The sequence below is a fragment of the Gadus morhua genome, chromosome 7 (assembly GCF_902167405.1).
Source record: "Gadus morhua chromosome 7, gadMor3.0, whole genome shotgun sequence".
NCBI classification, from domain to species: domain Eukaryota; kingdom Metazoa; phylum Chordata; class Actinopteri; order Gadiformes; family Gadidae; genus Gadus; species Gadus morhua.
The window spans coordinates 22940872-23011067 of NC_044054.1; the positions used below are offsets into that span (position 1 = coordinate 22940872).

The following is a 70196-nucleotide window of genomic DNA, read 5'->3' on the forward strand; positions in this document are numbered from 1 at the left end:
GGGCTGGTTTCCTAAAGAGGCTAATGTAGCTAACAATAAACAACGACTAGCCAATTTCATGACACAATCACAAAGATGAACAGTCAGGAACGCTATGAATGCTCCGAGACCGAGATTCAGGAACACACCATAAGGCTAATCACACCTGTGGTATAATATGTCCCCTTTAAACGTGTCGGCAAATATTATATTGCATTGTATTTCAGATATCCCCCATCCATTGAATAAGGTGGAGGCCAGATGTGACGGGATCATGGCGTCCTCGCCTGGACAGCTTCTCTCCCTCATGGAGCTGTGTGGAGATGAGGCGGTGACACACATAATGGACCTTCATAGAGGCTATGAAGGGCTCTGCGCCCTCTTGAGGACATCCCCAGTTAATGGTGGCTATATACTGGCTTGTCTATTCGTTGTTTCTTATTGAAACATGCCTAATTTGAGAAACAACTAAACAAACGTTAATATTTATTGGATTATTTTGGTCAACTATGATTCGATCATGTGTATTATTGGGCAACATCAGGTCTTAAGAGTTGAGAGATCATACTAGGTCTAATTAGGCGCGTTTAAAAAATTGCAATTTGGCCAATTCTCTGCATATCAGGAATTGGGTTTCCGATTTATTTTTATATCTGCAGCAGATTAAATTCACAAGTTTTATCAGACAATGATTCACCATTTCGACTGGAGGCATTATGTATATCTATTAATATCATTGTTCAGAAAATTCAGAAAACATTGATAAACACCGAAGTCCCATCTTTCTTTCTATCTAGGTCTAAGTGGGGATCCAGATTTATTTTATTTTTATTTTATTGGTTTAGTTCAGGGACCTCTCCTGGAACCGTCACCTTATCATGGTGGAGAGGTTTGCGTGTCCCTGTGAACCTGAGGGCTGTGTTGTCTGGAGCCTTGTGCTCCTGGTAGGGTCTCTCATGGCAGAGTGGTCTCAGGTGAGGGGCCAGACTAAGAATGGTTCAAAACTCCTCAATGAATATCGGAAAAAGAGGAGATATGACCCGGCCCGGAGGAAGCCCGGGGCCCTCGTCTGGAGCCAGGCCCAGACTGGGGGCTCGTTGGCAAGCGCCTGGTGGCCGGGTTTGCCACGGAGCCCTGTCGGGCATAGCCCGAACAAACTACGTGGCACCCCCCCTCTCTTCATCTCATGGGCCCACCACCTGTGGGAAGACCCGTTGGGGTCGGGTGCGCAGCCACATGGGTGGCAGCGAAGGTCAGGGGTCTCGACGGACCAGACCCGGGCGGCATAAGCTGGCTCTGGGGACGTGGAACGTCACCTCGCTGTGGGGAAAGGAACCGGAGCTTGTGAGAGAGGTGGAGCGCTATCAGTTAGATCTGGTGGGGCTTACCTCCACGCACAGTCTCAGCTCTGGTACCGTACTCCTGGATAAGGGTTGGACTCTATTCTTCTCCGGAGTTGCCAAGGGCGTGAGGCGCCGGGCGGGTGTGGGGATACTCATAAATCCCCGGCTGAGCGCCGCGGTGTTGGAGTTTACCCCGGTAGACGAGAGGGTCGCCTCCATGCGCCTAAGGGTTGTAGGGGGGAAAACTCTGACTGTTGTTTGTGCGTTTGCACCAAACAGCAGCTCAGAGTACTCGGCCTTCTTGGAGACCCTGAATGGAGTCCTGTATGGGGCTCCAGTAGGGGACTCCGTAGTTCTGCTGGGTGACTTCAACGCCCACGTGGGCAACGATGGAGACACCTGGAGAGGCGTGGTGGGGAGGAACGGCCTCCCTGATCTAAACCCCAGCGGATGTTTGTTATTGGACTTCTGTGCTAGTCATGGATTATCCATAACAAACACCATGTTCGAACGTAAGGGTGCTCATAAGTGTACCTGGTACCAGAGTACCCTAGGCCGAAGATCAATGATCGATTTTGTGATCGTGTCATCTGATCTGAGGCCGCATGTTTTGGACACTCGGGTAAAGAGAGGGGCGGAACTGTCAACCGACCACCATCTGGTTGTGAGTTGGATCAGGGAATGGGGGAAATCTCCGGATAGACCTGGTAACCCCAACGAGTAGTGCCGGTGAACTGGGAACGTCTGGAGGAGGCCCCCGTCCTAGGTATCTTCAACTCACACCTCCGGCTGAGTTTTTCTGGCATTCCTGTGGAGGTTGGGTGCATTGAGCCAGAGTGGGCGGTGTTCAAAGCCTCCATTGCTGAAGCTGCGGTGGCTAGCAGTGGCCTCAGGGTCTTAGGCTCCTCAAGGGGTGGTAACCCTCGGACACCGTGGTGGACACCGGTGGTCAGGGAAGCCGTCCGATTGAAGAAGGAGGCCTTCCGGGATATGATATCCTGGAGGACTCCTGACTCGGTTGCAGGGTATCGACAGGCCCGAAGGGCTGCAGCTGCTGCCGTGTCGGAGGCTAAGCAGCGGGTGTGGGAGAAGTTCGGAGAGGCCATGGAGAAGGACTTTCGGTCGGCACCAAAGTGTTTCTGGAGGACTATCCGGCACCTCAGGAGGGGGAAACGGGGAACCATCCAAGCTGTGTACAGTAAGGATGGGACTCTGTTGACCTCAACTGAGGAGGTCGTCGGACGTTGGAAGGAACACTTTGAGGAACTCCTGAATCCGAATAACACGCCCTCTATGTTGGAGGCAGAGCTCGAGGTTGATGGTGTTTCGTCGTCAATTTCCCTGGTGGAGGTCACTGAGGTAGTCAAACATCTCTGCAGTTGCAAAGCCCCAGGGATTGATGAGATCCAACCAGAAATGCTAAAGGCTCTGGGTGTTGAGGGGCTGTCATGGTTGACACGCCTATTCAACATCGCGTGGGAGTCGGGTACAGTGCCAAAGGAGTGGCAAACCGGGGTGGTGGTTCCCCTGTTCAAAAAGGGGGACCAGAGAGTGTGTGCCAATTATCGGGGTATCACACTTCTCAGCCTCCCTGGTAAAGTCTACTCCAAGGTGCTGGAAAGGAGGGTTCGGCCGATCGTCGAACCTCAGATTGAAGAGGAACAATGCGGTTTTCGCCCCGGACGTGGAACTACGGACCAGCTCTTCACTCTCGCAAGGATCCTGGAGGGGGCCTGGGAGTATGCCCATCCGGTCTACATGTGTTTTGTGGATCTGGAGAAGGCGTAGACCGGGTCCCCCGGGAGAAACTGTGGGAGGTGCTGCGGGAGTATGGGGTAAGGGGGTCTATCCTCAGGGCCATCCAATCCCTGTACTCCCAAAGCGAGAGCTGTGTTCGCGTCCTCGGCAGCCAGTCAGTTTCGTTCTCAGTGGGTGCTGGTCTCCGCCCGGGCTGCGCCTTGTCACCAATCCTGTTTGTGATATACATGGACAGGATATCGAGGCGTAGTCGTGGTGGGGAGGGTTTGCAGTTCGGTGGTCTGAGGATCTCGTCACTGCTTTTTGCAGATGATGTGGTCCTCATGGGATCATCGGCCTGTGACCTTCAGCACTCACTGGATCGGCTGGCGGCCGAGTGTGAAGCGGCTGGGATGAGGATCAGCACCGCTAATCTGAGGCCATGACTCTTAGCAGGAAACCGATGGATTGCTTACTCCGGGTAGGAAATGAGTCCTTAGCCCAAGTGAAGGAGTTCAAGTACCTCGGAGTCTTGTTCGCGAGTGAGGGTACTATGGAGCGTGAGATTGGCCGGAGAATCGGAGCAGCGGGGGCGGTATTGCGTTCGCTTTACCGCACCGTTGTAACGAAAAGAGAGCTGAGCCGCAAGGCAAAGCTTTCGATCTACCGGTCGATCTTCGTTCCTATCCTCACCTATGGTCATGAGGGCTGGGTGATGACCGAAAGGACGAGATCGCGGGTACAAGCGGCCGAGATGAGTTTTCTCAGAAGGGTGGCTGGCGTCTCCCTTAGGGATAGGGTGAGAAGCTCAGCCATCCGTGAGGAACTCGGATTAGAGCCGCTGCTCCTTTACTTAGAAAGGAGTCAGCTGAGGTGGTTCGGGCATCTGGTAAGGATGCCCACTGGGCGCCTTCCTTGGGAGGTGTTTCAGGCACATCCAGTGGGCAGGAGACCTCGGGGAAGACCCAGGACTAGGTGGAGAGATTATATCTCAACACTGGCCTGGGAACGCCTCGGGAACCCCCCATCAGAGTTGGTCAATGTGGCCCGGGAAAGGGAAGTCTGGGGCCCCCTGCTTGAGCTGCTCCCCCCGCGACCCGTCCCCGGATCAGCGGACGAAAATGAGATGAGATGAGATGAGTTCAGGGACATTGCACACTAATCAACATTCAAAATGTAAGTGACCAGAGTTAGCCTAAGAGGCTAGTTTTCATCTGTTGTCCCCTGCCAGATATTCAAAAGGCAACCTAAAATTACAGAAATAAAATGCATATAAACAAAGATTAAAAAACAACATAGTCGTAAGAATGAATTGACAGACAATGGCAAACAAACAATAAAATATAATAGATGATGACAAAGATCTGGTTTTGCTCTCAGGCAAGCCTTATTGATTACCCAGTTATCTTTACCAAAAAACGGCTATTCAGTAACTTGCTATCATCTAAACATTTCCTTGATCTCTAAGGCAATTAATTTGCATTGGTAAGAATCTAATCATCAATTGTTATTCAAGGACACAGATAACCATCAAATTGTGAGCGCAGCGCAGGCTTTGAAACACATTGTCTTCTTGCGCAAAGGGTTTTATATTCAAATGTTCAATTAGGCTGATATAAGGATGTGGCTGCATTTGCTTCCCCTCTCTTTATCAGGTCCCAGATGCTATCAGACAGTGTCAGGGGGCCAGCATTACAGTACGAATGGTCACCGGTGACAACATCAATACAGCCCAAGCTATGGCCTGCATGTGTGGCTTCCTGCTGCCCGGAGAAGACTACCTCTGCATGGAGGGTAAAGAGTTCAACCGCTTGATTCACAACGAAAATGGAGATGTGAGGAACTGACAGTGAGTTAATGCTGATGAGCGTCTGTGCTGTTAAAAGTGACTGTCAGGTCCAGGGGCAGTGGAAGTTATTCACATGGTATCCCTCTCTTAGTTTCCCTTAAAAAATAGAAGTGATGCATCAATAAGGAAAAACTATACCTTGAAATTAAAGGTTTGCAAAGCCGGTCACTTGGGGCTCTAATTTGGAGTCTATATGAGTAATAAAATGGGTTTATGAATCATCACATACATTTATTAAAAGATTACTTGATAGTTTTGATGATGATAGTTTTGGTAGTTATTTGGACAAACATATGACACCTCATCCTTCTCTCTCTCTCTGTGACCCTGCAGGACCGCATGCTGTGGGTGAACCTGATCATGGACACCTTCGCCTCACTGGCCCTGGCCACTAACCCCCCTGACAGAGGCTCTGCTGCTGGGGAAGCCCTACGCACGCAACATGCCCCTCATCTCCCACTCCATGATGAGGAACATCGTGGGCCAGGCTTTCTACCAACTTGTCCTCATCTTTACAAAGACCTTTGATGTCTAGAACAATCAGTGGTTCTGAGGACCCGTTTCGACAATTGCAAATTAACAATTGTAGACCAGTAGTTTGTGTACTCACTCTTAATTAGAAAATGACATCAGTGCAAGACGATTATTAACAAGCAAATCTAACATACATAGTTATTAATTATTATTCATCCACAGTAAGTGATACATTACATTCCCCCTGCTGTGTATGTGTTCTACAGGGGAAAAGATGTTTGAAGTGAACAGCGGTAGGCACGCCCCGCTCGACGCTCCTCCACCATGCTCTTCAACGCCTTCGCCAACGTGCAGTTCTTCAATGAGATCAACACCTGCAAGATCCACAGCGAAAAAACAACGTCTTTGATGGCATCCTCAGGAATCCCATCTACTGCTCTATTCTCCTGGGCACGTTCATCACCCAGGTGGAAGAGTGTTTCATGGTTATCGGAGCCAATGCTGTTAAAAACTCCAGTGCGTCATATGTTTCACCGGAACCTGATTTCATTAGTTACTCATAGTGCAGTGTGGAGGGCAGCCGTTCAGCCGCGTTGCCCTGACCCTCACCCAGTGGCTTTGGTGTGTTTTCCTGGACACGGGCAGCCTTCTGTGGGGACAGTTGAGATACAGACCATGCAGCCTGCTTCTTCTCCAACATTTCTTACCGATATCAATCAATACATTCTGCATTACACTCTTGACTAACCTTTGCCTAAGGGAGTGCCTTGTTTCTGCTACTCCACAACCCAACAGTCCAGCTAGGAGTGCACTGAGGCCCCCATGGTTAGACACATGTGTTTTTTTAAAAGCCCATTGTTCCCAATTGTTGATAAATAAATAAACAGTTTGCATTCAATAAATGCAATCCGACTAGTAGTTCTTTCCCTGTCCATCAAACAAGCATAGCCTGATGTTTCTACACCTTCACAATGCCATGAGGGGTAGGGGTACATTAATTATTAAAATAATGTGTTGCTAGTATCTCTGATCAGCCAAACAAAAATGTCGACATTCTTAGCGTGCAAACTTCAGAGCTGCTCTTTTTTTTATTTATGTATGTTATTTTATGATGTAGGGACCTCAAGGTTTGGAAGCAGACTTCGGTTGCCAACAATTGAACATTATTATGTTATGGTGATGATAAGACAGGATCTACAAAGACAATCTATGCAAACTGTGCAAATGTTTCTATATAGGCCTGATTTTGGCGCCTTAAGGTGCCCCCATTATATTTTCAAAGAAATTAAGTATTATCTTTATTTTCTTCAGTCAAATAAGGTTTTCTAAGAGTTACCACCACATAAGTACACTTGATGAGCGTAGTAGGGGCCACGGAGAACCTCCATTCTAGACCCTTGACCCTTGCCACACTGGGAGAACCCAACACAACATCTGACCAGCAAGGCTTATCACTGCTAGGCTGCATGGACCACTGCAGCATTGGCTTGGCATTGAATTAATTGGGTAAAATAAAATTACAATTTGACGTACATGTATATACCTTTTGTCCGTGATGAGTTTATTTCCTTATTGTTCGAGATAACTGAACGAATCTTCTTCTATTTTTGTTTCGTTGGTCTAGGGGTGGGGGCAGTGTTTCTTCTCTCCTTCTGCAGCTCGCTGTCAACTGCTGTGCCAGCCAAACACGGAGCAAACTGGAAAACACACTCGACTGAGCTCTAGGACGTTGTGTCAAGGATGTTTCTGAGGTCTGAAGCTGACATTTCCAGGATCATGATTAAGTTTGCTTTTGGATGTAAGGAAAACATTGACGCAATTGCATCCTACACAGGATAACGGACTGGCGACCGGGGAAATTTCGCTACCATCACTATATTTCGGAAGACAACTAATTGTTAGGAGTGACCAAGTGGAGCGAATTTACAGCAAACCAATCCACCTTAAAAGGATAATACAAGCAAGTTGCTGGACTTCAACTCGTGATCGAGCTAACGTAACAGCTCGTCGTTGCACACTTTATCTTTTGGACAGAACATAAGTTAGACACGCAAAAGTTGTTGGTGTGTGTGTGTATTTCGCCACTGTTATTTTGAAAGACAACGGCTGGTGAAATAGCAGAAATTCGAAATTTTCTTCCAACATCTTTGCATCTGGATGCCTGGTCATTACAGAAGTGTGTCGGCCGTTTCTTGTGAACTTTCTGTTTACATCATCCTCTACCTCGCCTCAACATCTACGGTGGGGTTTCGAAACGGAAATCAAACGCCACATGTCATTTTGGATACAAGTTAACACATTCTTCCGAGTATATTTATTGAACTGCATTAAAAGAGAGTCTTGAAAAATTAAAGGATAGTTAGATGTTGTGGCTGAATGATATTCGGGTGAAGTCCAAGGAAACGCAAGTGACATCCCAATGAGTGGTGCACATTCAACTCTCGCTGACAGGTAATGCTGCTTCTAATGCTCCCCTTTTAATGTTATACTTTGCCAAATCATACTTTGATTGTCACCCCAATAATAGGCTGGGAATATGTTTGCATTTGAGCATGGTTATTATCTCATTATCATTATCTCAGAGTGATTCGGAACACTTAAGTCAAACTTTAGGGACAGCCCCATCTCTGGTAGAACAATGCTTATTACATTTGCAATAACTGATTAGGTATAATTGGGCCAGATTAAGTCCCTGGCTACACAGGCCTCAGGGAAATCTACAACAGGGTCTGGGTGCAGCCATAAAGAACTCCCCATCTGAGGACAAACTCATCAATGAGTAACCTGCAGTTACTCAAGTAAAAAAGTAAAAAAAAAAAAAAAAGGTGTCAGGTATTATGAAGACCTCTACAAATTGTTGGTAACAAACATGTTTTTTATGGGATCCTCACATGCTTATTGGGAGCTCCATGAAATATCTTGGCACACTGATTGTCCCTCAAGGCACAAGATAAACTATTCTGTGTTTCACTCATTTCCATGCAAACGGGCCAAACAACTGAAATGTGTGGCCTTCCTTTGGGCAAAATATGCCCCCAATAACCATTTGCTTCTGCCTTGCTTTGATTTTTGATTTCAAGGCCTTCAATAAAGTTTTATATAGTAATCGTGGCATTATTTATGGGCCTACATCAAATACTTTGTTCAAAAACGAAACATGTTGTGCTTGTAAATATTAATCAGTTGGAAGTAACATTAATGCCACCAAAATGTTGTAGTGTCGGCTCTATGAGTATCGACTCTTTGAGGTTGACTTTGTGCCCCATGATTGCTTGCTTCATATGAGCGTGACTGCCTTCTGATTCCAGAAGTTTCCCTCAACTCAAGACTGTTAAGAATTGATTATTTGTTCGTTGATGTTGTTTGTCGAATTGGATTGCTAGGTATCACTTAAACACATGACTGTTGCTGTCTGATTGCAGTTTGCTATTACTTAACTATTTCTCCAAACAGTCTATGGGATGCAAAACCAATTCCCCTTGGTGTGGAGTCAGCAACACAGGTCGTGGGTGTGCTTCGGCCTGTACCAAACTGACCTGAATACCAGGTTGCTTGTCTAAATACATTAATTTCAATCAATATGACCGAAGGAAAAAAGGGTTTCATTTTCCAGACACTTCGCATTAAAGAAACATTTGCCTTTCGTTGACATGAGATGAAAGACATTGTAACCATTGCCATCCATGCAAACTCGCCACGGCTCAAACTGCTTCAAGGTCAGCTGTTTATCAGCCAGCCACTACGATAACCACTTTGACATCAAATGGTGAAGGCTGTTTAGAAATTGGTTACAGTGTTATGATGACATGGCCCACAACATTCGCCTACTCCACCACATTTCAACCAAGCCTATTATTAAACACGGTTTAGAGGTTCCTCTTATGTTGCTGGCATAGCCATTGTGTGGTGTAGTACCGTCTCGGACTGAGCGTGAGCATTTACACTTTCCTTGTCGAAGAATACATCCAATGGCTGATTCCTTAACGACTTAACAAACACATGTTGAGGACCGAAAAAGCCCTCTTATAGATCAGAGAGTCATCAGGTTAATTGTAGATCATTCAATTTTTTTAGAACTTCTTTGCATAGGACTTTGCAGCGTATACGTGCGTGCATTTCTACCCGTGTTTTGCACATTGAGAAAGCACTAGTTAGCCTTGTTGCCTCACAGCAAGAGGTGCTTCTGAAGCCCCGGCTGGCCCGATCGGCGTGTTTTCCACATGTTGATGTGAGTTTCCTCCAGGTGTGCTGGTTTCCTCCCACTCCAAATACATGCACTTTATTCATGCAGCAAATAGAATACAATGGCTAGTGAAACTACAAACAAATATGTAGTTAGACATTACACTGCAACAATCACCTAAATATAACCCTTTTATTTATCATCCATACCATAGAATAATCCTCCAGATAAATACCTAATCAGCCACTCAATTTTAGCCAGTTCTTAAAACAGAAACAGAACTTAAACTTAAAGTGCTGCATGTTGCCCGTACTGTGTATTTTATGTTATGTTATACATATATTTAGTTAAAAGGCCAATAAACCAGCCAACATTAAAGGCTGTCTATCGGAGCCAGCCTGGAGTATAATGGAAGTTAGAAGCAACAAAACTCGGGCTGGCTCTATCCCTCTTCTTTGTCACTCTGTTCTGCTGATCTGGGTGTACCCTCCCCCCCCCCCCCCACACACACACACACACACATATAGGCACACACATACACATACTCACCCACTCCACACAAGGCTCTCACGGGAAGTGGTGACATCACTTGTAAACAATGTCTGTCCGGGCTCCACAGGGCCGCTAACCTTTGCAGAGTGCGCTTGTTTCGACACTGCTGGTTATGATACAAGGGCCAATTTTACCATGGTGCCGTTTTAGGTTTGTATTCAGCAAGGATTTGCTAGGACTGTGTTCAAGTTAATTCAAAGCATTCGTAGTGAACTTGGCATTTATGAATCATGGCTGAGCCTTGATCGGAGTCTGGCATTGCTAAGAATGAGCGCTTTTATGCCCCTTTATTTTTATGGACGCAGTTCCCTGAGTGGGTTCTTTGTTCACTACCATTGAACGATTGCAGTCCAAGTGACATGTCTAAATGATTAAATGAATAAATTAGACGAGAATAATTTATTTCCAAGTAAGGGTCAAAAGGTGTTTTGAGTGCATGAACCAGCTCAGAAAGTCAAGTCAACCTCACTCAAATCGCCATGAAGATCTGGATCCTATCAAAACTCAATAAAGCCTGCAGCTTTTAATGCCCCCACTTCCAAAAATGAAGCAGCGAGCAGGATAAAGTGTAAGCTCCAGGCTTTAAGGCGGGCTATCAGTTTTCTATCTCCAACCCTTTGGAGTCGAATGCTTTCCTGTCATAGTCTCCAAGGGGTTCTCTGGTATTTTTAGCTTCCAAGACATAAGTGGATTGTTGCTTATAGTTTTCTTTTCCCTCTGGCCGGTTGCACAATTACCAGAAAGAGAGAAAAAGGGAGGAAACTCCTGGGTATCTTAGCTAGAAAATAACAACTAATAGTGTACCCAATTAAATTTGAATATGTTTCCACTTTCTTTCCTACTTTCTTATCGTAGCCAAACGGTGGCCATTTCAAGTCAGATTTAGTTTGTATAGCTAGTCAGACACCACCTACCCATCTATGCGTCTCTCTACCCACGGGTCTGTATAGCCTCTTCATTATCTGCCGTTAATCTCCTCAGACCCCATAGGAAAAGCATATTAAGCGATTCTTTCATGACGTAACCAAATTGGACAAGCATTTAATCGTTATCCTAGACGGCTCTCCTTCTCCATTGTAGCACTACTGGTGTTTTGGCTGGTAGACCAGAGTTACTTTGATATGTTATGTCTAGTTCCGTAGCCACCGCAAAACCAAACATAGGGGGCTTCTATTATTGCGTAAAACATTGTTTTCATGCGGTCAAATGTTTCTGAAGCATTTCGTTAACATCTTACACAGGATGGTTCCTCGTAGGCTGGTGGACACCGGGTTACATTAAACCCTCCCAAAGAACCTCTTGTCTTCTGCCCTCTGTCACACATTTCAGTGCCTCCTTCTTCTCCACTCCCAACCCTCCTATCCCCCCCCCCCCCCCCTCTTACTCATCCATGCAGACTTCTCTCCCACATTCGGGAAATGGGAGCAAAGCCAGAAGCCCCCATTATTTCCGGGAATATGTCCCACAGAGCCGCAGCGCAGCTCAGCCGTACGCGTTTGGCGGTGACGCGAGCGGCCCATTGTTGAGAGTGCAACCTGGTCCCCATTGTCACCGAGGAAGGAACAGGCAGATAAACAGCCCTCTGCCCCACTCCGCCCGAAGCCCCCCCCCACCACCACCACCATACCCCCACCCCCTCCCTCTGATGGAAGTGGGAAGGAGGAGGTCTGTAGCCGACAGGAAGCAGAGGATGGAGGAGATGAGTGTAATCTATGCAGATTTTGAATGCAGGATCCACTAGGGTGACTAGGAGGGGGAGGATGGCCGGGGGGGGGGGAGGGGGGGTTGGGGGTTGGGGGAGGCAGACGTGAGGTGGTGCTGGAACACATGGATCCCTTTTTTTCTTATCACACTGTGCCTTTGGAGCTGGAAGAATTGCACTCTCGTAGGGTCTGGTTGCTAGGCTATCAGAGGGGAAGACGGTTTACTTACGGAGTATTGGTGTAGACTCTAGCAGCAGGGGAAGTACTTTTTTTTTTTTAAGTGCAGTCGCAGATTTATGCTTCTGGAACTGTGGCTGAAATATGAGGGTTTTTCCAATGTTTTGGCACTGAATATGATTTTTCCTCCACCTCAAATGATTTTTCCTCCACCTCAAATACGTATTCTATTTATGTTGCTACGATTGTTGCGCTCCCTAACATCTGTGTGTTGAGTCTTGATTTAACCTATGATTAACACTGACAAATCGACCTGACATTTGTTCACATGACTCACCCACTCATGGGATTAAAGAATGACCATGGATTCATTATTATTTCTGGTACTGAGAGACAAATTCTGTTAGGTCTGATTAATTGGCAATGTGTAAAAAATATTAATATAGTTTCCTATCATAATGAAAAGTTTCCATTTTTCCTTTTCATTAGCTCAATCATTTATACAAAATCATTGTCCGTGACTTCCATGCCATATCACTTTTTACCAAAATATGAAATTATTCACATTCCTATTGCAATGTTGTGATATGTGTGTATATGAGTTTTAGCTGAGTGTGACTCCTTTCTTGTTGACAGGACCCCTAATATTCTCAATAAGGACCAGATTGCTGATAAGAAACCCAAGAATGACAAGTCCCCCATCTCCCTCAAGCATGAGTTTGACCCAACAGGTGAGGTTTAATATATAGTATTATCATTTATGAAATGTTTGTGTGTGTGTTTGGGGGGGGGGGGGGGGTTCTAAAATAAACTGCAAATACACGTCAATGCAATGGAAATTTGCAACACCTGATACTAATTGTGTTTGATTATGTGTTAAGTAGTTGTCCCCATATAAAAAACATACACCCTGAGATGTGAATTGAGAGTTTGGCTACTCTGAGCATACCCTTAGTCATGCATTTACTATTTATTTTCACACCAAACGATGCTTGTCTTGTTGTAAACGACATTATCATACTATTAAACATGTTCTCTGTTTAGTCCCCGTTTAGTCCAACATAACAGTTGGGGTCAGGGCTGGACTGGGACCAAAGAATGGCCCTGTCTTTTTTTGGCCATGGCAGCCCACTATGATACTAAAAAAGAAAAGAACGTACGCAGTTACGTCCCGGGCTGCGATTGTTGACGGGGGGGGGGGGGGGGGGGGGGGGGGGGGGGTTTGTATCGTGGACCTCTGCTGTGTGTGTGATAGGGCCAGGGCCAGCCTAGAACCAATCATAATGAGTTATGGCCTGGGCCAAAGTTTTATTGAACTTTCAGGTTAAGTTGACAGCCCGCACGACCGAGAGGGAAGGAACGGACCTCGGCCCTCGGCTGTGTGACGGGGCTGGGCCGGGCCGGGTCCATTAAAAAAAAAAAAAAAAAAAAAGTAAACCTCGTCGGCCCAAAAAGGCCTGCCAGCCCACCGGGCATTGCCCGGTACGCCCGATGGCCAGTCCAGCCCTGGTTGGGGTCTAAAACACCAACTGGGACACCAAACACAAGGACGACCGGAGACAAACTATAGAAATGAAAATCAATGCAGAGCAGTAGCAGCCTAGTCTCGGGTGATTTTAACCTACCAGGGTCGACAGCTCTTTGGCTGGTGTTGCCTCATGCTTAGGTGATGGATGTCCCCAGTTGCTATGGAAATGAGGAGAGGGGGGAGGTGGGGAGTCGATTCTGTCACCCAGTAAACTCTTAGTTTGGAATCGAGCCAGAGTGTTGCATGTTATGGGGTCGAGGTAGGGGTAGGGGGGTCCTACTTATTCCTACCCGGGGTTTAACCCAGGCGTCCCCCCGGCCTAGCCACTAGTCTACTGTCGACATCAAACACACTCTTTTTTGATGTAGGATTGCTGAAGGTGATCACGATAGCCTTTTTTGGAGGCCGTCCCAAAGCTTTCATTAATAATATTGTTCGTTTTTTTTACCTCATATAATAGTTTTCTACTTGACCTATCGAGTGATGCTTGAAACAGTGAAACGTCAGAGCTCATGTTCATGTTTTCAGTGGGAACCAAAAAGCTTGTTATGAATAAGCTCCACATCTGGCTGCAATAATTTGTTTTTTCCACACAAGTGAAATCGTCTTGTGCACACTGCCCTTTATCTTTATCATTTTAAGGCGGTGTGTGTGTATGCATATTTATATGTGTATATCTGTTGTGTGTGTGTGTGTGTGCGTGTCTTGACATGTGTCGCGCGTGTGTGTGTGTGTGTGTGTGTGTGGATGCGTGTGCGTGCGTGTGTGTGTGTGTGTGTGTGTGTGTGTGTGTGTGTGTGTGTGTGTGTGTGTGTGTGTGTGTGTGTGTGTGTGTGTGTGTGTGTGGGTGCACGTGCAGGTATGGTGCAGCGCTGCGTGATCATCCAGAGGGATGAGAATGGCTTTGGCCTGACAGTGAGTGGAGACAACCCGGTGTTTGTACAGATGGTCAAAGAAGGTGAGCCTCCGCAGATGGATCTCAAGTTGGCTCTCACAGGAAAAACACACATGGCAACATGTTTATTTTATTATGAGAAGCTGGAATAGGAGGTTCATGAGTGGTTCTTCACACAGTCTCTTTTTGACCCCTATGGGGATCTTAATGTGGGCGAGGGGCGAGGAAATCTTTTGGCATGAACCAAATACAATATTAAAATAAAAGACAAACAAGATGTGCAAGCCGAAATGTATATTGATGAGTGATATCAGTAGTGCGATTTGACATCAAAATGATTATATGTTCGGTTTAAGTAAAACCTCAATCTGTAGTACATTTAAATTGTGACTTTCACAGAGTTAATAATAACTAGTACCCAAGGTCGCTTAGAACCACAAAAATCATACCCACTAAATGCAGGGCCGGCGCTGACCGTTTCGGTGCCCTAGGGCCTAGGCGACTCGACATTAAATGACACCCTAGACAGGGCTGTTAGGGTTAGACAAGGCTTCCCTTAATTAATTAATAATTAATTAATAATCAATTAAGGGCACCACCAGAGGGCGCCCCCAACACATTTGCCGCCCTAGGCGATCGCCTAGTCGCCTATGCCGAGTGCCGGCCCTGACTGTATGAGTCACACTGCCTAAAAAAAACAGGAACAGAGTCCACTTCATTTGGTGAGGGTGACGTCTCATACACGTCTCATTGGTTTTTGTTGCTATCCGAAATATAACTTCCCTTTCTTTCGTCTGCAACTAAGGAGAAATAAATCAACACACTTAAAGCTGAAAGTAATTTTCACTATGAGTCAGGAGAGCAGGAGAACAAAATTCAGCCTCAAAGCTCATTCAAATTGACTGCACCTATTTTTTTTTTATGCGCTTTTCAGGCCAGCTGAGTCACTCAGCCAGGCACTGAATAACATGATTTCAGTCAGAAAAAAGGACATTAGAATGGTCAACTGTTTTGGGTTATGTGTCATTTAGATGGTGCTGCAATGAGAGCAGGTGTCCAAACAGGTGACAGAATCATTAAGGTGAGTATTGATTAACATTTCAACGCATACATTGGCAACTTGTTCTATATATTTATTGTAGTTCAATACTTGCTATAGAAATTTAACATTTTGAACTTCTTAACTTCGTAGTTGCACAGGAATGTGAATTGTATTTTGCACAGAAACTAATACTTTTAAAGACGATATGGAATCAACATTTCTTTTCAACTCAAAGCTTGGGTCAGAGCTGACGAGGATAACCTTTTATTCTTTAACAACTGACTATTGATAATGACGTTGTTGCACTCGCTAATCGATATGCATACGTCTGTGGTATCATAGGATGATAGGCCAAAATGTGTGGCTATTTTTATTTTTATTTTAACATATATTTCTATTCTGAATATCATCCACTTGTATTTATTTTTATTTTCTGCAGGTAAACGGGACCTTAGTGACGCAATCCAACCACATAGAAGTGGTCAAGCTCATAAAATGTAAGTGTGCCTGTTTCCTATCCGCATAGCTTATCAGTGATTACTACACTTGATTACTACACACTATGCTTTTATTGCTTTTAAAAACCCTTCAAACGGAAACAGAAAGAACAACGCCTCAACTCTCAGTACAAACCAAGTGGTCTCATCTTCTTCTTTGTTCCTGGCTGGTGACGAGTCTACGTGATTTTAGACAAATATCTCTTTCCCTGTCTCTCTTAGTAGCATCCCCCATTTACAGCAAAATAAAAAGTATGTGGAGCGGAGCCCACTAGAGAGGGGAGTCAAATCTTGTGTCGGTGCCGCCCCGATATAAACTTTCCTCTCCGGTCTAAAATCACCTTTAGCCTTCGAGCTACTGCCTTGCTTTGTAACAAAACACAGTCTCTAATGAAGCCAGACACTTGGGCTGTCAATCATGACACCCCCACTCTTTCACTTACTCACTGTGCCCTCCTTCTGTGACCTCCCATTCCTCCCCCCTCTCCCCCCCGCTCCCCCCTACCCCCTGTGAAGCGGGTTCCTACGTAGCGCTGACACTTTTGGGCCAGCCCCCAGGGCTCAGTGAGGCCCTGCAAGAGGAAGAGGAGCAGGCGGAGGAGGAGGGGGTGGTTGAGAAGGAGGAGGAGGGGGAGCTACAGAAGTCAGAGGGACGGGAAGGAGACGGGCCCCTCTCGACGCCCCTCGTTCAGCCCCCAATGCTGGAGCAGGGGGGCCCTTTGACCGATGACATCATGAACAGTAGCCCCCGGCAGCAGCAGCACATTGATGGCCCACCCACTCCTCTCCGGGTAAGGACACACCGTGGTAGAACTAGTTTATTATGGATGGGTTCTATGTACTGCTTTGAGCTATGTGTCTATAGGTTGATGTGCTTCAGAGCAGTGTTTTCCAACCTCTTTCGTCTCATGTCACAGCAGTGCAGCTCGTACACAGGTTTCATTTAGCATCACCATGTATATTGATGAGTGATATTAGTAGTGCGATTTGACATCAAAATGATTATACGTTCGGTTTAAGTAAAACCTCAATCTTGACAAGTACCCCCTGGAACCTGCTCCCATACCCCCTCACTTCCAAAGCCCACGGCCGTGCTACGACGGTCGCAGAATAGCAGTTTACAATGTTCACCTCCAAAATGCAATTCAGTTTTGTAGTGAGCAAATGAATATAGCCCTGCGACGTGTATACTCTGTGCTCTGCTCTGTAAAAACAATATGAGCAAATATATTTTGGGGTGCACTTTGTACGGAAGTCTGGGCTCTGTAGTGTGCACCCACCCTCCATTGGGATTCACTGCTTAAGAGTGGACATCAGAATCATGTAGTAGTGGGAGGTTATAAAATAATATATATGGCACCTTTAAAAAAAAATAATAATAATAGAAGAAAACCTGCATTAACCAACAATGACGCTGGCTAGTCATTACATACATTACGTTTCAGAGCAACATCCTGGTTGGTCAGAATGAAGATGGGGACGCCGTGCTGTCGGAGTGGCAGATGAAACGCTCGTCCCCATTGAACGACAAGCTCTGGTCGTCAGCGGGCGGTCAATTCGTAAGCAGAAGCCCGCTCTCTATTTCAACACTTTGGCATCATGTCTAGTGTTTGACTGAATTCTTTTTGGATTTATGTTTTTAATGGAATATTATTATTCGCACAATTGTGAGTATTGATAATCAGAGAATTTGAGAAAAAGAATTCTCACTTATAAAGCAAAGATTTGTTGATTTGATGTTATTATGTGGTTGTAAGGCGGGCCTTGGGTTATATTGTGACCTGCGTCATTACATCATTCCCGTTAATTTATGATACGGCCGGGTAAGGGTTAGGGTTTACCTTTGGACCTTTTGGACCTTTATTCTTCATAGCAGTCTAACCATGTTTGACCGGCCTGGTATGAACTCTGTCCACTGTCTCCGTCTGCTGTGGTGGCGTTTTCATAAGAAGTACAATGCAGAAGCGCTCGCCGGCTTAAAGAACAACAGGAAACTAGTGGTAAAATGCTGCGCACATACACTTTTCCCTAATGACGAGAGGGGCCCATTTTATCATCACCCTAAAAATAGCTGTGATAAGGTCTTTTTTGGCTGGGGATTTTCCAGCATTTTGCTCCAGACTAAACATTTAATTTTGTCTTAATGTTTGTCTTTGTGTGTGTGTGTGTGTGTGTGTGTGTGTGTGTGTGTGTGTGTGTGTGTGTGTGTGTGTGTCTGTGTGTGTGTGTGTGTGTGTGTGTGTGTGTGTATGTGTCTGTGTGTCTGTGTGTGTGTGTGTGTGTGTGTGTGTGTGTGTGTTAGGTGACGGGAAGCCCCCTCCCAGTTTACCCTAGCCAAAGTGACACGCCCTGCCACAACCCAAAGACGAACCTTGACGATAGCCCCCACTTCAGTCCCTCTCCAGACCGAGATGACCCCTACCCTCTGGTGAGACACACACACATCCTACACACACACAAGCCTTCACCTACACAGTAACACTCGGTTACCGATGGCCACGTTCAGTATTATATTTCAGTGTTGTGTCTTATTCTCATGCCCTTGAAGAACCCTGGACCCCAGTGCATCATGGGAACACCCCCATCTCCAGCCCACCCTCCCATCATCGGGGCGGAGGACGACTACTTTGACACGCAACAGGAACAGGTACGCAGTGACACTGCGGAAAGAAAAACAGTGAAGGGAATTTTGAGTCTTCTCACTGTATCAGAGCCTGTTGGTGTGAAGTGAGTCAACTTCCTGAGTGGTGCTTTGTGGTTTCTAGATAAATGGCCAGTGCAGCTGTTTCCAAAGCATGGAGTCGTTGAAATCCAGACCAGCACACCTTGCCGCCTTCCTCCACCACGTGGTCTCACAGTTTGACCCTGCACCTCTGGTACACACACAAACACACATAAACGCAGACTTAAAACTACGCTTCATTCCAATGCAAGTTGCGTATCCCAGCCCACTATCTATAATTCTCAGCCTCAAATATCAAATTGATATTGATGTAATGAATCCATTGCCATCAATCCCTTGTGGATCTGTTCCTTGTGTTCCCCTGTAGTTGTGCTACCTGTACGCTGACCTTCACCATCAGACCCGCTCCAAGGAGAGCAGACGTATCTTCATGGACCTCCACTCCCTCTTCCTCGACCCCACCGCAGTAAGTCATCCTCTCTCTCTCTCTCTCTCTCTCTCTCTCTCTCTCTCTCTCTCTCTCTCTCTCTCTCTCTCTCTCTCTCTCTCTCACAATCTCTTACTCTCTCTCTCTCTCTCTCTCTCGCTCTCTCTCTCTCTCTCTCTCTCTCTCTCTCTCTCTCTCTCTCTCTCTCTCTCTCTCTCTCACAATCTCTTACTCTCTCTCTCTCTCTCTCTCTCTCTCTCTCTCTCTCTCTCTCTCTCTCTCTCTCACCCTCTCTCTCTCTCTCTCTCTCTCTCTCTCTCTCTCTCTCTCTCTCTCTCTCTCTCTCTCTCTCTCTCTCTCTCTCTCTCTCTCTCACTCTCTCTCTCTCTCTCTCTCTCTCTCACAATCTCTTACTCTCTCTCTCACAATCTCTTACTCTCTCACCCTCTCTCTCTCTCTCTCTCTCTCTCTCTCTCTCTCTCTCTCTCTCTCTCTCTCTCTCTCTCTCTCTCTCTCTCACCCTCTCTCTCTCTCTCTCTCTCTCTCTCTCTCTCTCTCTCTCTCTCTCTCTCTCTCTCTCTCTCTCTCTCTCTCTCTCTCACAATCTCTTACTCTCTTATTCTCTTACTCCCCCTGACTCTAAGTGTTATCTGCACATAAAGCCCTGCAGAGCATACAGCATGTACGCAGTAACAAACAGCAATAACTTACTGAACAAATCTGTACGCTTCATGCTCACATGTCATGATGACGTGTCTACTGCTCTTTTCGTCTTTTGTATACTGTTTGTGAAGGAAATATATGAACCGCTTAGATAAATAAGCGTATGAATCATAATGTAATAATGTTTTTTTTCCTTATAACAGAATCTTAAAGTACATGTCCCAGAATCTGTGTCCGTAGAACTGGGTAAGAATTTAGTCCCTATCTTCACCATGTCACAGATTGATCATTTACCTTGAAAACTAATTTAATGTAATTATTATCTTATCATTGATCATCTACCATGTATTATTGTTGTTTATTGTGTTTGGTGCAGTGTATTAATGTCCTAGCACACTGTCCTGCAATAAACCACTGGGTCACCTATCCCCTGTGTGTTTAATCATTGACAGTATTAAACACTTACTGTGATCCCTTTACCTTCGTTGTGCTTGTTGGTCTGATTGGACGGATACAGCTCTATTCAACACATGACTGGCTTAGTGAAAAACAAGATTCAATACGAAACAGTCAACAGTCAAGATCACAGTATTCTTGTTTGAATAGTTTAGTTATTAAGTCAATTAAACTCATTGTTATTATTATTTCTGTGCTCTTTCTGCTTGTCCCAGGTTCTTATGTATCTCTTTCTTAGCTATCAGCATAATGACAAATGTTTTTTATCTTGAATAACATGTCTATGCGTGGATGTGTGTTTGTTTGTTTGTGTGTGTGTGTGTGTGTGTGTGTGTGTGTGTGTGTGTGTGTGTGTGTGTGTGTGTGTGTGTGTGTGTGTGTGTGTGTGTGTGTGTGTGTGTGTGTGTGTGACTGTGTGTGTGTGTGTGTGTGTGTGTGTGTGTGTGTGTGTGTGTGTGTGTGTGTGATGCAGACCGACGGCGGTTAGAGTTGATCCCTGACGAGCTCTGTAAACAGTACACCCAGCTCTTACAGGAAGCACTCCTACCCGACATCCACAAAAACTTGGAGGACTTTCGGTAATGTAAACACACACACACACACACAAACACACACACACATACACACTCAAAAACACACCGTTATCAGATTCATTTCAAATGCTATCTTGCCTGATATTATTCATGCAGTAGGCTTGAGAACATCCATCATTCCTCCAAAATTCTCCCTGACCAGGGGTTCTTGATAAAAAACGATCCAAGATCTAATCATATCATTATCCCTGAACCATATCTAAATTGCAAAAAAATGATTGTACTATGATTATATCTTTCAATTATTATTATTATTTTTTTTGTCAGTTGCAATAATGAAAGATAGCGAGATAGAGAAGATAATAATTGCATTCATCCCTTAGGTCGGGGTCAATTAAATATAGAACTTCTATATCTAACATATCCTCTCATATAATTTCTATACATATTTTATTAATATAACTATGTCTTTATTTATTTTCATTCAGATCTTATTTTAATAAATGAATAACCCATTGTTATTAATGATGTTCTCCTGTCTTGTGGATGATGGATGGTCCTGGCAGGCAGAAGCGAAGCATGGGCCTGACGTTGGCGGACGCGGAGCTGAGCCGGCTGGAGTTGGAGCGGGAGCGGGGCCACCCGGCCCCCGACAGAGAGTGCACGTGTGCTGAGCACATCGTCTCCAAGATAGAGGACATCTTGTAAGGAGACCCCCTGCACACTAACCCTAGCCCTATCATCACAATCACATGTATCTATTCTGGCTCTCGCTCTTTGTTTATGTATATATATATATATATATATATATATATATATATATGTATATATATATATATAAATGGTTTGTATGTTTGTGTTGAAGTCCTCCATGTTGTTTTGTCTCTTGTAGGGTGGCACCACATCCCGCAGAAGAAGAGAAGTGGTGAGATACGAGAAATAATGATTTCATATATAGGCTCTACATGCACTTAAATAGGCACTTTATAATTATTTTTATAAAAATGTCATTACAAAACAAAGAAAAGCAATACTTAATTAAATCCAGGTGATAAACAGAATCAAAGTCCATTAAAATCCAAACACCATCCATAGACTTACGTGAGGTGCTCAAGAAACGAAAAGGGATGGGACTCTTTCTTTCCTTTTTGATATATTTTTTCTCTACATTAAACAGCCATATCACATCTTTGACAAGAGTTCATTTTGTGTGTTTTTGTTCTCGTTGCGTCTCGCAGTGCAACAATGCAGTATGTCATGCTGGCTTACCTGAAGCACCTCGGAGTGAAGATCAAGGAGCCGCGCAGCCTGGAACCAAAACGCATCCGCATCAACTTCCTTCCCAAGATCAAGGTGGGGTCTCACACACACACACACACACACACACACACACACACACTTGCACACAAACACAAACACACACACACACCACACACACAAACACAAAATATATAAATAAGCATATATAACCATAAAAGGATCATTTTCTAAAATACATGTATACCACCAAAGATGCACAATTCGGCTTCCAGTTTTGCCATAACCAAACAAATTGTAGTTACAGAGCAAGAGTAGCAAGTCAGAGAAGGAGGGGGAGGAGAAGGTGAAAAGGCCTCGGTTTCCCAACATCCTCGGCCAGCCACGCAGGCCCAGCCGAGTGGACTCCACCTACGGTGAGTTCAAAAATAGTAGTCACCAAGAGGTATTAACGCATTTATTGCAAGCCATATTCTGCTAAATTACGAATAAATAGTCATCCACATGCTGCACACACGTTATGAGAAAACGTATTGTTGGAATGTCGTCTTCCCTTTTGAGTCGTTATGTGTAGTGTCTTCTACTGAAGTGACCCTCTTCCTGATACACACTTCCTGTAGGACAATGTTATTTCCTGCCTGTGTACTATCCAGTAAGCCAACAATAGGAATCAGCCAATCCAACCCACGTTTGATGGCTATGTTGTTTGAGCTAGGACTCACTAAAGTTCATATTTTATCACATACCAAAATTAATTTATGATGCAATATTTCAAATTCAGAAAAGAGGCAAGAGGTCAGAAGGTTATATTTTCCTTTCTTTTTCTTTGGGTCTCTTTAAAATCGTCCAAAAAAATAGACCCTTGACAAATGTTTTTGACATATCTAGAATATTATGTTTATAGATATCTGCAGCATGCCTTGTTGGGAAACATTTAGAAATGAAAACATTTCAACCTCTCTCAAAGCTTTGTTTACCAGGATAAAATGTGTTAAACCCATTAGTATTAGGGATGTCCGATATTGGCTTTTTTGCCGATATCCGATATGCGATATTGTCCAACTCTAAATTTTCGATTCCGATATCAGCCGATACCGATGTCGATATTTGTGTTATTTTTCCTCAAACCTAATTTAGGTAACATTACATATCTCCTGTTGTGGAATTAACACAACATGCTTAATGTTATTGTGATGCCCCACTGGATGCACTCTTGAATGCAACAAGGCTTTCCAAATGTTAACATTGTCTGTGCAAAATAAGAAAAATACTTCAACTTAATTTAAGGGAAAAGTGCCATGTTTATTTTTATTTTTTTAATGGTCTCAGACAACAGTTTGGATTACACTCTCCCTGAGATAATCTTGACAATGCCAACAACAAATAGGGCAAACTTGACTTCACAAATGATAAAACATTGTACCTGAACAACTATGTGCAACATAGCAGTATGTTTCTTTAGCTAAAACTCAATGCACAAATATGAGTCAATTACAATGTGCACTGTACTGCACAATTTTGAAAACATTTATTTGAGCTATAAAAAAAAAAATTAAAAAAAAAAATCGGTTTTAAGGCAAAAAAAATCGGATACCGATATTGACAGATATTACATTTTTATGCTAATATCGGGCCGATAATATCGGTAGGCCGATAATATCGGACATCTCTAATTAGTATGAAATGTTAAAAAGCCAAACTGTGTGGCAATTCCTTTGTGATTTAGTTTGTAATAATCTGGAATATTTGCAATGCCAGAATACCTATTAGATTAACAGGAACACCCCATTAATATAAAACCCTCTACTCTAACTGTCTGTGTGTGTGTGTGTGTGTGTGTGTGTGTGTGTGTGTGTGTGTGTGTGTGTGTGTGTGTGTGTGTGTGTGTGTGTGTGTGTGTGTGTGTGTGTGTGTGTGTGTGTAAATACATGTGCGTCATGTTATGTGTGTATTAATGTGTTGACCCACTGCTAGTCTCCAAAGCGATGGAGCTTAACAAACAGCGATCCCCGAAGCCACTACCCCAGCCGCCCCTCAGCAGCATTATCCCAGAGCATCCAGACCCCCCCATCCCATCCAGCTCCCGTATCCGTGGCAACCAACATGGTGATGGACCGGATGCGGGTCCCCAGCTCTTTCCCGGTGCCGTCCCCCCTCCTCTGCTCCACAGCGTCTCATCCAATCAGTCGTCAGAAAGCTGTGGACAGGAGTCAGACTCCGGTAGCTACACAACTATTGTATCTTTCACTGGTAATTGTAATTGAGCATTCTTTTAGTGCTCTTACTGTGGAATATTATGGGCTAGGCATGCATTGCATCTTATTGTAATGTTGGGTACACTTTCTGTGTTAAGATAACTAGTTTTCCCTTAAAACACGAATGTAACTGCAGTAGACAAACACGCATCTAGGAAGCCATTTTGTTTGGCCGCTTTCACACTGATACCCCGACCCCTTTCTCTCCTCTTCCATGGTCCTCCGCAGGTCTCTCTCCTCTGTCCTGGGCCTCGCTGCAGAGCGACAGTGCCTGTCACTCGGGGGACCTCCAGGAGTGTCTTCCCTCGCCAGCCTCAGCCATGCACTTTGATTTCAGCCCTGCTACCCTTGAGCAACTACCACTGGAGGAGAACGAAGCCAGTTGCTTGTACTTACGACACACATGCACACACACACACACACACACACACACACAGACACACACACACACACACAGACACACACACACACACACACACACGCACACACACACACACACACACAGTCACAATCACACTCACGCCACCTTAATGAAATTGCTGAATTCGTATTTGCGAGATTCAAGGTGATGAACCTCTTCCACATATCCCCTCTTCCCCCTCCCATTCCTCATCTTACCTCTCCCCCCTCCCCTTTCCCCATCCGCTGTCCCTTGTCCCCTCTGGATGTATGATGGTTGCCTCCCCAAGTCCCATGAGTCCATGCGAGGTGCACAGCGAAGACGACCAGGCCGGTGCAGTGACCCCCATAGAGGGCCTTGAGGACCCTCTGAACTGGCAGAGGCTGGTCAGCCGCGAGGTGCTGGCCGGCCTCCCCCCTCTGGAGGTCAAGAGGCAGGAAGTCATCAACGGTGAGGTTTATTCCACCTTACACTACACTACACACTGTGCAACAGTACACCACCAACAATAAAAACACAGAACAAACCCAGCATGCACAACAACACGCACAAAAACATAAAACAGCACACAACCCATCCCACTACGTACCACAACAAAAAAAACCTGATGTTGTGTTCAAAAGCGACTGGACTGATGTTTTGAAATGTATTTAATGCCAACTTTTCTGATGTGTGCCCGAGTGTGTGTGTGTGTGTGTGTGTGTGTGTGTGTGTGTGTGTGTGTGTGTGTGTGTGTGTGTGTGTGTGTGTGTGTGTGTGTGTGTGTGTGTGTGTGTGTGTGTGCGTGCAGAGCTGCTTTACACGGAGCAGGCTCACCTCCAGATGCTGAGGGTGCTGGACACGGTGTTCTACCAGCGGCTAAGCCGGGATGCCTTCCTATCCCCCGAGGACATCCACCACATCTTCTCCAACCTGCTGGAGGTCATGCAGCTCCACGGTACCACACACACACACACACACACACGCACACACGCACACACACACACACACACACACACACACACACACACACACACACACACACACACAGCAGCCTGTTATAGTGGATCTTTTCGACTTATCACACTTTTCTTATCTCAGTGACCCTTCAACAGGGCTAGACAATAAATCGTTAACGTACACATCTTGACGATATAAACTCTGGATGATGAAAAGAGTAGGATGATAGTTGGATTTGATAGATAACATTTGAATAAAAGTTAGCTGACCTAAAATGGATGAAGCGGTACTTATAATAAATGACACTAAACGTGACGTCAATGCTATCAGATTCCACCTCCGCTAGGAAAGGTGAATACAAAGTCATGCATCTGTGTTTGTACCAGTGTCCATCACGGAACAGATGGCGACCATACAGAGAAGGAGTGAGACATCAGTGATCGGCCATATTGGAGACGATCTCTTGGCCTGGGTACGACCAATAGATCACCAATCGATTTTGCCCATGACGTCTTATTGTGCAAGTATGATGATAAAAATGCTGGAGCATTCAATAACATAAAATAAAAAAGGAACTTTGAATGACACATCATGTGAAGTGAAACTCTTTATAAATCCCCTTTTCTTGCCGCCTCCCTTTCCTATGATAGTTTCATAACACTTTTGCCCATCTAAGGAAATGTCTTGAATGGGCAAGTGCTCTTTATTCCATAACCCAATCTTTCAGCTCTTTTTCATATCCAGGTTGTGTGTGTGTGTGCCTGTGTGTGTGTTCAGTTTGGAGGGGAGCAGGAGGAGAAAGTGAGGCAGGCTGTGGGCACCTTCTGCAGCAACCAGCCGTTGGCTCTGGAGATCATCAAGACCAGGCAGAAGAAAGAACAGCGGTTCAATGCCTTTATCCAGGTCACCGTCTACACTTCCTCCACAATAAGTTTCACATATCTACAGCACATGAGATGAGGAAGACATACAATTTAATATTGAATATATGTGTCATGTTATAAAGCTGTAATAAAAAAATTCGGACCACCAGAGGGCAGTAGTGGACCCCTGTACTATTTTTAATCCAAAGGTCATCTGAGAACAATTCACCATTTTCCTGTTTCCCCATTTTCTTGTTTGTCTTACATCTTTGGTTCACATAGACAACTCACTTGTTTAAAGGCAACAAAACCAAGTTAACCTAGTTATTATTATAAAAGAAGTCCACAGGGGACAACTGTATTTTATTTCTACCAGACCCTGTGCTACTTGCATAACCTTCTACATCTTATTTATATCCCTGTTATGGTGTTTGTCCCCTATAGGAGGCCCAGAGCAATCGCCTGTGCCGGCGCTTACAGCTGAAGGATATCATCCCCATAGAGATGCAGCGGCTGACCAAATATCCCCTGCTTCTGGAGAGATTAGCCAAATACACCGGTAGGTTGGCTTTCACGCGCTCTCCTCCCCACCACGCTCGGCTGCTTGGTGGCCACTCACCCGACACATGCGGGCAGCCTTTGGAGGGTGGTGATCAATCATGTAATTTTTTTTGCAGAGGACTGTGAAGAGAGAGAGAAGGTGAGGAAGGCTGGGAAATGCTGCCGGGACATCCTCAGCCACGTTAACCAGGCCGTGAAGGAGGCTGAGGACAAACAGGTAAACACCCTGGTGGCCAACGACGAACGGGAATAAGTGTGACACCTTCAGAACCTCTCTTTTACTTTAAAGGACTTTGCCGTGATCATGACTAATTGACATTGGCAAGATCCCTTCAGTTTAATGATGTTAAATATGCATAGTTTGGTTTAGGAACCCCTGGTCTACAGGTTAGGCAGTTTGCCTCCCAGCAAAAAGGTTCTGGGTTCGAGCCCTGATGGCCGCAGTCTACCTGTAGGAATCCTTGAGCAAGAAGTCTCCTGGCTCCTTAGTGTCCTGCATTAAAAATATTCTACTGCAAGAGACTGAACAACGTTATCGTTTGTTATGCTTTCTCTCAGTTTTTATCTGCATTCCTTTGGCCAACACGTTGAAACACTGTATTTGCTTCTCCACAGAGACTGGAGGATTACCAGAGGAGGTTAGACCTGTCCTCACTGAAGCAGAGTGAGAACCCCATGGTGCTGGAGTTCAAGGTCAGATAGCCACCTTGCTTTCCATCCCATTCAACCTCCTATTCCCTGTATAGAAGATTAGTCTTTATATGTATCTGTGCAGAAAATACACTCAGAATATTCAATTCACTACAACTTTTTATCAAAATTTCAACAATTATTACTCAGATGTACTTTATTAATCCCAGATGGGACATTTATGGTTTCACAGCAAGAAGTTCAGGATGGAAATACAAATTAAAATGAGATATTAAGTGATGCTCCTTGTATACATATGATTTACCGTGTTGCTGGAACCAGAACCTGGACCTGACCAAAGGGAAGATGGTCTACGAGGGCCCTCTGTCCTGGAAGGTCAACAAGGACAAGTCAATAGGTAAGCCCTGAAACCCCGACCCCCAAGCTAAATCATACTGGAAACACTAATATTGACCGTCTTGTGTTCTATTGTGACCTTATTCTCATCCCTCCTTCCTTCCATCCATCCCTCCCTCCCTGTATCTCCTGTGTGTGTGTGTGTGTGTGTGTGTGTGTGTGTGTGTGTGTGTGTGTGTGTGTGTGTGTGTGTGTGTGTGCGTGTGTGCGTGTGTGTGTGTGTGTGTGTGTGTGTGTGTGTGTGTGCGTGTGGTTGTGTGTGTGTGTGTGTGTGTGTGTGTGTGTGTGTGTTGGCGTGTGCGTCGTGTGCGTGTGTGTGTGTGTGTGCAGAGCTGTTCTCCATCCTGCTGGAGGAGGTGCTGGTGCTGCTGCAGAAGCAGGACGAGCGGCTGGTGCTGAAGGGTCAAAGCATGAACCTGGCGGGCACCTTCAGCCCCATCATCAAGCTCGACAACGTGCTAGTGCGCCCCGTGGCCACCGGTAGGGACCAGACATAGACATATACTGTGTAGATAAACACACCGTGGAGATGTATAGATACAATTGGAATAGAAGTCAGGTGACGATGAAGCACTTTTTAACTTCAAGTACAGACATTTTGATGTGGAGGACAGGAAAGTTACTGTCATGGCTGACATTTAATCACAAATATTGAATAACCTATTTTTAGGCATCCGTATGGCGCCACAGACCAGTCAATTGGCGGTGGTACCGTTATAGGATTCCAGCATTCTCCCCAAAAATTATTTGATTTTATTTTTTTGTAAATTTGCACTTCGTGCCTAAAATACAGTTATTTCGAAATGATACTGACGCCAATGTCATTCATTATTTTCACAACAAAAAGAGAAAATAAACGCATTATATTGGCTCTGATCAGCTGGTTGGAGGATGCGGAGACATTTATTTATTGATTTATCTCTTTTTCGTTTGTCCGCCTGCAGACGCCAAGTCCTTCTTTGTGATCTCCACGTCGGGTAACCGAGCCATCTATGAGCTGGCTGCGCACACCGTGTCGGAGCAGAAGACGTAAGTCCACCTGTCATAATATTAGCTCTACACATTCTAGCACCTCTCTTTTGGTCTGCTGCTGCTCTCTCACGCTGTCATGTTCGCTCCTCTCATTCAGATGGCAGCGTCTCATCACACAGTGTGCAGAGACCATGAAGGCCAGGCTGTGAGTCCACCCCCTCCCCCCCTCTCCCTGTTAGCAGTGGTGCTTGTTCACTCATCTGTGTGTGCGTGTGCGTGTGCGTGTGCGTGTGTGTGTGTGTGTGTGTGTGTGCAAGACAACCACTTGTATCTGAACTGAACATCCATCTATTTGTACTGAGGACACGTGTGTGTGCATGTGTGTTCTTTCAGCGCTGGGCAGTCGGCTCTTGACCTGACCCACACTGGGAGGGCCCCGGCCAGTAGGGATCCTCTCCCCTCCCTGACTGGAAGCGCACTGTCCACAGGTAGGAGACGTCCAGCTCCCCCTACCTCTTCTACACTCCTTCTAAACAAACAGATTGATGACCACTCTGTTATCGCTGCATCGACGAGGTCCTAGTTCGCGCTCAAGCTAGGGGTTGCTACTGTGCTACCGGTGCCCTTCAAAACAACACGGCTCTACCATGTCTTCCCCGTCACCCTGCAGATAAAGACGACACGTCCCCGGCTCCACGGGCCAACGCCTCGACCACCAGCACCAACCCCTTTGACAGCATCGACTCAGACGAGGAGGAGGACGGGGAGTCGGCCCGGGTGGAAAGGGCCGATGAGGAAGAACAACAAGAAGGCCCTCTCCGACAGCGAAAACTAGGAGACGAGGCTGAAGAGGAGGAGGAAGATGTGGTAGACGTGGACGAGCTGGAGGCCTTCCTGGACGGAGAGATGGTCGACCGGCTGCCGCTGCTGCGAGAGAGGTCCCGCCACGCCATCGCCATCGACAGCCACGAGGACACGCACCTCGCCCTAGACCAACCCCCGTGCTCCTCCAGAGCCGAAGACGCCCTGAACACACGTGGGTACTTTAGGATGCATGTTCGCTACCCTTTGTTTACACTGAGGTCTTAGTTTGTGTTTTTTTTTTGGAGTTCTGCTCCGGTAAACCCATTGGTTGCCCTGCCAGCTGAAAGATTAACTAAACACAGCAGCCCGGACAGAGGTACAGCATATAAACATTGGTTTTGCAGTGGCGGTTACTGATTAGCTTGAATTGTTGCACAGTGATCTCATTTGCTGTGTTTACTAAATAATGAAGCAAGCAAAATGCTCCCTCCAGCATCAGAATTGGAACAGACTTCCTGTCATTTGTTAGCTTTCGAATAATGTTTTGTAGTATTGCCAGCTCATCCAAATCTCCAATTATTCATGAAGTAGAAGCAGTGAGCATGTAGTTGTTTGTATTCCTTTTGGTCACCTCCCTTTGTTGGCTGTCCAATCTAACTGATGAGCCTTGTACAACTACATATAGATCAGGAACGGTGTGTGTGTCTGTTGTGATGATATCCCAGTGGCAACGCTGAAGCAGCTCCTCCTGGAGCACATGGTCATCGGAGAGGAGGGGCCGAAGCAGAAGGAGAAGGAGGAGGAGGAGAAGCTTGAGGATCAGCCTGCGGAGGAGTTCCCATACAACGCCAGGAACTCCAACTGGGAAAGGAGGGCGCCCTCTGCTGGCTGGGCTGAGGAGCCAGCGCTGCCACGTCGAGACCCTGGGCTGGTGGAGAGGCCGGCAGTCAATGGTGAGGAGTGAGCAACAGATTCAGAGCATCTGGGATAGTGTGGGCCACATGACTTCTCCATCTCTCTATTTCTCCATCTCTCTAAACGATGGGGATTTTAACCAAGTTCCTTTTACCAGGCCAGAGTATATCATTATTTATGTTGCATGACATTTTCAACATAGCATTGTATGTTTGTGTATATATTTAAAATGATGATGGTATTAAGTTATTTATAAATTATAACATTATACAATTATAACTATAAACGTTATATTGTATAGAAAATCAGACAACTCATAACCAATACACAAGAATCAATCACACTACAAACCACACCTAGTAACATTCACACTACTTCCACCTGAGCTCATGTCCTCCACCCTCCATCTCCAATCCCTCTCCACCCATATACCCTCTCCACCCTCACACCCTCTCCACCCTCACACCCTCTCCACCCATACACCCTCTCCCCCCTCATACCCTCTCTCCACCCATACGCGCGCAGGTGGCTACGTTGTCCTGGAGTCCTGCTTCCTGGGCTCAGATGAGAGCTACACCGACGACGATGACGACAGAGATGGAGCTCCAGGAGACCCCGGGATCGACCTGAGCAAGCTGCTGTCCTCCTTCTCCCAGACGGGCGAGGCGGACGGGGACGGCGGCGTCCCGGGCCCCAACCTCAGCCGCCGGCTCATGACCCACCTGAGGCTGCTGCAGGCAAGCCTCCAGCACCTCAAGGTAACCCTTATACTGAGATGGTCTCTGGGGACACTTTAAAATCAGGGTATAGGGATGGAAGAGTAATTAACATTAGTTCATGCAGTAGTGAGCATTATTATAGAGCATAGCATCTAACTAACCCTATCTTCTAAGAATAAATTAATATCTTAGTTCACATGAACCGCATTACCTTAGTCATGAACACCATGAATGAATGATTACTAGACCCTTCGTTAACGGTTAGATAATTGTAAGTGACGACTTATAACTGCATTGATTCATCTTAATGAATGATTAATTAATGTACCCTTAGCGTAAAGTGATATATGTATTCTCTTAAACTACATCAGATAAGAAGGTGCTTTATTCAGCCCAGATGGGGCATTTGGGTTTCACGACATACAAGAAAGGACAGTTATAGTTATTAGTTATACGATTACAATATAAAGACAAAATATACAGAAGATATGTAATAAGAGTAATGCATAACTGTATGAGTTAGAAACATTTGAGTTAGACATGCATTGTTTCAGCCGATCATAATTAATTGTATTTTGTCACCCGCAGATGACAGATTTTAGATAGCTGCTAACTGCCAAACCGTTCACTTTGCTGACTCAAAACACTCTGCCTTACAGGACGTGGAGGATAGATATAACCAGCTATGTCATACTGTGACCGAAAGGCCTGCTGACTCAGAGGAGTACAATGGTAATTTAAACTCTCTACCCTCAATACTATATGCACCGTATACTCCCTCTACTCTGCACACTGGATATGCTATGCACTTTATACTCTATACACTCCATAAAATGTATACACTATATATTACAAACAAACCCAAAGCACTATGTCATTTTGTTCCTTTTTGTGATCCTTTTTATTCTGTATAGCTATCTTCTGCTCTCTTTTGAACGTATGATTATTTAGTTGTGTCTCTTATTCTTTCTTTATAGGTCAGGCAAACTGCTCGTCAGAGGAGCGGTGACACACACACACACACACACACACACATGTATATATGCATTTTTCTCTATCATAAAAATGCAGGGCATGAATGATAAAATATTAATAACAGGGAGCAATAAACCAAAGATAGGAGTATAATAGTCATGAACAATAATAAACCAACCGGATGCAAAATATCTCAAGTCATCTGTAACATATACTATACTATACTATACAAAGTGAAGAATTAATTTGCACAGAATAAGGGACGATTTGGCAGGACTGACATTATCTAGGAATAATGCTATCTAGGAAAGTATTTCCGTAGTTCATCCAAGCATTACCGTGAAACTAGATCAGATTCGGGTGAGAACCGATTCCAAGCAAAGGCCTGTTGGGAAATTTCTCACATTCCTGCTTTGCCCCAGATCCTCCTCAACCCTCCTTAAAGGTCATGTTTTTCTACTGCCTCCTTCGGCATCTCTTTTAGTGTGCTTATAAGAAACGGAAAAAGAGATAAACTAGCATAGTCATTTGAGGAATTCTTCAGAAACTATTGAGCGTTTACCTGAGGGTTTCACATTTGTGAATACACTTGAGAAACAACTTTTTGTCCCTGAACCATTTCCGCAAATGATAATGAATCACTATTGCTTATACATATGGATCTCTACTACTAATGCTAATGTTTGTGTATTAATGCATTCAGGCATTTTTCTATTGACCTTATCCCCACAAACACACACACACACACACACACACACACACACACACACACACACACACACACACACACACACACACACTAACTATACAACATATGATACAACCTAAACCATAATATTCATGAGATTATTTCATTTGTCATTAAATCTGGTCAACTGTGAGACAAAAGTGAAGGAGTGTTAATAACTGCCTTTAACCCATGTCATTGAGAAGTAACTACCGAAGCTGGAGTTTGTATGTTATGTTAAATATTTTGTTGATTAAAAACATAAAAATCGACACACTGTTCTTGTTTGAAATGAACTATATACTGAAATCACTTTTATCCGAACCCTAGCCAAATGGAAGACTGCACATGTCGAGTAAAAGCTTGGGTTGTATTGGGTTGTTTTTTATTTTATTTTGTCACGTTTTTTGCTTACTATATAGAATATATAAATGTGTTTGGAATACTTTACTTAACAAGGATTTTTATCTTTTGGATTTGTCTTATTTGTAAAAGGAAGGAAAAAAGTGAATTTTATAACCCTGTTTTAAACAAATAACGTATTTAAATATATATTAAAGTTTGTCCTTTTTTTGTTTGTTTTAAAATGATATAATCATGCAATGTATTGAGAGAAGCTGTTGAAACAATGTCACTGAAATTGAATATACTCAATATAAAAATACTAAATAGATGGTTTCAATAGTGCACTTTCTTCAGAACATGTTCAATGTATGTATATCGTAAACACTGTTTTCTCCATATTAATGAATAGAATTCCATTCAAATCAATACCATTATGTATGCGCACGACAAATTAATTAATGAATATATATTGAGAGTCTGATTCAATTTAGCATCTCTCCAACAGGGGCAGAGCTGCGAGACCGGTGTGATACTGCCCGCGAGCTCACCGGAAGTACCAATATGGACGAAGAAGACGACTGCTGGTAGCATCCGGTAGCTTCGGGTAGCAAAGACATAAACAAACCCAACTAATGACAAGGATATAGAGATTAAGATAGTGTTTATACAACGGAACAGTGCTTTCATAAAAGCGATTAATATGATACATGTCATGTTGAATGTCAGCCATGTTCGTTTGGACGGAGAGATCATCAGCCAGAATCTGAGGCAGCTCCACTAAGTGATGGTAAGGCCTGGGATTGTATAAACAAAGCTACGAATAGAAGCCCGTTAGCTGTACAGCTAACCAAAGACATCTGGAGACAGTTAATGTATCCAAACGGGATATCACTGCGATGCGTTAATACGTCTTAAGCGATGGCCAAGCATGACATGATATTACCATTTAGAAAATGATGGCAGCTGACATGTTCGCACTATGTTGCAGGAGGACAATACATCGATGCATCAAATGACCCAAAACAACAAACACAAATAACATGTAGGCCTATTTATAAGGCCTACATTATTAAATATAACTGCGAGAACCGAGCTTAATGTATATATAATCGACGTGTCGCTGGTTTGCTTCGTATACTACCCCTGTAGTGTCTGTTCAGTAGCAGATGCGCTCACCTTTGCTGCAAGACTCTCATTACCCAGCTCTATAATGCTCTGACATGCAAGGCCGAAATGGCTGCGGTACATCTTACGCCTGCCTAAATTAAAGTTGTAAAGCAAAGCCAGCGTGCAAGTCTGCATCCATTCTTGTTCTTTTAGACTCCCAATCTGAGTACGCAACTCTGCAATGATCAACTTCAATCACAATGACACACCCATCTGGTTACAATTTATGGATTGCAACGGCGCTTATGTAACTGCACTGAGGGGAATAACGGAAAATAATAAATGAAACTGGAATAACATTTTTATACTAATAACTGTTAATTAAGATCCGGTTTGCATTCCTTAATTTTCTATGTAATGAATTGTGATGGGTGTGCAGCATGCAGGGAGGTTATTCTAAAAAAGCATAGTAAGAAATTGGTTCAGTCCTTGAAGTTACCCTGACTGCCCATAATGGTGGTGGTGGATCAAGAGAGAATGAGGTCTAAGCTGTGCTGACTATTATCAAGAGTCTCTCCAATCCTCTATACATGATACCATGGTAGGGTATTCTTCTGAGATCTGCAGGTCTTTACTGCCTGCCGCTCCTGTTAATCGATCCTGCCCGTCAATTCTCAGCACGGATTCAGTCTGGATGAAGCTAAAACCAGAAAAATACAGCTACCTCCGGTCTACTTTGCACAATGATATTTATGCTTATTAATATATTATTCACAGGCAAGCACTGCAGAGTCAAGCAAGTTTAATAATAGTTTTTTAATGTTTACTATATATTGTGCCTTATTTACCTAGTCCCAGTTGATCATTTCAGTTTACTACTGGCCTGTGTTTGCAGTTGATACTACTCAATGTATTTAGTCTAGCCTCATGAGATAATTTTGTATGCAGCCCATGATTCAGCTGGAGAAACCGCTGGCGACCGGCACCATGCCTGTGGTGTGGCCCACCATACTGGACCTCGGCAGGGATGAGTGCAAGAGGATACTGCGCAAGCTGGGTAAGGCTGCCCAGCCCTGCACTGTGTGTGTGTGTGTGTGTGTGTGTGTGTGTGTGTGTGTGTGTGTGTGTGTGTGTGTGTGTGTGTGTGTGTGTGTGTGTGTGTGTGTGTGTGTGTGTGTGTGTGTGTGAGAACCGGATGGAAATAGCAGGTGGACCCTGAGAGTGGATTATGTCGATAAAGCTGTCTGCTCCCTCGTTAAAGGTTTTCTCATTGCCAAATGCTTATCACGTGACCACCGTCCCGTTGTGTTGTTTCCTCAGAGTTGGAGGCCTACGCCGGAGTGATCAGCGCTCTGCGAGCCCAAGGCGACCTCACCAAGGACAAGAAGGACCTGCTGGGGGAGCTCACCAAGATCCTGGGGTAAATGCTGGTTCCCTGGTCCAACCCAGTTCTGTGGTGTGGTGTTGTGTAGAGTTGTGCAGAGGGGGATCATGGTCCATTTTTGGTGTCACTTTTAAGGGACGCGTGTGAATGTTAAAATTCTCAAGCCATCAATGACATATTTAATGCATATCCATTGTGTTACAAATGGCAAGCTTATTAACACTAGGTAATTAATTATCAGACGTTAAGCAAACATACGTTTATTAGAAAACGGTCATCAAGGCACCGAGCTGACGGAAAGTCGGTTGTTAATATTATTATTTATTGATGATAACTATGCTGTTATACGATAACACGAGTAAAATATGAATGATAGTTGTACTGTATATGAAAGATTTTCTTTTTAGTAATCTATACGTGATATGAGTTGGGGCTTTGAATAACCACTGGACAATGCTCCTCATAAGCTAAAGCAATTTACCGTACAACAATCCATAAGAACACTATATCTGTCTGCCAGCATTTCCACAGAGCGCCACCGCGCCGAGGTCCGCAGGGCGGTCAACGATGAGCGCCTCACCACCATCGCCTACCAGTGAGTGTACCAACACCCAGTCATTCTAGACCACTCCCCACCGTCCACCCACACACACGTCACCATCTGACCACCGGGGGCACCCTATTAGCTCCAGAACGACCGGACTACACTTTAAAACCAACTACATCCCGCCGCTGTTTAATCCGTGTAGAGAGCTATGACAGCCCTCCAAGCGAGCCGTGCTCTACACGGCAACGTGGGTTACGTCACCAGAGCCTTGTTTTCTCTCGCCACAGCATGTCTGGACCCAACAGCGCCTCCGAGTGGTCCATCGAGGGCCGGCGCCTCGTTCCGCTCATGCCCAGACTGGTGCCGCAGACGGCCTTCACCGTGACGGCCAACGCCGTGGCCAACGCCACGGCCAATCAGAACGCATCCCTCCTGTTGCCGGCTGAAACGGGCAACAAAGAAGGTAAGGGGCACTATTGAACTTCCTATTTATACAACATTTACATATATATAAATTAGTGCTGGCAGTTAAACGCGTTAACGGCGTTAACGCAAACCAATTTTAACGGCGTTAATTTTTTTATCACGTGATTAACACAAATCTTTTTTTTTTTTTTTGGCTCAAAACAAAGAAGCAGTAGCCTGACTGCTATGTTCAAGGCAGTATGTTTGTATGTTCATCGTTTAATTGCACTATAGGCTTTTTTTTGTATCGTCCTGTTTTGATCAGTATATGCCATTGTTGTTATCAATAAATAACCATTTGCACAAGGCAAGCCGATGCACTTCTCCATGTTGATAAGAGCATTAAAATGAGAAAAATTAATTTGACAAAGAAATCAAGGGATATTTAGCATAGAAAAAAAATTGCTTGCGGTTAATCGTGAGTTAACTATGACATTAAATATTTTAATCGCTTGACAGCACTAATATAAATATAAAACATACTTAAATATAAGTCAATCTTAGTGCTTTTCTCTCTCCCAATTGACCACAAGTATTGAGTAGTCGTGGAACGCAGTCTTGCATCTCAATGCATCCCTATTGAATGTCTTTTGTTAAAATGCATTACCAACATGTTGATGACCTGTCGCTCCATGCAGTCGTCGTGTGCTACTCCTACACGAGCACCACCTGCACCCCCACCAGCGCCACGGCGACGGGGGGCGGGTCCCTGGCGGTGAAGTCGTCGCCGCGGCCGCCCAGCCCGGCATCAAACGTGGTGCTGCTGCCCAGCGGGAGCACGGTCTACGTGAAGAGTGAGTGAGCGACTACAGCGGTGGGACCCCCCCGACCACATGTCCCCCACAGGGCTAGCCTTAAGGACCAAGGGGGAACCTGGATGACCACCAGGGGAATAGGGCCCATTAGCGTCCCGTCAGTACATCTCAGACTAGTGGGGAACTACAGATTAGCTCAGCATTCCACTCCGTCTTGCTCAGCATTGGCCACAAAAGTCGTAAAGCCTTCAACCTCACCCTACTCAGACACGGTCTTGATGTATTTCAACAGACCGATTTGATGTTGTCGTGCTACTTGAATATTACAACAACACCAGTAGATTGTGGTTTTGGTTGCTAAAGAGTTACATTGCCTTCTCAATACAATTATTAGGCAATTAGGGCATTTAGCAGACGCTTTTATCCAAAGCGACTTACATCGGTTAATACACACATTGACACAACGACGCCAGAGTCAACCATGCAAGGCGACTCTGTTTGTCTTTACCTTTTCTCTCATCTCTCTATTTCCTAACCCCCCTTTGCTCTTTCCCATCTCTCTGCCTCTGTGTCTCTCTCTCTCTCTCTCTCTCTCTCTCTCTCTCTCTCTCTCTCTCTCTCTCTCTCTCTCTCTCTCTCTCTCTCTCTCTCTCTCTCTCTCTCTCTCTCTCTCTCTCTCTCTCTCTCTCTCTCTCTCTCTCTTCCCCCCCCTCCCTCCCTCCCTCTCGGCCAGGTGTGAGCTGCTCCGACGAGGACGAGAAGCCCCGCAAGCGCCGGCGCACCAACTCGTCGGGCTCGTCCCCCGTGGTGCTGAAGGAGGTCGCCAAGGCGACGGCGCCGTCCGTCTCCAAGGGCGTGGGCCTGCCCATGGCCTCGCCCATGGTGGGGCTGTCGGCCAGCAGCCCTAAGATGAGCAACATCATGCAGAGCATCGCCAACTCCCTGCCGCCGCACCTGTCGCCCGTCAAGATCACCTTCGCCAAGCCCACCATCCAGAGCACCAGCAGCACCACGCAGAAGGTACGGCGCCCCCTAGTGACGGGACACATATAGCAAGATAATTCAGGCCTGTTTGCAGTAATGATATTTATGAGGATATGAAAGGATTGACTGATTAGTATTTAATTGGGGGATGGCAGCAGTTTTCCTTTTGAATATTCTGTCAAAATAACTAAATTGTAAAATCTTTTGTTGGGCACCTCAACACAACGCTCTATTTTTTAACTCTCCCCCCCTACTTGGGATCAGGTGATCATCGTGACGACCTCGCCCAGCTCCAACTTCGTGCCCAACATCCTGTCCAAGTCCCACTCCCATGGCAACAGTGCCAGCGCGGCGGCCCTCTCCAAGCTGGTGTCCACCTCCATGCTGACGGCGGCCAGCCACAAGCAGACGGTGGTGTTCCCCAGCGCCGCCGCCGCCGCCGTCGCCGTGACGGCCGTGGTGTCGGCCAGCCCGGCGGCCGTCATGTCCACCGTCGCTCAGTGTATGTGTTCACGTCTTCACCGTCTCCGTCGGTCGATAGTGAGGCAGAGTACAGTGTTTGGCTTCCCTCACATAATGGATGGAGCAGGATCACTAACCGCAAGATGGACATGCTTTATTTCATGCCCGTTTGTTAAATAGCCTAATTTAGGCAAAGCTTTTAGTTTCTAAGGGTCACTGCACAATACCAATACAATTAAAATGAAATCAACTTTATACTTAACTTTAAACTAAGTTTGAACTGATTTAAACCTTTTAGAGGTTGGAACTCTGTGAAACGGAAGCGTGTACACATGGCTTCCATTAAAGCCCCAGACTGCCAATATATGACTTTCCCCTTGGCCCTGCAGGCTCTGCGTCTGCTGGCGTGAAGGTGGCGTCGGCTCGTCTGCCCTCCCCAAAGACCATGGCGGGCTCGCCCACCCAGATCATGGCCCAGTTCCCCAAGCAGCTGCAGCAGCAGCAGGGCGCCACCATCAGCGTCAGCCAGGCCCAGGCCTCCTCCTCCACCAGCTCCAGCATGGCCGGCTCCAAGCCCACCATTCAGATCAAGCAAGAGTCAGGTACCCCCCCCCCCCTCCATACATGGTTTATTCATTGGAAGCCAACAAAACTACTAGCAATTTTTTTCTTTTTCTTTTACCCAGCTAAGGCTCAAATCTTTCCACCATTGGCTGGTGGCAGGGGTTCATTTCGAGCCCTGTTATACACATTTCTATTTTTGCTTTGGTCAAGGTTGTTTGTGCTTCCTAGGACTTATTAGCCTAGCCTAACTATCTCTACAGAGATCCTGAAACGCTGTTTCGTCATGAAGTTCTCATATTGTTCACAGTGCATGTCACGGTTTGAGACTGCTGTTTGATCATCCCGTGTGTTTGTGCGTGTGTGTGTGTGTGTGTGCAGGTGTGAAGATCATCACCCAGCAGGTGCAGCCCAGTAAGATCCTGCCCAAGCCCTCCTCGGTGGGCCTGTCCAGCAGCAGCTCCTCCCCCATCATGGTGGTCAGCAGCAACGGAGCCATCATGAGCACCAAGCTGGTGTCCCAGCCAACAGGTAGCCCAGCCCACCTGCCTTAGTAGTTACAGTCGACCCTCTTAAATCACAGTCCTTCCCCTCATTAGTCCAAGTTCACCCCCCTGTGGATCCCAGTTCACCCCCTTGTCGATCCCAGTCCTCCCCCCTATTTGTCCCAGTCCAGCCCCTCGTTAGTCCCAGTCCACGCCCCCCCCCCCCCTATTAGTCCCAGGGTAGCCTTAGTAGTTAGTAGTAAGGTTGGTTAATGTGTTAGTGTTAGTGATGGGTTAGTAACCGGGTTCTTGTGTTTTTTTTATCTGTTGGTATACAAGAGGCCTGTGTTTCCTTTGTGAGCCTAGGGCTAACCAGAGACCACCCTCTTTGTGTTCTATAATCGATGGTTCCTCAGCCACCCAGACCACCTACACCAGGCCCACGGTCAGCCCCAACATGAGCGCCCGCATCTCGGCGGCGGCGGCGGCGGCCGGCGCCACCTACGTGAAGACCACGAGCGGCAGCATCATCACCGTGGTGCCCAAGTCTCTGGCCACGCTCGGGGGGAAGATCATCAGCAGCAACATCGTCTCTGGTGAGACCCCGGAGTCACTGGCGGCACTTTCACTTTGATTCGAGAACAGCTCCTTGAATGTGTATGGATGTTAATGATTATTACGTCTTGTCCTGACGAGGAAAGATGAGATACAACTCTGTTGCCTGTTTTGACAATTTAGCTTTGTGAGCTACTGCAGAGCTAATCACACATCAATAATTCTCTTCCATTTGTCTTGGGAAAGGTAGTAATGGTCAAAGGAGTTGAGGGGATGTAGTGATTTGACTGTAACAATCAAATAAAGTATTTTAAAAAGATAAAAAATATGACAGTGATTTAATTGTATACAGGTTTTTATTTGTATTGTTCTGTTATCTTTTTCTGGCCTAGGCACCACGACTAAGATCACCACCATCCCGATGACGTCCAAGCCCAACGTCATCGTGGTCCAGAAGACCACGGGGAAAGGAGCCACCATCCAGGGGCTGCCGGGCAAGAACGTGGTCACCACGCTGCTCAACGCCGGGGTCAGTATCCACCTCCCTCATCACAGCACGCACTGCAACCTGCTGTGGGAAAATCATGGTCGTGTACCTAGACCTTGGGCCGACACACCACTGAAAGCTGCAATGTACATTTAGCAATTTCATTTTGGTCGATATTTGTATTTATTTGATCAGTAATGGTACAAAGTTGCATAAATATCAGGACCCAAAAACAAACATGGCAGCTATGAGCAGGTGTTCCCTGTCTGTAGCTCTACTGTATGGAGTGTGTGTGTGGGGGGGGAGAGTCTGGCGGTTTGCGTTGCTGACGCCGTACGCTCTTGCGGCAGGGTGAAAAGAGCTTGCAGGCAGTCCAGGGCAGCAAGCCGGCCATCATCACCGCCTCCAGGCCCATCACCAAGATGATCGTCACACAGCCCAAGGGCATGAGCTCAGGGGCCCAGGCCACGGCCACCAAGATCATCCCCACCAAGATAGTGTACGGCCAGCAGGGCAAGACGCAGGTGAGTCGGGCCGCCGTGCGTCCTGGTCTCTGGGGACGCTGGTCCAGGCTTCAGCTGGAACCCGGGTCGTCCTCTGAACACAATCCTGATACATTTGCACTCCATTTGCACTCCATGTTCCATTACTTTTCCAGTGTAAGCATCATGGGGTAATCACGCCGTCACTACGGCTGATGAGTCAGTAGAGTCGGCCCGTTTGTTTGCCAATTGGTTAATTGATTTATTTCAAGTCATTAACAAATTGATTACCGGTAATTAATTTATTTCAAGTCAACTGATTGGTTAATCCAATGGATGGACACCTAAAACAATGCATGTGCAGCCAATCAATTAACCTCTTTCTTCAATGCAATGTTGTTGGCTCGGGCAAGCTGGTGGGCCCTGTATGTTGAATCAATTGGGGGGGGGGGGGGGAACAAATGATCATTGATAAGGGAGATCCATGGACTTTTTTATTGATTTATAAAAAAAAAAGTATATGCATAGCTATTTGTGTGCCTTCCAGGTGCTGATCAAGCCCAAGCCGGTGTTCCAGGCGGCGGTGGTGAGCGAGCAGACCCGGCAGCTGGTGAGCGAGACCCTGCAGCAGGCGTCCCGCTCCTCGGCGGAGGCGGGCCAGAGCCAGCCCCCCGGGGCGGAGGGGGCGGCGCCCAGGGACGAGACCCCCGCCGGCTTCCTGGACGAGACCCCGCACACCAGCGCCACCCAGGGTACGCAGGAGGCATGGCGCCCCCATATAGGAAATGTCTGTTAAACTGACTTATTTAGTATTTTTATATACTTTATTTTTTTTATGCTGTTAAATATATGTACTCGTATTCCTTTCTTCCTGTGCGTTTGACCACACGTTTTTGTGTTTTTTGTTTGTAATATTTATTTGACTGTAATTACTGTCCTTTTTTTTTTTATTAATCAGAAGTAATTCATTTTGTCCGTACTTTAAAAATACATCAACAAATCTTTACACACATCACTGCCCCTCTCATGTCTGTATGTCTACTTTTTGGTTTCCCTTCCAGACTCTCAGCCTGTAGTTCACCTGGTGACCACTAGGGAGCAGGATTGGATGGAGCAGGAGGTGGTGGAGTCCAGTCCCACCACCACCATCATCTACCAGGACATGTCTGTCGGGGAGTCCCAGTCCGCCACCTCCACCATCAAGGCTCTGCTGGAGCTGCAGCAGCAGACCACTGGTGAGCGAGAGACACACACACACCTCAGCAAACCCTACTGTTGCCTATGCATCGTGATCAGGCATACAAATATTTTTTTACGTGTTCTGGATTATGAAGTCAATAAGAACAATTACAAAAAAAAAAGTCTTCATGCCAGGTCTCTTCCCTGGCTCCTCCGATAGAGACCAAGGAGATGCTGAATAAGCCATTTAATTGACTGCACTGATGAGTGAATGCCAGGTCATGGTGCTTTAAATTATTTTACGGCATTTCTGCTACATGTAAACTGCAAATGAAGCACAAGTGTGATAGCTCTTTCTAGGTTTCTAGAGAACTTGAGATACAATGACTTTATTTGTAACCTACAAAAACAGGATTTCCAGTAAATGAAAATGGCAATGCTTCCTGCAAAAACAACAGCAACAATACTTTCCGTAAACAGAAGCAACGCTATTTGCAATTGGGGTGGATGAATAAGGGATCAAGGTGTGTGTTTGTGTGTGTGTGTGTGTGTGTGTGTGTGTGTGTGTGTGTGTGTGTGTGTGTGTGTGTGTGTGTGTGTGTGTGTGTGTGTGTGTGTGTGTGTGTGTGTGTGTGTGTGCATAAGAGTGGCAGTGTGTGTAACCCGCTGGGGGCCCAGGTGAGATCAGTGTTCACAGTCCCGATGGCCTTTGTGAAAGAAACCGTCTTAGTCTCTCTGCTTCTGCTGCATCACTGCGGATACGCCTGCCTGAGCACCGCAGCAGAAACAGTTTGCTGGTGGGGTTGAGGATCCATCATGATGCTACAGGCTCCGGTTCCCCAGCGCCTCCTGGTGTAGAGGTCCTGTCGGGGGGGGGGAATACAGTACCATTAGGGTGTGTACTGTGCAGCCCAACACACTGCCTCTCCTACCCTGAGCGCTTTGCCTCCTTCTCTGGGTTCCAGTGAAGGAGAGGGCTGAGGCCAAGCCCCGGCAGCACACCATAGACCTCAGCCAGATGGCTGTGCCCCTCCAGCAGGCCCAGGACAAGAGGCAGGCCCCTGCCCCGGCCCGGCCCTGCACCACCACCACCATCATCGCCACTACCACGCCCTCCTCCTCCTCCGAGGCCGACGCAGCCCCGGAGCAGCACACTGCAGGTGGGCTTCACCTGAACCAAAAACCACAAGTCACAGCTCCACTTGAATCACAGGAGGGGTTAGTGGAGGGGCCAGGGGCCAAAGGGTCCCAGGTGGTCCTAATTTGCTTTGGATAATAATAGTAAATGCCTGTGAGACCAGAGGTAACACAGGAATCCATTATTAAGAACGGCTACCAGCCAATGGCTGATGGGTTGAACTATTAGGCCGCTAAAAAACAAGGTTGGATATTTAAAGAATTGTCTGGCTGGTCGATTCTTTTCCAATCTGGCAGGTAAAAAGACTCCTGTTTTGGTTTTGGTTTCTATTCTCCCGGCATTGATTTGCATCCACAAACCAAAAGAGAAACCTGGATTTCCATATTGTAATCCCATCCAAGCATCCAAACAAATACAGCCTAGTGTGGGAAACCACCGGCCCACAGCTGTGTATCTCACGCCGTGTTTGTTAACCTCTGTGGTCCCAGGTAAAGGCGGTCGCGGGGGAGCGTCCTCCGAGGTCGAGGACGTGGTCATGTCGTCCACCCAGCCGCCCGGCAGGATGCTGAAGACCCCCGGGCAGCTCACCGTGGTCACCAAGGTGGTCTCCACCACGTCGGCAGAGTCCCTCCTCAGCCTCAAGGTAAAGCTGCAGTCGGGCTTTAGCGTTAATGTCCCGGTCCCATCCTCCCCACGAAACATATCGCCATTCCTGACCGCTGATTAGTCTGAATCATCCTTTTCCCTTCAAGAGAAAACTAATGATTTACTGAAATAGTCGTATGATAATCGTAAAAGGGCCGAGATAACAGAGAAGATTAGTGATGAAAACTATAATAAAATAACAGCTGGTTCCCTAGTGGATTAGACACAACGCAAGTTAAAGTGGACTAATGAGTGGATTATACATACTGCTATTATAGGGGGTTGAGGCCACATGAACGGGATGTTAATTTTCCTGATTAAACCCGCGCAATGCAGTCAACCCCCCCATCTGCCTCCCTGCAGCCCGCCGTCAGCCACCCCAAGCCCCACAGCACGCTGGAGGCGGGGGAGCTGGAGGGCGACACGTTGGACCCCCAGACCGGCCTGTTCTACCGCTCTAGCCAGCCCGCCGCCCACCCGCAGCCCTCCTCCTCGCAAGCCCCGCCCACCCCAAGCTCCGCCCCCGCTCCGGCCCCCGCCCCTGTCCTAAGCCCCGCCCCCCCGCCTCCACCCCAGCTGCAGAGCCGGCCCCAGATCAGCCAGCCCTCCCCTCCGTCGGCCACGCCCTCCCCGTCGTCCTCGCCCGTGGTCTCCATCGGCGCCGCCACCCACTGCCTGGTGAAGAAGCTGGTCCGACAGCCCCCGCCCAAGCCTGCCGCCACCCCGGCCCCGGCCCCGCCCACCCTCACACAGAGTCCCAAGGAGAAGCCGCTGAGCGCGGCGGGGCCGCCGGGGCCCAAGGCGGGCCCTGTAGCTACCGCCGCCCCCACCACCACCACCGCCGCCGCCGCCGCCGCCGCCACCAAGCCCCCACTGACGCCTCAGCTCCCCCGGCTCCAGCAGGCCCCCACCACGGCCCACCACAGGCCCATCCACGCACCGCTGTCCCAGCCGCCCCCCCTCCAGGCCCACCACCCGGTGGGCACGGAGAAGAGCTCCTCCTCCGGCCAGGTCAGTACCGCCCCCGCGTAGCGTTGACCCCAACAGGGTTGATAGTAACAGCTCTCACACAGCGGGGGTGTCTGAGGGGCGTAGCGGCCGGGGTGGAAGGCGAGCGGGGGTGAAAGTCTAATCTCCCTCACTCTGTCTCACCCTCAGCAGCAGCAGCCAATCATCACGCAGAGCGCCACCGTCACCAAGATCACGTTCGGCGGGAGCCACCACTCGCCCTCGCCGCACTTTGCCGCCGTGCGAGCGGATGCTGTGGCAGCAGCCGCAGCGGCGGCGGCGGCAGCGGCGGCCAAGCTCGCGGGGGCGTCCGCAGCAGCGTCCGCGGCAACGGCGGCGGCGGCGGCGGCCGAGCCCGGCTCCTCCAAGCCCTCAGGGTCGTCGGACATCCTGAAGATCTCCATGATGGAGGCGGAGATCGACCCCAGCGTGGAGCCCATGGTGGTGGACTCGTCCAGCGACCGCAAGGCCCCGGGCCTCCTCCACCACCACCACCACCACCACCACCACCACCTCCATCACCACGACGACGGAGGCGGTGCGGCGGTGCCGGCCACCTCGGACATGATGGACGCGGGCCAGCTGATCAGCAGCACGGGGCCCGCGGCCCACCGCCCGGCCCACCTGAAGGCGGAGCGCGGCGGGCCCTTCGGACGCCTCGGGGCCCTGGCGACCCAGAGGAAACAGGAGGACATGGACGTGATCGAGGTGAGTTCACAGGCCGTCCACCAGGGGGGGGTATCTGACGCTGTCCGTCCCCAGGTGTCGTAAAGTAATACGACAAGCCTGTGTGAGAAACAAGAGCACTAGAGTGGACAAAGGAACGGCTCGCAACCAGGGGCAGATCCCTTCCTTCAGATTGTGCACAGAGACATTCACGACAACCGTAGTCGCAATTGCTATGTCCACAACCAGGGGGCCAGATTATTGAAAAGTGGCTTCAATGTGAGGAAAAAAGTGCATGATTAGAGGGTCCTTATTCACCAAGCATCCATCCCGGTTCCAAACCACCTTCTGTTTCCGGGAATGTTGAACCAAGACAGCTGCTAGGTGAATAAAACCCATCACCCAATGCCCAGTTAAACAAAAGCCAATTTAAATCCATGCAATCATGGATGACTCACCGGTGCGCCACTAACAGCTTCCCCGATGTGCGGCGGCTTCCCTCAGGTGATCCCGCAGTTCTCCATCCTGCCGGACTCCAGCCAGTCCAACGTGGTGGTGGAGCCCAGCGGCTTCCTGGAGATCACCAACTACACCAGCCAGCAGCTGGACCGAGACAGCCCCATGATGGAGCCGGAGGTGGACAGCAGCAGTAACGACGACGACAGCAGTATGGCTGGACCGCCCTAGACACACAAACACAAACATGTACAAACACGTGGACACACACACACGCGCGCGCCGTTAAAACTGTCCCGACACCACTGCCATATATTCCCCTTGATCGGTGGATCCCAAACATCACGTTTTTATTTTTTCAGTTCCTTTTTATTTTATTATATTTTATTTTATTTTTTTATAAACACCAATATACGGTAACCCAGTTCGTAGCGCTTTTTTGTGTATAAAAGTGTACAGTACTTTCTATGAGTGAAGTCGAAATGAACATTTCCCTGGCTGTCGCGTGGTGAGCGTAGGAGACGTGGGACTCAGAGCTCACACAGCTCAGAGGAATATGTTCGGGACAGGATTCAGGACCAGCAGCACATTGATGAAGAGCAGGCAAAGCCTTCCAAGGGGACAGGATAGCGCTCCCTCCAAGGGGAGATTATACAGTGTTTTGATGGTGAGAGACGTCCGTATATATACCTGGGGCTGTTGGCCCTGCGTTTGGGTCCATCTGTTGAAGAAGAATATCAACAATGTTCAGGACTACGGCTGTTTCAGATGACACGCTTTGACTTTGTATTCCACGTTACGGTTAACACGCATTGTCCCACCATGGTTTTCTGAGAAACATTTTTTCAAGTGATCTTTATTTTACTAAAATAACCTTGGGAAGAAGTTGGAGATGAGAAATGTATTATCAACAGTCAAGAAGAATACGATCTGAGAAAAATGTGTAATATTTGTGATATTGTCCTTTTTAACTGACTAAACAAAGGTGTTGAAGAATATTCCATTTTTGTAAATTACTTTCTGGTAAACGGCGCTGAAGGGAGAAAACAAAAGTATGCATTTGTTTTGCATAGTCATAGCTTTACCTATTGTTGTTTTTGTCTTTTTCTTGCCTTTATATTATTCAAACTAGAAGACTAGTTGGAAAAAAAAATGTTTAAGCTGTTCAATAAACCAGCTATGAGCATTTGTGAATGTGTCATTTTAAATTTGGATCACTTGTTAAGGCTAGGGCGGGGGCAGGAACAGTAAAGCAGAACATAATAACTCCATACAGAATCGCTTCGTCACAGTTTAACTCTACTATGCACTAAGCAAATGCCCCAGTCTCTCATCTTCTGACTTCTTTGTCGTTTTATTACACTACTTTGCTGAGTCAACATTTATTATTCGTCCTGCTTTCAGTTCACTGAAAGCACCTCATACAACGTCTTCTTTGACCTCTGTAATTGAAGTAGGGTTTTTTCCCTGGTTGCATTTGCTTAAACAACTTGCATCCCTGTCATTTAATACGCAGGGATTTTCCACCGATATCCTATTGAGGGAGCAAAGATTAGGCTAGCGAAACTAAAAAATGTGATGATAGGGATCAAAGTAATGCAATTGGGAAAACAAAAGGTGGCCATGCAGAATTCCCCTCTTTTCCCCATTGATGCTTTCTATTTGGTAACAATTAATTTACGTTAGGTCTCATTCAACTATATCCTAAATATTGGATTTACAGAACTGCTGGGTAAATCAAATTCATAGCTATAATTACTGAATGCTTGCCTTGATAATGTCGGGCATTTGTAACACATTTGTGTTAAGACCTAACCCTAAACCTAAATCCAATGTTTGGGATATAGCATAGTGCAGTGAGACCTTACCTAAATGAATTGCTACCAGAAACAAAGCATCAATTGGGAAGATACAAAAAGCCCAATGGTGATCTACATCATATTTTGAGCTACAAATATTCTGCAGTTTTGTCTTTTATTTTATTATGTCCTTAACCCTAACCCTATTAAGTAACAGTGTATACTAATTGTATTACAGAACTGAGAACTATTGGGCAAATTGGAGAGAAAGAATGCAACCATTTTTGAGTTACATGATTTACTTAAGATCTGAGCTTTCGAAGGTGGATTTGTGCTCAACTGGGACAAAATGATGTGCAAAATATGGCGTACAGGAGAAGGAATTAGGGCGTGAATCTAATTGGGCTGACCACACAAAGCACTCATTGCAGCATCCATGAGCCAGATTGAAAGTTACTCAAGTCTCTTTCTAAGGTAAGACGTATTCATCTACATAAAATACAAAATATTGCATTTATATTTAAAACGTGTACAGAACAGTTAAAACTGACACAAGAATAAAATAGTAATGTTAGCCAAACTGCTGTTAGCAGTTGAGGTTTCCTTTGTGAAGATAAATGAGTCTATGAAATGTGTTTCCTCCCGACTACAAGGCTTGTGCTGACTTCCTGTTTCCTGTTGACCTGGCCTTGCCTCTACAGACTTAATGAGGTCTGAATCAGCACCAACCTAACTACAGAGCTCTGTAACTCATGATGCCTCTCATACTTTCATCTCACTGGGAGCTTTTGTTTTAATATGTACCCTTTTAGGGGGAAAACAAAGTGTCCCTTCAGTTGAAATATATCCTTATTTGTTATTGGCCCACAGGTATCTGCTTCAGGATTTTGTTCAAGTTGAATTTATTCGTCATACAGTGACATGAGGGAATAAAATGGAAAGACCCTAACAGAAGTGTTATATGGGTGCGACTGTGTATGCCTCGTGCGGTTGGATTATTACTCAGTTAAGATAAATGAATCAATTGTGTGTGGTGTGGCGGGCTTCCTAGAGAGAGGAGCAGCTTGGATTGGTTGGACCCGACCCAAGGACATGTGGCTCTGTTAAGGATCACCATGACTGTCCGTCAGCTGATTAACTCTCCACGGCACACCGGACCCAGGGGTCCGTTGGAGGGGGGGGGGGCCTGACCCGGTGCCCGGGCACACTGCTGGGTTGGTATCCGGTGTGTGGAAGACTTCTAGAGTCGGGACAGAGGTTTTGGTTCTTCGTTTTTGTTTGTTTCTGTATTTGACTGTACACATAGATGCAATGTGTGTGTGTATGTGTTTGTTCGCATGTCTATCAGTTTGTTTTTCGTTTTTGGTCGACATAGACCTGATGTACGAATTGTGTATGTACGTAGTCTTTTGCCTGACACATCCAGCCAACTGGAAGTTATTTCCCCATCCCGTCAACGTCATCTGCTGTGCAGAACTTAAAGAACAGAACTTAAAATCCTGTGACAGCCAAGTCACACTGCTCACCACTTCTACTCTTAGTGAAGGTCATACAAAGCGGGGAGATACCAGTGCTGGGGTTTTTAATAACAGTTTGCTTTTTTAACCTAAACTTGGATTCATAGGCCGATACCTTGACAGTGAACCATTCATCCTATAAGAGAAGCAGCAGCGAACAGAGAGGCCGCTGCAACGCTTGGTTCACCCTGTCTCACACCAACCACCATCTGGTTTATGTCAGGGACCCCGAGGGTAGGGAGTACCTCTCACACAAACACAGACACACAGACACACACACACACACACACACACACACACACACACACACACACACACACACACACACACACACACACATACACACAGACACAAACACAAACAATGTATGTACACATTGGCTTATCTCTTTGTTTATTTGTGTGTGTGTGTGTGTGTGTGTGTGTGTGTGTGTGTGTGTGTGTGTGTGTGTGTGTGTGTGTGTGTGTGTGTGTGTGTGTGTGTGTGTGTGTGTGTGTGTGTGTGTGTGTGTGTGTGTGTATATGTGTGAGAGAGACTGAGATTAAGTATGCATGTAGTGTGTTTGTATTTGTGTCTGGAGGGCGTATGTATGTTTTATTTGTGTGTGTGTATGTGTGAGGTAAGCTGTGCCTTGCCCCACTCTCGAGACTCCAGAGGAGTCTTTCTCTTGCTAGACAAAAGTAGTCGATGACTTATTATTCATCCACAGCAATCCCTACACACAGACACACACACTCACACTCCCCCGGCCCTCCCTGCACCACAATCTGATTTATCCCCAGCAAAGGGTGAGACAGGTCAGAAGTCAACGCTTCGACGTCTAGAAATATATTCTGATGAAGTGTTTCATTACGATTTCCAAAGAAAACCAAAGTATCCCAAATCCAAAGTAAATAAAAGACAAAACACTTTAAAACTATTTCTCGTTCCTCAAGCCCCGCTCTTCAGTGGACTTGCCCAGCTGGGGCCTTTCAAGGCTGAATAAGTCAAGCAGAGATGAACATAAACAGAGATTATACTCGGCACAATGGAATGATCTGCCCTCTGGAGCTGTAATGTGTTTGTGTGTAAAGAATGTTTCTTGTTTGAGTCAGTTTCACGAGGTGCACCTAAGAACATTGCTCTATAAAAATTAGGTACATTCGGTTTGTTGGTAAGCATTGTGGTTGTTTGATGTTTTTTTGTTTTATGGCCCATACTAATATGTTCTTTGTCTGCCAAGTGGCCATTTTGATTGTCTGCAGATATGCAAGGTGTATGTCTCTCTGTCTGTCTGTCTGTTTTTCTTTGTGACTGTGTCTGTCTGTCTGTCTGTCTGTCTGTCTGTCTGTCTGTCTGTCTCTCTCTCTCTCTCTCTCTCTCTCTCTCTCTCTCTCTCTCTCTCTCTCTCTCTCTCTCTCTCTCTCTCTCTCTCTCTCTCTCTCTCTCGCTCTCTCTCTCTCTCATCCAGTCACCAGTTTGACTGAGATTATAGGTATTAATTATTTACTGGCTGTTTATAATGTTAAGTGAAGACTTTAATGGGGCCAATCCATGGGAAAGAGCATTAATAGTTGCCTCTGTGGAGCACTTTTCTCCTGCCCTGGACATTTACAAGATCTTTTCTCTTTTTTTGTCAGCAGGCTTTAAATAAGAGAGCAGTGATGTTTATAGAAGGCATTCTTCATGGCTTATGCAAGCAGGCTTTCTCTAAGCAATAGAGTAAGAGCTAGTGTTAGTTAGTAAGAGTTAAAGTAAGTTGGTTAAAGATAATTACTAAGGTTTCGCAATAGTTCGATAGAGTTACTATGAGTAAGTTAGTAAGAGTTAGAGTTAGTTATAATTAGTGTTAGTTGGAGTTAGTGTTGGCTAGTGATACTTTAGAGTAAGTGTTAGCAGTAGTTAGCAACTGTCGTTAAGAATTGTATTGGTTAGGGATAGTTAGGGTTACAGTTAGTTAGAGTTGGTGTTGGGAAGAGATATTTAACCCTAGTTAGTTAGGGTTACTTAGTGATAGTAAGAGGTAATGTTCGTATAAATGTTAGAAATAGTTAATTGGTTAATTTGAGTTGTACTTGTGCAAGTAAGTAAGTGTTAGTGTTGACGGAGGTAGTAAGTGTTACTTAGAGTTAGTTAGAGTTAGTGTGAGCTCATTTCACATTAATATTGCTTATTTCTCCATGGGCTTTTTCTTCTTGAGTTTTATTTATTTTGACCGTAACTTGGATAAGGCCTGACCAGACTAAACATGGAAAAATAAAATATTCGTCTGAAAGTAAATTATGACTCAATGCATGTTCACCGAGGAGAGGAAAGTGAACTGCGGTCTGCTTCCGATTAAAGAACCGCAAAACATACCACGTAGTGCTTTGATCTTATCTCCCGCCGCCGCTGCATGAACAAGACTTAACATCTCATTTAACAACAGGAGATCTCACACTAGATGCCGCTTCTGATGAAACTGGGCGGCGAGCTGAAGAAGTGGGTGACCGGTGAGCATGAGACAAGTCTGGCAGTCTGTTTTCTCTTTGGAGGCTTTGAGGATAAAAAACGAATACATTAATTAACTCAAATAAAACACATTGAGCAACAGAAAGTACTGGAACACCCTTCCTCTTACTGATAAACTGGATTAAATCCCCAGTGTTATATCTGATTTAAATAACTCAGACCCCATTACCTCATAAGGCAATGGGCTCGTAATCATTTCAGTTTTGGACTCTACAGGGGGGTAGAAGGATCCCGGCCTTTGTCTGCTTTTTGCGTGACTCTAGGGAGGTAATACCACAGAGGAGTAAAAATAAATCTGGGGCCTGTGAAGCAGTCTGGAGACATTTCCCCGGCAGCAGATTCTGAGGGATCCTTCCCTAAACACATATCGGTCGTGGCAGACGGAGTCCAAGACTCTGAGGCTCCTGGGATGAGGGGGAGGTCGCCAAACAAAGCCAAATGTTTTCTATATGAAGGACATGTATTGTTTGATTTTAACTTACATTTTACCTGCTGAGTTCAAGTCATCGGTTGTTACAGTAAAAGTTCTTCAATTCAATTCATTTGAATTGAATTCATTCCATCAAACTATAGACTTGGGCTGATTAGAAACTACCTGGAGCTAAATATTCACATTACCAGTGGACCCTACCATTAAGTGACAATCTCAAATATTTTTTTTACTTTATGAAAGTCTAATGATCTAAATCAGCCTGTGTGTGTGTGTGTGTGTGTGTGTGTGTGTGTGTGTGTGTGTGTGTGTGTGTGTGTGTGTGTGTGTGTGCGTGTGCGTGTGAGTGTGCGTGTGCGTGTGTGTGTGTGTGTGTGTGTGTTTTGTGTGTGTGTGTGTGTGTGTGTGTGTGTGTGTGTGTGTGTGTGTTTGTGTGTGCTGTCTTTGGCGTCTCCTCAGTGGTACTTCAAACTCTTGTAGCACAGTCTTGTTTTTGTTCTGCAGCTGCAACATCTGGATCTCTGGATGGCAGGGTGCCCCCTCTCAATCCCACGGAGGGGGGGGGGGGGGGGGGGCGCTGACTGACTGATCTCTGAGATTGTGACTGGTTGCATTACATGGAATTTATGTCACCAAAATCAATTATTGCGGTTGTTTATTTATGTACTTCCAGGACCATTAAATTGCTTGCTTACTTACTTGCTGCTTAAGTACTTACTTCTACTACTGCTTACGTGCGTGATACTTATACGTTCTTATACATACCTACTTACTCTCTTACACTTACTAAATCTGGAAACTCCTAATCTTGTAAATGTCACAAATCCAAATAGTCATGACTCTGAATGACTAAAACAGAAGCAAATACAAGTTTTGCAGTTATGTTTACCACACCAGTGCTGGGTTGCTCAGCCATGATGGACTGATGATTGAATGATTTTTATGTTCTCATTTGTCAGCATTGTTTCACTAAACATAAAAAGTGACTGAACCAGGGAATCATTTCCTGGGTTATGTCATAGAAAGACGTCTGTGATGGGGAAACCTATGCCAGTGGGAGGTTCCATGCTCACTCTGGGATGGAGGGCCAACATAATAGCTACTGTTACCTGTGATGTCATTTTCTACTGTATTGAAGCTCTCTGATTGTCCAGGTCAAACCCATGTCTGCAATGCCTTTTATTTAGCCCAAGGGAAATGTCTCAAGGATTCTGTGTACTAATATAATGACTCCTTTCATTTAACATGAAAAAAATAACGCCAACCTTCTTATTTCTACTTGATAAACACTTGCATGACAATAAGAGTGTTTATTGACTTACTGCCGTAAAAATCTAGATAGGAATGTGTTTGATTTGGGTACAGATAGAAATATATACATATATATTTCAAAATGTATTTCTACGATGTCATAATATGATATAAATTATATAATATAATAATATAATTATATAATATGTATATAATGTGTTTTTTTTATTTTCTTATGTGTGACACACACAAATATATATAGGTCTAAATTTATATATTTTTTTAGATATTACCAAAGGCAATACTTTCTATCTGAAGCCCTTAATGAGGAGGGGTTTTTTTTGCTGATAAGACTTTTGTGCGTCGTCCTCTTCCTTACAAAGATGGTGAGCTGTTCTACCGGATGATGTCAAAATCGACTCCCCCCGCTTGTTTCCTGTCCCACCCTAGATGGCGAATTACCCTACGTGCGTGTGTGTCTCTCACGAGGCTGGGGTGGGGGGGCTGGAATGGAAGACTTGAGTCACAGAGGAAAAAAAGGTTCACATCGCTCTGTGAAAATAATGTAATAATATTTATACCCTTGATGATAACCTTATCATGATTCACATAAAGTTCTCATGAAATATTCCCCGAACATAAAGAAAAACTAAAAGCATAAAGTAACCTACAATAGTCACTTTTTCTATAGTACGTCTATAGTATAATTACATAATATACATCCTTACACCCTCTAAATACTAGAAGGATCACCACAGATGTGATGGACGTATCTGTGGTAGTTATGAAACAAGCGTAAACACACAGAAAATAATGTATTCGCTTAAGCCTTCAGTAGCAAATAGGCAAGTAATGAGTATGCTAGAAGCTAACTTACTACTTGGGTTTATATCTCTGTATTTAAGTGTTTCTCAATGAAATAATTCAGGACACATCTTTGTAATGCGTGTTTTAAAATGTAACCTTTATTGTCTTCATCGTCATTCATTTGCAAAATATTGCATTTCTATAAAACTCTCAGCTAGTCCCTCCATGCTGAAAGTGCTCTATCAATGTACTTCATTTTACGGAAAGATATCTCAGTGAGTTAAAACTGACAACAACATAGGCTTCATACTTTATGAAATATTACCCTTTTGTCAAAGCTGTTATGCAGTGTTTTACCAGGCACATTCATGGAAACATTACTTCATATTTCACGTGATTGTTTACAGCACAGCTATTAAGGCAGTAATCCCCCCCCCCCCCCAATCCTCACCCACAACCACTCAAACATTTGCTTGGCAACCAAAATAACATACGCTGCTTTCAATATGGCTCTATACTCCTTCTTGTTTTAAACAAAATGTTCTATATAAAATAAACATTATGCTGAAGAGTCGTCATGTTAACGCACATTTACTGCCATTTATTTTGCAATATAAATAATAACAATAAAATCAGTCTTTAGGCATTTCCCTTTCTGTGCGGAGTTGCCCAGGCAGCATACATGGTTGTGTAGTGTTTTCATATACGGGCAACATCACAGAATAAGAGACAAAAGAAATGCAAATGCAGATAGGAAATTAAAGTGCAAAGTCAATAACAAAGAAAAGCCACAATGACAATAAGAGCAACGATATTCAAACAAGGTGCTTCTGCCTGGACCTTGTCTTCCAAACAAATGTTCTTCACAGTCCATTTCTTCATATGTTCAGTTCATTCATAAAAAAATATATCCTCCTAGCATATTTATTAGTGTTCTGTTGGTCTGTTTTTGAAAAAGAAATGTCCTTGTAAAATGCTGTGAATGATGTGTGTCCACTTTCCATCTCCACCATCCCATGTTAAGCGTTGAAGGTGCTGCTGTTTGTATGCCTCCTGTTGTAACACACCTTGGCCAGAAACCCCAGAGCAACCACCAACGCCAGCGCAGCGCCTAGAATCGCCAGGATGGTCAGGCTCCTGCTGCTGTTGTCCAGCGAGTGGCACATCTCCTCCGTCACTCGCAATATGTTGATGGGCTCTGAGTCCTGCTTATGCACGCAGGTGACGGTCGCGATGTCTGGCACATCCACGGTGGAGTGCTGCATCAGCTGGAAGAAGCGGAGGTTGCTGCAGCAGCTGAGCGGGTTGGAGCCCATGTACAGGGTCTTGAGCGAGCTCCCCAGAGCCACCAGGGTGTTGTACTCCAACGTGACCAGGTGGTTGTTGCCCAGGTTGAGGGACTCGATGGACGACTCCTTGTTCCACGAGGGCAGCGTGGACAGCCGGTTGGTCGACAGGTCCACCAGTTTGAGATGGTTCAAGGAGGACAGGTCCACGTCTAGCCTGGAGATGTGGTTCTCCCGGAGCAACAGGTGCACCAGGGAGTCCTCTAGGCCAGAAAAGGCGTTCAGGCCGACTACCAAGCCTGGGTTTAGTGACAGGTCGAGCAGCGTCAGGGGCGTGTCCTCAAAGGCGTTGTTGGGCAGTACTTTCAGGTGGTTTTCTGAGAGATACAGATGCTGCAAGGTCGGAATTGAGGAAAATGCAACACAGCCTTGATGATGTTTGTGATTGTTGCTGAAGGATGATTCTGCATTCGATGGGCAAATGTGTAGGTTATTCTGCTGCAGTAGCAGGTATTTGAGTCTAGGTCGTCCTTGAAAAGTGTGGGGCTCTATGGTGGTGAGAAGGTTTCCTTGTAAGAAGAGCTCTTCCAGTGCCAACAGAGTGTTTTTTCCAAACGACATGTCCCGCAAGGAATTATAGCTAAGATCTAAAACCTTCAAATTATTCAGACCGTTTTCTTCCTCTACAAGAAATGACCCAATACAGTTATTGCTTATGTTAAGGTGCTCCAGCTGTACCATACTGTTGAAAAAGGACTGCGGTATGGTTTTCATTTGGTTGTAGCTGAGATCAAGGTAGTTCAGACTTGGGAAGTCCTGATGCATGAGGTATTGGCCAGATTCATTGTGAGCCAAGGACTTGACACCCTGGAGCTGGTTCCGTGAAACGTCCAAGTATGCAAGCTTGTTCCTCCTGGGAACCAGAGGGAAATAATGGATTTTGTTTTGGCTCAGGTCAAGGGAGACAAGCTCATAGTCTGAATCTGAGTATACGGTCTGGAAAGCCTCTAAGCTGTTTTTACTGAGATTGAGTATTTGTAACTGAGAAAGATCAAAGTCTGTGATGCAAGTGATGGAGTTTTTGGACAGATCAAGTTCTGTCAGACGGAACAACACATTGAATGCACCATCTTCAATCTCGAGGATGACATTGTTGTGCAGGCTGACTTTCCTCAAAGACGGAGAGCCAGTAAAGGTGTCTTTGGCTATTTTGGTGAGACTGTTGCTATTTAGCGAGAGGTTAACCAGTGACGACGAGTCTCTGAGGAAGTACTTGGTCATCCCTGTGTGAAGCCCATTGCCTGAAAGATCGAGGGACTCCACAGCTCCTAGTTTTCCGATGCTTGATTTCGACATGGCGAAGACATCTAGGGAGTTCTTGGACAGATCTAGGAATTTGAGATGCTTCATTCCCTTGAATAAACCTCTTTCGATGAACAGTATCTTGTTGGAGCGAAGATTCAGATGATGGATGGTGGGTTGAATCGCCAACGTTTCCCGGGTGAGGTTTTGAAAAATGTTACGGGATAGATCCAGCTTCTGGATCCCCAGCGGGAGGTCAGCGGGTGCACTTCTTAAGTTCCGGCCGTCGCAGAACACTTCCATGTCGTCCTGAGAAACAGTGGGAAAAAAAAAGTCGACATTCCCCTCAGTTTTATGAGCTAATATGACTTCTTATGTGCTGATGTAGCCATGACACATCACAGGCCTTAGGGATTAAAGCCTATGTGGGGGGGGGGGGGGGGTAACTTTGTGAGTCTACTGGGTTTACCTCTGTTTTAAGTTTTTATACCTCTGTCTTAAGTCGTTCATTTATATTCTTTCCCGAAACACACGAAAAACGAATTCCAGGACTCCAAATCGGCTCACTTTAACCATCAGCCCACTCATTTATACATGAAGAGACGTGGTGACGTTACAGCAAAGCAATTCATATATTATTTCATCTATTCATTGTATAAGCATTAGCCGTAAAGATATGTTCATCGAGAATAATTGCATTACCTTCATTGGTTTTAAACATTGTACTTATTAGTTTAGTCTCTAACAGAAACCATATGGATCCAGACCCTTTCTTTGAAAAAGCAGCTCATAAAACTCTTACTCACGCTCTTTATCTTCCTCTCACCCTGCCTCTCCCTCCCTCCCTCACACACGCACACACACACACACACACACTTCCCCCCCCCTCTGAGGCCAAGTATTTAGGTTCTCGGCATACTTGTGGTAGCCTCTGAGAGGTATACGGCATTCCCCATTCTCTTGGCTGTGAACCCCACTGAATAACAAATGTTCCAAACATGCAAACAAACATTTTCTAGAGCCTCACTACCCAAATAATGAGGTCAAATCCAGTTTCAGAGTTCACCAGGGCTAATTGTATTTTAACCAGAGCGGCAACAGATGTGATAAAGGCGTGGTTTGTGGTGTGTGACGCACCCCAGGGCTGGCGCTGGCGTGCTCATTGGTTAGACTCACCACCAGGCACGGAGAGGGCAGGTGTGGAGGGCTGGTGGCAGGTAGAGAGCCCAGCACGTGGCCCAGGACCACCGTGAACAGCAAGTGGAATCCCGCCATGATGTTGCTAGAACCAGGGTCCGGGCCAGGGGAACAGCAATGAGGAGGAAATGAGAAAGGAAAATAAGAGATTGAGCTGGAGCTGTAGCAGAAGGAAGCGTGCATGCAGGTGATGTGAGGCATGAGTGGGAAGGGAAGGGAAGTAAGTCTGAATGGTGTGCTGTGTGACCTGTACTAAAAATACATTAGGTTTGATCGTTGTGGTCTTTATACAGTGATTTACTTTTGTACACTGTGAAAAGTTAGTTGTCAGTAATACACCTCTAAAGGAACAAAGTCTTTTCAAAGGAATCTAAAAACTGAGCATTGACCAATGAGAAATAATGACAAGTATTATTTAACCAATCCTAACACATCCACAACTACACAGAGCTACAGTTCCACACAAAGAAATCCATGTGCTTTCCATCTGCAACACTTAATAGGTCGGATCTGATAAAAGCAGACTGTTTAAACCTAAAGGCCAACATGTGGATTTCATTTGCAAATGTTATGCGGCTCTCTTTGGTGTTCAGGTAACCCTAGTCTTAAATACAAAAATGATATAGGCTATATGAAAAAATGCCATAAAATATGACAAACTGAAACATAACAATTCTGAGATTGACAACAAACAAAAAATTAGATGTATTGTAAAAATAAAATAGGTATTGTTATTTAATAGCATTCAATAAATACAATGATCTTCCACTCGATACCCCCACATAATAAAATATCAACACAACATCATTTAAAGTGCACAATGAAAGTAATAGACCTTACCTCACTTTCCGTTGACTGTCAGAAAGTTTCATAGCCGTATTCTGACCGTAGAGATTTCACATCCTTTATACTGAGACACGGTAGGAAATCAAACACAAATATATATATACAGGCAGTGTATCCCGCGGTGCAAGGGTGTTTGATCCAGACACTCGCTTCCCTTTGCGCTCCAACATCCCGTGAGGATACTTCATCAGTTATATCCATGGACCTATTAGGTTTAATCCCGCCCTGCTCCCCCCTGTTTTTTTTAGGGAACCTCCTTGTAAGGGCATTGGAAAGACCAATTAGATTGCAGACTCCCTAGCGAACTACGCTTTGTTTTCTATTTAATTCAGTCTTCCTTAAACTCTGTTGGGGGATTACCTGGACGCATGTTGCCTATATTTCAGTGGAAACTCCTGCCTGCATGGGATTCTTCTGAATTCTTTACTCTGATTGTAATTCTGAAGATCTGAAACAGAACATTGTTTGAGCCACGGTGCAGCTTGGGGAGTTTCATATTTCGCAATATGCAGTATGACATTATTCCGTTTAGTTTCAGCATAATCTATTCCTGTAAGAGCAACGCCCAGACCTAACATATTATGTTTACATAAGCATCGTGTGGGTTTGTTCATGTCCATCATCTGTTCATAATGGACTACATGATCTATTATCTGTCATAGTCAACAACGTGGTTGAATCATCTCCCGGATTCCCAATGTTTTTCTTTCATTTTCATTTTCATCTCCACAAGGCTGAGGAACACCTTCTACCTGGATGCTATAAGACTGTTGAACTGCTAAACACCTCCTGATTATGCACTGATTAATTGCACTTATGCACTTTATAGGACCCCGACTGCTGGCCTGATTTGCATTTGCACTTTGACTTTATCAACTTACCCACAAGGAACCTACTGCTGCACTTGTACTCATTAATACGCTGCTAACCTTCTTTAAATACCTTCTTTTAATATGTATTTTTGTATCTTAGCATATCTTTATTTATATTAATAGTTTATTTTAAGTTAAACAAATTCTAGGGTTTTAGTACTGTATTTCGTTTTTCATGTTAAATGACAGTTAAAGCATCCTTGATCCTTGAACTAACTCTGCCGCCAAGCGTGAGTAGGAAGAACACGACATTGAAATAACCTGTGCCCGCGATGTGGTGAAATGTGATAAAACTTTGCTATGTTGCAGTATATGTAACTTTATAATTATTGTATTATGTTTTTAAAATGTTTTTAAAAGTGCTATGAGTTTGCAATATGCTTATAAAATGCTTTTCGTCCCTTGAAAAAAGATAGTGTCATTAAAAAAAAGATAGGGCTCATTACTATGGGGAAGTGTGTGCAGGCACATATATGTGATCAGGAGTCATCTAATTGAGCAGTTATTCTATAATAGCTTGTAAGCATGTTAATGTGGTAATGGATCCAGATTGCAAAAACACATATGCACCCTTTAGCTAGTCTCAGTTTATCTGTTTATTCTTCACTTGCTCTCACAGTGTACAAGTTTGATTCCAGTGCCACCAAATCCAATTCGTTTTTAACTGAAATGAAGAGAAAGAGTTAAAGATGGCACAAAGGTATTTCTTCAGATGACTAAAGAGAAATGCCTACAGTATTGCAAGGTTGCAAAAAGGCATTTTTGGTGGCATGAAATCAGATACAGCAGCAGCAGTGGCATCAGCGGTCGTAGCAGGAGTGGTGGTTGTGGTGGTGGTGATGGCGGTGGAGGTTTAAGGTGGTGCTGGTGGTATCGGAGGAGATGGTGGTGTTGATGGTGGTGATGGAGGTATTGGAGGAGGTAGGGGGGATGATGATGGTGGTGGTGGTGTTGTGGGGGGGGGGGGGGGGGGGTGATGACGGTGGTGCTGGTGAAGGTGGTATCGGAGGAGATGGTGGGGGTGATGATGGTGGTGGAGGTGATAGGAGGAGACCGGCTGAGGAGGATCTGCGGGACCGGGGGGTTTGACAGGGGGAGAGGAGGTCAGAAAGATATGGGAGGGGCCAGATGGTGGAGAGCTTTATCGGTGAGGACCAGGAGTTTGTAATGGTGGGGAAGGTTGTGGCGTGTGGCCCACTGTCAGACGGCGTCAAGCTGCTCTCTGGTGTCATGGCTGCTCAGGATGAAGAGGCGCAGACAGAGCAGGCAGTCCGGGACACCTGAGGGAATAAAGATTGAAATACTTGAACTAAAAAGGTGCAAACATGCAGGTATCAGCAGGTCTTGAGCAGAATCGTGATCAACATTATGTTTTTGTTAAGATCCTGATTCAGTATGATCAAATTTTGTGAGACAGCCATTATGTAAAGTATTTCAATGAGGATGATGGTCGCCATGGCAGCGGAGAACACAGGACCCATGTGAACACACCTGGACCTTGAGCTTCTGAAACACGGGGCCGCCCTCCGGGGCAGCCCGGCAGGCGGCCTCCGGAGCTCCTTAGCGCCGGACTCGTCCTGAAGCAGGAGCAGAGTGCGGCGGAGCCTACAGCACACAGCCACAGGCCTCAACGACACCGCCACCTAGAGAGGAGGAGGCCACGGTTAGCTCACACAGACTGACGTGAGATTTAAAATACACCTTCCTATACACGGTGTGACATAATTCACACATTCATACCAACAGGCCACATATTCCGTTACCAATTAAAGAGGCTCCTTTCTCATTTTAGGGAGGGATCCAGAGCCTAGGGAGGCATCCAGCTACTACAGCAAGCCATTCATCATGTGTCAATTCTAGAGATGCGAGTGGTCAAGATGTTCGAGAGACCCAGACGCTCAAGGCCACAAAAAACAGTATAATTCCCTCACATAGCCACAAGAGGTCAGCACCAAGCAACAAACCAAGTTGCAATGCCAACACATAGCCTCAAGGGATCAGCACAGAGTACACATACGGGTATCCAGGAGGCGGGAGTTCAGAACCATGCTTAGCCAATCAGAGCACATAACTGAGTCCACGCCTGCCCAGTATTAAAGTCACAACACATAGCCCAGGGGGTCAGAACGCTCCAGGTAACACATCCTTCAGATGCCCTACTAAGTGTATCTCCACGCGTGCCTATACAATTCCCCTCCTTTTGCATGATAGAGACTAGACTAAACCTTTACCAAATAAAATGAGTTAAAAGCAATCCTGATTCGAGTAACTTTTCTAAAGAACGCGGCAACGGCTCGTGCTGCAAATATGGATGGTAATTATTTTAGTAGATGTTGCCATAAGAATAAATGGGCTCTTAATTAGAAGAGATTAACTTGATATGCGGACACTTTTGTTTGAATAGCCTCAGGATGACCAAAATAAACAAAAAAACAGTGCGGCGTCGGAATTCAACAGTGTCCCCTGTCCCTAACTGACCACGCCTCCCCATTAGTCAATCAGGCAGAGATGGCTCTAGCCAGTTCCAAGGGAACACTTGACCGCCTTCAGAAGTTATACAGAAGTCCAAGGACAGTTTGTCCTCATCTGTCCTACAAAGCCGGTTAGGTTTTTGTGTTGTTACTAGTTAGTTAGTTAGTTAGTAAGTTAGTTAGATTCCATCTCCTAACCTTTTTTTTGTGGTTCCTACAGAGACTGGAGGAGAAAGCAGTAGAAGCGCACTGAGGAAGGAGGGGAACTCAGGTTTGTCTATCATTTATCCTCAACAGGCGATGCTGGAAGGGAGCTGGCCAGCGCCAGGACTGTCTGGGTTCAGGGAGACTTACTGGGTTCAAGGGGTCGGGGTCCGGGCTGGCCACCCAGAAGGAGGGCCAGAAGGGCAACATGGCCAATAAAACATTCCTCCTTTTATCATGAAGAAGGAGTTAAGGCTTTCAGGAAACTCCTAAAGCCAGACATGCACTAATCTAAATAAATAATGGGAGAATTAAGTGGATAAAAAAGAAGTCCCTTAAAATAATCTGGTCACGAGGAGGGGTGCATTCGTAACATCACGCTCGACATCATAGATCATAATGAATAGATATGCAATAAATATGTTAAAACAATGATCAAGTAAGAATATATGGCACACTACAAATATGATTGATTCCATGAATAATAGAGCAGGCTCATGTAATATGCAAAAGGAGAAGAATAGGCGAAGGTGTTAAATCACACAGATAATGAAATAAGGTTAGTGCTTTAGGATTAGTGCTTGAATAAATAAGCGTATAAATAGCCTGAATAAAGCTTTCATCCACTGCATACACAGCCCAATTTGTTTAGGTGTTAGGTTATGGGTTTGAGTTCAGGTTAGGTTTTGGTTTGCTTTTAGGGTTTGAGGTAAGGGGAGGGTTTTTCGTTAGCTTTTACGGTAAGGTGACTATTCTCCTCGACATTTCTTGTTGTTAAGATACATAGGCCTACACAGGGACATGCTGTGTATATAATCACACTGTATTGCTAAATATTTAATCTGGACTGAATAGTGATGGACTCCAACCTTACGTTTAAGTATGGCAAGGCGCTGCCAGTCTCTGGGCTGGTAGAGGTCTGGCATGCTGCTGCAGAATCTCATCCAGACCCAGGGACTGTGACTCGCCCGGTTGTATCTGCTACAAGTCGCCCCCACTGACAGCGCATCACGCACTGAGAGGTGGCCCAGAATGACCTCCATCTATGGAAGAATTGTGTGCATGGGATTAATCAAAAGAGGGGTTGCTAATTAGCAGATTGAAAAGAAAACTTAATTTAGCAAACAACACAACAAAAAGTTTAAATACATTATTCTTAAGAAATGTATTACCTAACCTTCCCTTATATGTAAACATTTGATATTTAATACATATTTAATTTGAACTTCCTAAGATATGTAAACGTTTGAAATGTAATGTACATTTTATTTTTTTCTACAGGCTTTCGGTAACTATAGATTAGATTTGAACCTGTTCTTTGCTGTTATTGTTTGTTTTCCTAAATTCTGTACTGAGTGATTTAAAAACTAGGATTTTATAAATAAGAAAGGAAGTAATACATTTCACACGTTATCAACACGTTGACAGCAGGGCAAGGGAAGTCTTACAATCTCTGTTGGTAAATCCTGAAAAGAAGCCAAGGGTTTCTCAACTGGAGTGAGCTCTTCTACCATCTGTTGCTGGGAAGGTAAAGGAAAGTTCGGAAAATGTCAAAATACAAAGCATTATACATTATTTGAGCCATGAAGTGAAAACGAGTTTCCTTGCTTTGAAAGACGTGGGTGGTCGTTCAGGTGAGGCTGAGCTTGGCCCCTCCTCTCCAACTGTCTCCACTCTCCTCCCTTCGATGGATGTAAAGGCTCGCTCGCTCCAGAGAGGGGCAGCGTTCCCTCCTCTTCCCAGGTATTCCTGTATCTGAAATGGTACTTTTTCAAATAAATCTAATAAAATCCAAAAGCGCTTCCCGTCCAAGTTCCTCAATGACTTCTGGATGTTCATCAGCTCAAGCCTCTCATAATTGTACAATCTAGAATTCCTCATGTTTCTGAAATGCCTGCGTGCCTCAAGCCTGTGTGTGTCTAGTATGCATAAAATGTAAATCTACATTTTATGTAGAACACAAAATGAAGACGAGCCCAACCCCTGTCCGTCCGTCCCCCCCTGCTCCATGCAGGGTCACTCCATTATTTTTGTACTGTTGTCAAATTGATTATGATGGATTTGTAAAAAAAAAAAAAAAAAAAAGCGTGTGAACAAAGCTAAACTGTTTGATGAAAACACAAAATGGCACTTAAAACACCCTGTTAAATCCCTGACCATACCACCATACCCCGAGACTCCCTCTCTTGTATTAGTGAGTCTGCCCAGGGCCTTGTTTGTCCGTCTCTCCTTGTGTTCAGGCTTCTTCTGGTGGTCTCATTGGGCTCCTGTACGGACACAACCACGCATGGCCCTTGGGTGACGGGGTTGGGGCTCTCCCCCTCTTTCTAAAGGCCCTACGTACCTCCTATAAGGAAAATATAATCAACCAAATCTGCCATCAAATACCCATCAATATCACGGTAACGTCAACACAAAGTGAAGTGTACGGCCCTGGTCTGAAAAATAGTCAGGTGGGACACTCCTACGGCGTTGGGGAAGCATGAGTCTAAGAATGAACCTGCAATTAACAGAAGGATTCATCCCTGTCCAACAAATGTAACAAAGCGATTCATTGCCGTATGCCCCTTCAGCCTCCAAGGTGATGAATGCTGACAACAGTTTGCCAGGGAGGGGGTCCTCGTGTGGACTTGTACGTGCGCACCAATTCTCCGGTGGATTTATCATAAATAAAAAAAGAAAGTCATGCGTTCTTGAATCAACCTACCTCCATTTAATGATGTAGTCACAAAGACAAGCTGACAAGCTGTAGGTGTCAGTGTGCAGCATATTGCACCTCAGGTGAAACTAGCATTTGGATTTTGCCGGGTGCATTCATGCCAGCAGTCTGCAGATGTCGTTGTCGGCCATCTCTATTGAAACAGCCCCGTACTAAAGCACAGGACACTTTTGTGATAATCACTCGCACATTCAGTTTTGCAGATTAACAAAAACAACTTGTCTACTTGTAGATAATATTTGTACAAAAAAGCTTCACATTCCTCAGCATTTTAGGGAGTCTCTTTCGCAGACATGCAGGTTAATGCCCTCAGATAGGTGTATAAGTGTAATAAAAATGACCTCATATTGGCGTCGAACCCTCGGTTGACATGCCGTAGGGTCAAAGTCGTTAACTTACATTGTACAGCTGCTCATGTGTGCAATAGGCCTACAGGTTGGGCCAATGATTAATACCATTGAATTTAGATGGAGTTGTGATAAATAGGCAAGCCCTTACATGAATTGGCTGACTTTCCCTTCAAGAACGAAAAAAGCTAAATCTATTCTGTTGTTCCTGTGGTTTGAGTCTTTATTTTAATATAACGGAGGGACTGGGATGATGGTGGCCAGGCAGAGCAGTCATCACAGGCATGCTGTGTTTACCTAAGGATATGGCGCCCCCTGCTGTCAAGAATTCTCGGAAAAAAGTTATAAAGCGATATACTGCGGCAGGGACCGGAGAGTGTTGAAGGAGCTTACTGGGACAGAACTTGAGGTCACTGTTTGGTCGACGTCCCGGCAGAGGTATCCTGTGGCTCCTGAGCACACAGCTACTCCAGGATAATGGCTGATCTCGGGGTTTCCATAGGCCTGGTCGCATGCATAGTCCTCTTTTGTGAGGCGATGCGCAGGGCAGCCAAGCGACACTGCTCCGAGGATTACAGGATTTACCTGGTGGATGCGGTGTCCACGTTTCAGCTGTGTGCATGCACTCATGAACTAAAACTCTTGGCCGAAATGGGCAGTGTAGAATCGCACATAGCCCTGACAATGTCATACACCATGACGATTGTGCACATTTCAACTTTTAGCGGAGCATCGTGCAACCCAGTCAGCGTTCTGGAAAGCCTATGCCGCGGGACGACCTCCGCGAGGGGCGCTGCTGTCCTCATATCCGGCCAGTTTGGAGCCGCGATCATCGCCCGATTCTCGGCAGCCGCCGTCTGGAGTCTGGGTCTGTCAGACCTCCACTCCAGGTACGGAAAGCTTGGCTACAGGTGTTTCGACCCCATGGGGGGAACTCTGTTGCAGGCCGCCGGGGTGGAGCTGGCGTGTGCGTTCTGCTTGCAAGCGACGGTCATGCACCTCCACAAGCTGGACGCCAGACTGAGGATTCACGCCGTCGCTGCTGTGATCCTTTTGCTCTGCTACACAGGTTTGTTTTGTTGGCCCTTTGGCCCCCCATATTGACCCCGCAGTTACGACACGTTGTTTTTTTTTGATTCAGTGCAGATTTGAATCAAATTGCTCTGATTATTTCCTTAAGTGAAATATGTCAATTATTTTACATAGGCGAACCGATTTTAAATGGTATGTGCACGTTAATAGACCATATTTTTTAGAAAGGGGAAAACGTCACTTTTGTAGCCCTACTGCAGTTTTGTAAACATCTGCTCTACACTATCAATGTAAGGGCTCAGCTTATTCGTAGGGATAAAGTCAGGGTCAAGGGTTATTGGTAGAACGTATCATGCGGGCAGATAACAGGGCAACAGGAGCCAAAGGAACCGACAAACTGGGCAAGAAACTTTGGAACGTAAATACAGGGAAACAAAATTGCTAGGCCTCACACGGCGCACACGCACATGCTAGGGAAAACAGGCAATGGTGGTGCGTAATCACCTAGCCAACACCTGTGATCCGATCCAATAATAATATAATCCAAGAATTTGAACAAGCTGCGTGATCATGGATAAATTGTGTTTGACAGTGTGATACATGTTTCACATTGTATAACCCAATATATTATCATCATTGGAAATTTAGATAATATGTCATTACATAACCTAAAGCCCTAAAATGTAATGTTGGACTGGAAAATCGATATGCATGGTGATGTAATTAAGCGAAGCATCAATCAATGTGGATGTTTTGTAAAGTTTGTGAGAATTGTGACTGGTGTTAAATATGGCCTCACTAAAACGAAATAGTTTCCATCCACTTATCAGATGTAACACTTTAGCGGGGATACTTTTTGGGCATTGGGTATATTGAATACTTTAAATATACTAGTGCTTAACAATTACTTAGAATTTCAGTTTAACGTAACTGTTTGTGGTGAACAAGTTTATTATTACTGATTGGGTTGTTGATGGTCAATCAGTTGACTGATTTATGCTCTCCACAGGGGGTCACATATCAGGGACAGTTTTCAACGCCGTGCTAGCGTTCTCCATCCAGTTCCCCTGCAGTGGACACACCTACCCAGAGTACTGCTTCGTGTACTGGCTGGGCCCATTACTAGGTAAGTACAAGTACTGTGTCTCTTCCTCAAGCCTTCTGTGAGGGCATGGCATCTCGGCCAAATTGAGGACTGTAATAAAAAACAAAGACTGTCAAGAAACAATAGTGACTGATAACAGCTGATTGATGAAGGATTTGCGAAGGGTTGTAGTTTAATCTGTTCTTGTGTGCTATTATTTACTTCAGGCAGTACACTGCCCATGAGCACATCATGATCTCGCAAGTCAATGTTATGTAGCTCTCTGCAGATCATTGTCAGAGGCAAACGTGAATATCTGTATGGTCTCACCAGGCTAGCAGTACACTCCTTACCTTACCTGTTCTTCTCGCTCGGAGGGATGTTGACACTGTAACTTACTGATAACATATCTATGATGAATCAATAAGCATATTTTAACATAAATTAAAACCTGTTCAAACACCCTTTTCCATGTCACTCCAAGTCAAACAACACTGTTAATCCTAAATATTATCTCTGACCTTTTCTTTGGCAGGCATGACAAGCTGCATAATGCTCTTTGAGAAAATCATACCGTTTCTCTCTGGGAAGAGCACCATTGGAAAGACAACAGGGACTTTGTCTCTCAGCAAGAAGACTCTGTAGTTTGGACTGTGGTTCAGGCCAAATCCCTGGGGCTTTCTTTGTATGTTTTGGGGAAGAATTCACTGTGGAAGGTAACAAATTGAGGATGAAATGGTATACAACCAATGGTTGGTTTATGAAATGGTTGGTACGCACTAATCAAATTCATGCATCTTTGCATCGATTATTCCTTCCTCTGTTTCTCTCTTGACAATCATCTATGCACAGTCCATTCCCTTTCTCTTATTCATATGGAAATGTTTACTCTAACAATCCCCAGCTCCATCGCTGCTTCTCTCTATTTCAAATGCTTTTTTATTCAATAGATTTCAAATAACTTTTGAGAAGCTGTACTATGCAAGGGGTAAGGTGCAAATATAGAATGATTTGGAATGAGGGCTTAATGTACAGAAAATGCATTCACTTGCAAACGGCAGTATTTGAATGGCCACATTGAAATTTCATTCCAGCATTTTTTTCTACCTCAGAAGACCAGAAGCGACTCGTAAATTGCGGTTTGAGGCCAGACCTGCTCATACCTCAGTGGACTAGATGGTGAGAAGTTTGTTAAAATTGCACAAGGCTGGTTTGCCTAGCGAAACCAATCCTGTTTGCCTGCAGGTTCTTCCTCTCATTGAATCAGCTTTGAGGTGTTAATGTAAAATAGAAAAAGAACAGGCAGGGTCTTGCAAATATTTTTGCGACTGCTAGGCTATAGCTTCACTGAATATATCAGGAATAATGAGCTCTTGTCTAATAATGTTGCAAAGAGGAAAACAATTACTGCGATTTCATTTGAATGTAACTTGGATAAATTAAACACAACTTCTCTAGCATTGTGTGAAGAAGCTAAGATTTCCTCTATTCTTTTTTGTAACTGCTTGGGATTTCTATGGGCAATATACATTCATTAATGTATACATGTATCTTTCTATAATGTTACATTTTATTCTTAGAAATAAAATAAAACCAACTTTCAATGTTAACCCAACCCAATGTTTTGGTATTTTTGTTCAATAGAGACTTGATGTTGGAAAATGAAAAGCATTTTG

At 45.3% G+C, this 70196-nt stretch overlaps 4 protein-coding genes and 1 long non-coding RNA gene across 18 annotated transcripts; 3 read left to right on the forward strand and 2 right to left on the reverse strand.

The window, feature by feature from the left end:
* The first annotated feature begins 7029 nt into the window (after nt 1–7029).
* On the forward strand, nt 7030–50502 carry LOC115547988 (rho guanine nucleotide exchange factor 12). 5 transcript variants are annotated; one of them, XM_030362530.1, is made up of 37 exons: nt 7030–7833; nt 12634–12728; nt 14385–14483; nt 15452–15501; nt 15902–15959; nt 16476–16750; nt 17405–17518; nt 18262–18387; nt 18508–18606; nt 18725–18835; nt 19010–19108; nt 19936–19978; nt 20661–20766; nt 21288–21425; nt 21614–21646; nt 21960–22074; nt 22280–22394; nt 23953–24198; nt 24462–24621; nt 24923–25083; nt 25424–25570; nt 25959–26044; nt 26350–26475; nt 26880–26994; nt 27113–27213; nt 27612–27689; nt 27969–28044; nt 28374–28523; nt 28988–29072; nt 29173–29220; nt 29409–29503; nt 29686–30051; nt 30545–30772; nt 31260–31492; nt 32113–32185; nt 32431–32489; nt 50453–50502. In XM_030362530.1, the coding sequence occupies exons 1-36, from the start codon at nt 7802–7804 to the stop codon at nt 32460–32462; spliced, it is 4314 nt and encodes a 1437-aa protein (XP_030218390.1). In that variant the 5' UTR covers nt 7030–7801; the 3' UTR covers nt 32463–32489; nt 50453–50502. The 5 variants fall into 5 exon arrangements, with proteins under 5 accessions (XP_030218390.1, XP_030218391.1, XP_030218393.1 ...); XM_030362531.1 differs by lacking the exon at nt 50453–50502 and adding an exon at nt 43021–43033; XM_030362533.1 differs by lacking the exon at nt 17405–17518.
* Nucleotides 33955–48060, forward strand: emsy (EMSY transcriptional repressor, BRCA2 interacting). 5 transcript variants are annotated; one of them, XM_030362535.1, is made up of 20 exons: nt 33955–34287; nt 35556–35664; nt 35928–36027; nt 36512–36586; nt 36826–37001; nt 37642–37797; nt 38492–38778; nt 39007–39244; nt 39594–39806; nt 40147–40296; nt 40667–40846; nt 41192–41334; nt 41643–41816; nt 42322–42526; nt 42836–43009; nt 43919–44113; nt 44580–44734; nt 45100–45747; nt 45895–46452; nt 46915–48060. In XM_030362535.1, exons 1-20 carry the CDS (start codon nt 34285–34287, stop codon nt 47095–47097), a joined length of 4122 nt encoding a protein of 1373 aa, XP_030218395.1. In that variant the 5' UTR covers nt 33955–34284; the 3' UTR covers nt 47098–48060. The 5 variants fall into 5 exon arrangements, with proteins under 5 accessions (XP_030218395.1, XP_030218396.1, XP_030218398.1 ...); XM_030362536.1 differs by having other exon boundaries at nt 45898–46452; XM_030362538.1 differs by having other exon boundaries at nt 41652–41816.
* Nucleotides 50503–55289: 4787 nt separating the features above from the next.
* Nucleotides 55290–59975, reverse strand: lrrc32 (leucine rich repeat containing 32). Of its 2 annotated transcripts, none has more exons than XM_030362008.1 (3): nt 59786–59975; nt 58925–59030; nt 55290–58057 (listed from the first exon to the last, which is right to left on the reverse strand). In XM_030362008.1, the coding sequence occupies exons 1-3, from the start codon at nt 59815–59817 to the stop codon at nt 56180–56182; spliced, it is 2016 nt and encodes a 671-aa protein (XP_030217868.1). In that variant the 5' UTR covers nt 59818–59975; the 3' UTR covers nt 55290–56179. The 2 variants fall into 2 exon arrangements, with proteins under 2 accessions (XP_030217868.1, XP_030217867.1); XM_030362007.1 differs by having other exon boundaries at nt 58886–59030.
* Nucleotides 59976–61246: 1271 nt separating this feature from the next.
* Nucleotides 61247–66933, reverse strand: LOC115547786 (uncharacterized). Of its 5 annotated transcripts, XR_003977419.1 has the most exons (6): nt 66798–66933; nt 66046–66209; nt 64787–65685; nt 64213–64381; nt 62155–62306; nt 61247–61943 (listed from the first exon to the last, which is right to left on the reverse strand). It is a non-coding gene; the product is annotated as an uncharacterized LOC115547786 (long non-coding RNA). The 5 variants fall into 5 exon arrangements; XR_003977422.1 differs by lacking the exon at nt 66046–66209 and having other exon boundaries at nt 64787–65093; XR_003977418.1 differs by having other exon boundaries at nt 64787–66209.
* On the forward strand, nt 66811–70135 carry LOC115547785 (aquaporin-11). Its single transcript, XM_030362237.1, has 3 exons — nt 66811–67473; nt 68446–68562; nt 69056–70135. Exons 1-3 carry the CDS (start codon nt 66882–66884, stop codon nt 69163–69165), a joined length of 819 nt encoding a protein of 272 aa, XP_030218097.1. The 5' UTR covers nt 66811–66881; the 3' UTR covers nt 69166–70135.
* The last annotated feature ends 61 nt before the right edge of the window (nt 70136–70196 follow it).

Excerpts from the sequence above, each read along its gene's own strand:
- lrrc32 (XM_030362007.1), bottom strand. The coding sequence starts at position 59,817 with ATGAAACTTTCTGACAGTCAACGGAAAGTGAG. Across the intron at positions 59,031-59,785 it reads GACAGTCAACGGAAAGTGAG|CAACATCATGGCGGGATTCC; the intron begins GTAAGGTCTATT and ends CCCTGGTTCTAG. Across the intron at positions 58,058-58,885 it reads ACGCCAGCGCCAGCCCTGGG|GACGACATGGAAGTGTTCTG; the intron begins GTGCGTCACACA and ends ACTGTTTCTCAG.
- emsy (XM_030362535.1), top strand. Across the intron at positions 35,665-35,927 it reads GAGGATACTGCGCAAGCTGG|AGTTGGAGGCCTACGCCGGA; the intron begins GTAAGGCTGCCC and ends TTGTTTCCTCAG. Across the intron at positions 39,245-39,593 it reads CATGTCCACCGTCGCTCAGT|GCTCTGCGTCTGCTGGCGTG; the intron begins GTATGTGTTCAC and ends TTGGCCCTGCAG.
- LOC115547785 (XM_030362237.1), top strand. The coding sequence starts at position 66,882 with ATGGCTGATCTCGGGGTTTCCATAGGCCTGGTCGCATGCATAGTCCTC. Across the intron at positions 67,474-68,445 it reads CCTTTTGCTCTGCTACACAG|GGGGTCACATATCAGGGACA; the intron begins GTTTGTTTTGTT and ends TGCTCTCCACAG. Across the intron at positions 68,563-69,055 it reads CTGGCTGGGCCCATTACTAG|GCATGACAAGCTGCATAATG; the intron begins GTAAGTACAAGT and ends TTTCTTTGGCAG.
- LOC115547988 (XM_030362530.1), top strand. The coding sequence starts at position 7,802 with ATGAGTGGTGCACATTCAACTCTCGCTGACAG. Across the intron at positions 14,484-15,451 it reads TGTACAGATGGTCAAAGAAG|ATGGTGCTGCAATGAGAGCA; the intron begins GTGAGCCTCCGC and ends TGTGTCATTTAG. Across the intron at positions 30,773-31,259 it reads GGAGAGGCCGGCAGTCAATG|GTGGCTACGTTGTCCTGGAG; the intron begins GTGAGGAGTGAG and ends ATACGCGCGCAG.